General features: G+C 41.0%; 2 long non-coding RNA genes across 2 annotated transcripts; both read left to right on the top strand.

The window, feature by feature from the left end:
- The first annotated feature begins 19206 nt into the window (after nucleotides 1-19206).
- Nucleotides 19207-37207, top strand: LOC139827369 (uncharacterized). Its single transcript, XR_011737898.1, has 4 exons — nucleotides 19207-19363; nucleotides 33423-33522; nucleotides 36036-36184; nucleotides 37042-37207. It is a non-coding gene; the product is annotated as an uncharacterized lncRNA (long non-coding RNA).
- Nucleotides 37208-38872: 1665 nt separating this feature from the next.
- On the top strand, nucleotides 38873-44053 carry LOC139827368 (uncharacterized). The gene is made up of 3 exons (XR_011737897.1): nucleotides 38873-39111; nucleotides 40354-41629; nucleotides 42209-44053. It is a non-coding gene; the product is annotated as an uncharacterized lncRNA (long non-coding RNA).
- The last annotated feature ends 28036 nt before the right edge of the window (nucleotides 44054-72089 follow it).

The raw sequence follows: 72089 nt of genomic DNA, 5'->3' as shown, positions 1-72089 counted from the left end.
TGGGTTGGGAGTACTTAGAAACTCAGAAATTATATTGTTGTGAGTGTACCAATAGGTAGAAGGAATGAAAGCAGCTACAATACTACAATAGAAAACATACAGGAAAAACAGAATAGCTTTGGTGGTGAAGAAGAAGCACAATACGTGAAAATTCAGGTTCAAACAAACTAAATAAAGTAACTGTATCACAGTAGGCCTGTGGATTCCAGCTAGAAGGAATATTATAATGTTGTGGTTACAATATTGATCACTTGGTTGGGCAGCTAACAGTGAATGTGATATACTAAGAAAGAGTAAAAAAAATCACAATAATTATGAAAAACTTTTTATAGACAGTGTAAACATCATATGGACATATAAGACAGAAGTGGGGTTTTTTTTGTTTGTTTGGTTTTGATGTTTGTTTGTTTGTTTTTGAAACCATGAATGACATTTTGGAGTAAACGGCCAAAGAACAAACAAGAGGAGAAACAGCTTGCGATTTAGTCCTGAGTAACTGTAACAAAAGATAACCAGGAAAGAGCCAGTGCAGCAGCAATCACCATGTACTGAAGCCCAGCCTTCTTGTGGGAGTGAAAGAGCTGCGTAAGTATTAGATAGAACTGAGGAACTTTCACAAGATGGATGTCAAACCATGGTAAGGTACACTTTTAAAGAAAATTATGAGAGACATAAAAGAAAATAAATTAACTCTTCTATTTCAAACACATTAGAAGTTGAAACTGTACTGATGAATCTGTAGAACCAGAAATATAATAGCATTGTGCTGATAATTCAGTATAGAGGAGCTTACAGCCGCTACAACCTTTTTTTTTTTTTTCTCCCAGGCAATGAAATATATTCTAATTGAGGTAAAATAGTTTTAGGCTGAGCATAACATAATTTGTACAAAATTCTAAGGACAGATGCTTCTTACTCAGGAGTTTTCATGACACAAATATGAGATTGCCAAATTGTGAACCAGAGTGTGTGTCCGAGCTGTTACTGGCAGAGGGAGGGAAAGTTTCTGTTTGTATTGCCAGTCTGGAGTGTCTGACTTTGTGACAGGCAGGCTGTTAGAAGCTAATTAATGAATGTTAGTGGAGGAGCCACAGGGATGTGGATGATGAAAGATTACCATTGCAGTTTTGAAACCCTGCTTCACCATTGTACTGATTTTTCTGAAGGAGTCAACATAAGGCAGTTGGATGCTGTGTGCTGCCTCTCCCAGATACATGATCCATCACCATCACCATTCCTCTTAGAAAATTACGGTGGTGTTCAGTAAGTGGGAAAGTTCCCGTCCGAGAAAGACATGCAAAGCAAAAATTTAAGTCTGCGGAGTAAAGTGATTTCTCCACTAGGGTCTACTACTACATTAGTCTGATACACAGGCCAATCAGTGTATTTATGATAAGACGAAGGACAAGGTTGGCTTATTCAAACAGGGAAGTCCTTTGCAGGGCAGTAGAAAAAGGTCATAAAGCTTAATGGGTGAAAGATAAGGTGGTAGATGAAATTCTGTGTTAATAAACAAAATAATCCAGTTAGGGAGGACAACCAGCTGTGACTGTATGTTATTCGATGCAAGACTCCACATTAGCTGTTGCTGTTCAGGGAAGAGACTTTGAAATAGTTGCACGCAGGTCTGTGCAAACTTTAGCTCACAGCTAGTCAACAAGAGAAGTTCTAGAAATGAATAGGAAGGGGACAGACAATTAAACAAAACCATCCCTGACTTTGCTTACATACAGGATAGATTTTTTATTTCTAACAGGCCAAGTAACTAGATGTTTGTTTACTTAAGTATTGACTGATTTCATAGGAAGCCAATCCAATTAAAAAAAAAGCAGGCTAGAAGGGTGATAAAAGCATCAAAATGTCTAAATGAAACTTTTCCCATCAAAAATCAAGATTTTAGAAGTTGCTTTCCAAATTGCTTCTCCAAACCCTTGCAGCTGTGGGATTCACAGATTCTGTGAGCTGGCTATACTTAAAAAGTGTTGTGATCGATGTGTCATACCATGACAACCAAAAAACATCAGGCTGTTAGGGAAACAATGTAGTGAGTGGCCCACAATACTCGTGGAGCCATTTCAGTATCTCTTAGCATGTAAAGTTGTCCGTGATCATTGAATGGGCAAACATCCTTAGGTTTTTTGACATGTAATGGTATGGGGTGATGTTTAATAATCTTCTATTTTAGAGGTTACAAGCGGACTTTAAAAATCATTTTGTAGCAAGTGACACTTCATGTGCAAATCGTTAGTATAAAAACAGAGTATTTCAATGTTAATTTTCATTAGGGATGCAAGGGAAAAAGGATGCAAGGTGAAAAGCAGAGGTAATGTTTTCTTGTCAGGGGAACAGAGGTATATAGTCACGTAAATGTCATGAATTTTATTAACAGTTACCTTAGTTTTCTCATTTCCATGCTTTCTGGGATTTGAAGAGAGAGGGTCATGTCTCCCCCTCCTTCCTGTGCAATAAATAGTTAACAACATGGGCATTTTCAATGTCCTGGGGCAGTCCTTTGAGTTAACAATTAACATAGGAGAGACAACCCATCAGTTATTGTTTCAGCCTCTCTTTCTGCAGACTCACAAAAGTATTCTGGGTCATGGTTGGCGATTTCACACTCAGAAGGATTTCTGTTAGCCAAAAGAACTAGATTATTATTATTATTTACTTAATGTCAGCGTAGATTCTGTAGGCTTTGGCAGAAATGATGAGGACAATTGGACTTCCATGTGTTTGAGATCTGACTGCTACACAAATTTAATCCTTAACAGTATCCATCAGTTAAACTACATAAATATGTGTGTCTATATATACATGTAGATATAATGAAATCTGTATTGCTTGTTTGTTACTGTTGGACTGCCAACATTTTTGGAAACACATAATGATGCCTGTTGCCTTAGCAGAAGCTGCAGTAACTCTATTTACTTAGCATTATTTTTTGGATAGGCTCATTGACTGCTGTAAGTGCCATCCAACTCAGGCTGAAAGTTTCCAAACTGAGACAAGGTCTGCCAAAACTGAAAGAATTCTATTGTTGTTGAACTCTAGATGCCTAACACGCAACTTTCAAACAGCAGTGCTGTGTTAGGGGAAATACTGATCAACTGGGACCCAGAAGCAGGCAACAAAAGGACATTGCTGGCTCCAAATGGCAAATTCCTGCTCTGAAGGGGCAAAATGAAAGGAGGTAAGGGATGTTTACAGAGAATGCTTGTTTTTCCTCCTTCCTTACACACTTCTAAATATGCAGTATCTTATTTGAAAGGATTTCTCAACTAGGTGAGACTTAGATTTCTTGCAACTGATCAAACTAAAGGAAAATAGAGAGAGGAGTAAGATCAGGCTGGCTAGTGTGAATGAGAGTTATTCTAGAGCATACCATCTGACTTTGATTATATTTTGAAATTTACTGTAAATACCCTTATGATAATTTCATATTTTGGGGGGAATTCTTCAAACTTCTACTCAACTAACTTCCATGGGAATTTATATGAATAATGACCTTGCAATTCTTGATGTGAAAGTAATTCTCCTCCTACTCGATGCTACCATGCCAGCTTGTCTAGTACAACCACAGATTTCTGTGTGTACTGAGCTAGGCCAAGCCTTGTGAAATGAAGCTGCATGAGGCTGCTTTCCTTTTCCTTCATCCTAAGAACTGTATACTTCTAGAAAGTGCAAACTTCATTCCTAAACCTGGGAACGACTGACTGAATCACTCACCTTTTTTTTTCTTCTTTTTTTTCTGATTAACATTTTTGATGTGTTGTTCATTTGGGGTTTTTTTTGATGTCTGTTGATGTCACTTGGAATAAAAATCTACAGAGAAAAATACCTCCCTACTTGCATCAAAATCATAGAATCATCAAATCATCGAATCATAGAATCATAGAATCATTTTGGTTGGAAAAGACCCTCAAGATCATTGAGTCCAACCTAACAATGTCACTAAACCATGTGCCTAAGAACCTCATCTATTTGTCTTTTAAATACTTCCAGGGATGGTGACTAAACCACTTTGCTGGGCAGCCTATTCCAGTGTTTCATAACCCTTTCTGTGAAAAAAATTTCTTAATATCCAATCTGAACCTTTCCTGATGCAACTTGAGGACATTTCCTCTCATTCAGTCACTTGCTACTTGGGAGAAGAGACCAACCCCCTCCATGCTACAACCTCCTTTCAGGTAGCTGTAGACAGCAATAAGGTCTCCCCTCAGCCTCCTTTTCTCCAGGCTGAACAGCACCAGTTCCCTCAGCTGCTCCTCATCAGACTTGTGCTCCAGACCCCTCACCAGCTTCATTGCTCTGAACTTGCTCCAGCACCTCAATAAATGCTGATTTGCTTCCTTTGCTCACTTCTTTTTGTTTAAGGAATCACCAAGGTGTTGGATAACTCCTAATGGGGAGCTGGGATCCCCCAGCACAGTATGACATGATGACATTGTCCACTCTGAGATATGAACAAGGCAGACTTTGCTGCTGGTGCTGTGCTAGTTGGTAGGGCCATGCTTCTGGCGGGAGCCTGAGCAAGGCTGGCAAATAGAAGAGGGCATGTGGTGAGCACTACAATTCTGGTGATGGCAATGATTGCAGGGTATTTGTACTCCCAGTCTTGCTTTAGGGGCATAAAAACTCATGCATAACTAGCCAAGAACCAGACATGTATCAATAAAATAAAGCCAGAGTGTAATTAAAGAACAAAACATGACAAACAGTGCATTTCTAGTAAATTGCAACATGCCTTGGGTGGAGTTCTAAGGCATGAGGCCAAAGGTTGGATGGCTTTAATCACCCAAGACACAGAGAAAACCCCTAATGCCGACAGTGCTAGAGAAAGGAAGAGTGGGATGGTGTGGGCAGTCTTCCTGCATGCGGTTTAGAAACCAAGTTTTTATTTTATCCTATTTGGGTACAGAACTGTCTGTATCTCCTACCTGTCTTCTGCTGTGTATGGCCCCAGCTGGTTAACCTGCTAAGAATGACAGTGGCAGGTCAACCTGTTAGTCACTTGTTCACCACCCAAGTAGATCTAACGTGCGGAGCAGAAGTTTTACCCCGGATTAAGGCGGGTTTTTTTCAGCCTCTGTGCCTGGGCTGGGATTTCCATGAGTAGAGCTCAAGAGCACTGAGAGCAGATTCTGACTGGTATGGCAGCAAGGAACCAGGAGAATGAGAAGATCCCTGGGATGCTGTAAGGTGGACTATCTAGGGGTCTGTGGTGAGTCAAAGGCTGGGGAGCCTTCAGGTGACATATGTGGGGTAACAGACATCCTGTGATCATGGACTTGGCCAGAGAGGTCCAGAGAATGTGCTGGAAATCAGAGTTCCATTGTCCAGTGAGGTGGGCACATGATGAATGAGACTATTTCAATACCTTTCAGTGTGAGTGATTAAAGTGTAATTGTGATACCACCAGCTGTCCTGATGGCTAAGATTGTACCTCTGTACAGGGGACTGTGAGATATCAAGGGGCTGTGGGTGGGATGACCAGCTTCTTCCTCTTCATGCTGACCTTCTCGAAGTGACCTTGCTAAGGATGTGAAGCTTTACCCAAGAGGTATGAGGTGATTCTTGCAGGTGCAGCATTTCTCTTACCCTGTGTTCTTCCTCTCTGTTATCTTCTGGCATTGGGCTGGAGAGATAGAAGACTTCTGCAGAGACAGAAGTCTTCTGCTGAGAACCACAGCTGGCAGCAGTATGTCACTTCTCAGTGAGGGGCAGAAGCTGAATCCATCGTGCTCGCTGCAGTGGCAGCTCCCAGGAGGGTGCAAGAGTAACAGGCTCTTCGAGAAGAGGTCTTGTGAGGTGGGAGCCTTTGTGTCATGCTGGTCATAAAGTGTTCAAAGATGGAACATGCTGATTCACAGAAATTGAGACTGTTTGTGGGAAAGGGTTGGCTTTCACAAATATGTTGACTTGAAAACTATTGTGGAAATAAAGTTTTGGAACTGTCAGAATGTTTTGGTAGTTTCTAACCAAATGGCTTTCTCCATCAAAATTACTTTTTGTTCTGAAAATTAAATTTAATAGCATATTTAAGAAGTGGTATTGAAAAGATATATTTTGAAATTGTCAAAGCAAAATGTTGGCCTTGAACTCCAGTTTTTTTTTTCTTTGCTCTAGATTTTTAGCTTTGAAAATTTTGATAATTTAAACCTTCCCTCTCAACTTTGAAGTGTGGAGAAAAAAATACTGATATCTAGAAAACTGTTTACAGGGAAACCATTTCTCTTTCAGCTTAACATAATGGACTGTGCCCTTTTAACATGGAGTAACCCCATTTAAAACCAACAAGTTTCTAATAAATTCACTTAAAAATAAAACAATTCTATTGCTACATAAGCCACCTTTTACTGCTGCAATTAGTCTCCCACAAATACAACCAGGCTTTCTGATTTTAGGCTTAAAATGATTATTGATGATTGTAATGCACTGAAAAGAAACCAAATACAGATGGTTAAGTTCGAACAATGTTTTTCTCACACAGTATTTAACCTTCAAGAAAGTCATAAAACAAAGAAGTCCCAATTCAGTAATGTGCAGCATGTCCTGCTGATGTGTTTATTTCTGTTGCCTGGATTTTAATCACTGGGATGTGCTCTCTTCAAATGTGATGCTAAACATTGCCTATTATTCTAATGCATTTTCCAGGAAAGTGCATTCTGACTAGCATGCAAAATGCAGGAGAAAAAACAAGGGGGATTATTATTATTTTTTTTTTTTTAAACATGGTCTTAAGAAAGACAATGGTTCATTCTTTCATTCTTTCATTCTTTCAATCCTATTTACACTGTTACCAGTTTGGCAAAGGGAAAGCGCCTTCCACGTGTGTGTGCATTCCAGTTGTACCTACAGCCCTCCAGTGCCAGTGGGACATCCTCTAAGTGTGAATTCAGCTCCTCACAGCTCCCTGTCACACTTTCTGCCCCCACCACACCAGGAAGCTTCACGGCGCAGCTCACAGCCTTACCAATGTGCTTAGTCAAGCTTGCAGGGCCGGACTCCCAGTCCCCATCTGCTCTGTGACGACATTAAAGATGCTGCTGTGCTTTTTCCTAAGAGTAGTGGTTTGTTGCAGAGTTCTTGGCTATAATTATGTCCCACAGAAACCATTGTGCAGCAAGACATGAGTCAGTTGACGACTTCCAGTCCAGCAGTGGTTGCGTTTTGGTGGTGATACAGATTTCTGGAGCAGTGAGCGAGTTACATGGTGAAACCTTGTTACTGACGTCATTAGGTTAGCTGGGCTTACTGGTTCAGCTTGTGTGATAGAAGTGCTTCTCATCAGGGTGATGTCAGTTTGCCACAGTGACATAAATTGCATAGGACAGATGTGATTGCTCCTTCCTTTATTTTTAACATTGTTGGCACCTTTATAGTACTAAGTATATGGTTCAGTCTATTGCATTAAAATGATGGTGGATGGTGAAGGTGGGTGGAAGGTAAAGCAGAATAACTGTCTGGGAAAGGTGGCAGCTTTCTGTTTTGCCCATATTATTGAAACTAAGACAAAATGTGGGTTTTTTTTTGCTAGGACTGGCTAGAATCTCAGCATCAGCATTGACTCAGTCAAGCATAAAAACTTCATTCTGTGATGCTCTCCACTTTTAGTGCCTTTCAAATATTTTTTACTCAGGAAACTTTATGACAGTAATATCTTGCAACGTAAAACATTATTGTCCTGCACTGTCTGCTCGGAACGTCATCAATATGGCAGAACGCCAAAAGCAGCAGGTTGGCAGATTTGCTGCTGAGCTGGTTGGGTGCCTCCATGTCATCAGTCCATGTTACGTGTGTTGCTGAAGCCCAGCACTCACTGCTTAGCATGGAGGTACAGAGAAAGAAAAGAAGCGCTGTTGGCAGACATCATCAGCTGGTTGTTCTTGTCTGTGATTTTGTGATGTTTAAGGCACAGCGGAGCTTTTTTCTCATTAGTAAAAGTCAGTATGCAGAAAACAGATCTCATGAAGTGCTGGTGTACTGTGTCACCCTGTTCCATCTTCATTTCAGCATCACTCACTCCCACCTTGCCTGAAAAGTTACACACTCTGCAGGATGCCTTGGGAAGACGTATCGTTTTCATTTGGAGAGAGGTTTGCAGCAGAGCACTTTTAAAATGACACTGTAAGAAATTGCTACAGTGCAAGACCTGCTCTGACTTTTATTTATATAAAAAGAGATCAGGGTTAGGATTTCTAGTTGGAAGAAACCCATGATTTTACTAGGACAGGGAGGCTCATTCTTCTCTCTTGGCATGCCATGCTCTCTGCAATCTATTTGAGAGGCAATAAAGGCGGTAATAAAGTGGCAATCAAAACCAGTGCTTCAGTAGTCCTGAGCCACAATTTGTGGGATTTCATTTGGAACTTATTTACCTAACCTTCTCCCACACAGCTATCTGTCTTGGGCACCTACATGAGCCTCCTGTTTGGAGAAGAGGCTGTCAGAATCTTGAATTTAGTTCTTTCTCATAGCAGCTCACAAGGCTTTATTGTTGAGAAGGCGAAGTGCAGAGAGGAAACAGTATATGGGCATTACAGGTATGGAGAACAGAGATGGTAGTAATGACTGTGAAGCCAGGAGCAATACATTTGCATCAGTGCCACATTATGCCAGGTTAACTGACCTTCCTAAGAAGAAACCCATGCTTCTCTGAGATGTGCTGGGACCAGAGGGCTGTCCTGCCACCAGATCTGAGTGACAACATCTCTGCACATCTCTCCACATCTCCGCACCACACTGTGCCACACTGCACCAAAACAGTGCTCAGGAGGTCAGAGCTGTCAGTGTTTTGGTGCTCTGAAGCACAAAGCGGATATACCCGAGTGACTTAGAATCACAGAATACCTCAGGTTGGAAGGTACCCACAAGGATCATCAAGTCCAACTCCCTGCTCCTTGCATGACTACCTAAAAAGAAACCATATGACTAAAAGCATCATCCAGACATCGTTTGAACTCTGACAGGCTTGGTGCCACAACCACTTCCCTGGGCAGTCTGTTACAGTGACTGACCACCCTCACAGTGAAGAACCTTTTCCTAATACCTAATCTGAACTTCCCCTGAACAGCTTCATCCCATTTTCTCGTGCCCAGTTGCTGGCCACCAGAGAGAGGAGATCAGCACCTCCCAATCTGCTGACCTTCTTGAGGAAGCTGTAGACCATGATGAGGTCACCCCTCAGCCTTCTCCAAGCTGAACAAGCCAAGTCACCTCACTTGTTCCTTATAAATCTTGCCTTGAGACCTTTTACGATCTTGGTCACTCTCCTCTGGACACACTCTAATAGTCTGATGTTCTTCTTATATTGAGGTGCCCAGAACTGCACCCAGTGCTCCAGGTGAGGCCGCACGAGTGCAGAGCAGAGTGGGACAATCACCTCCCTCGCCTGGCTGGCAATGCTGTGCTTGATGCACCCAGGGCACAGTTGGCCCTCTTGGCTGCCAGGGCACACTGTTGGCTCATGTTCAACTTGTCATTGACCAGAACCCCCAGATCTCTGTCCACAGGGCTGCTCTCCAGCCTCTCATTCCCTGGTCTGTATGCAAACCCAGGCATACCTCACAGCAGCTGAACATACCTCCTGAGGTCCCTTCCAACCTGAATTCCTGTGTGATTCCATGATCCTACATTTACAAGTCCAAAGCTGTTGCTGTAACAACTGGACAGTCCTTTCCTTTACCCTTCAGCTGTGGTTAGTTGGCTACACCAGTAGCTGATGGTGACAGCAGTGCTTCTCACCTGGTAGCACAGCTGAGGACATCCTTCAGAATGGAAGTTGATATATTATCTTCTATTGACAAGCATATAATAAAAGCAAAATATCTATGAGCTGGTCATAATTTTCTCAAAGTCATTTTTTTACATATATTAGAGAGCTGTCTTTCCCGTATCTTTTCTCTATATGTTAGTTATGAACCATTCTACGAGCATCACTGGACTTCTTCGTTGCTACTTTACAATAAAGCACCAGCACTTCCTGACCTAGCTGGGGCAAGTTCACAGCATTGCTGGCTTTCATAATCCAGAGTGGATAGGTTAGATGCTTTCTCTTATTCTTCAGGATGGCAAGATTGACATATACTTTGTCCAAGTTTTAATGCCAGTGGATATTAACATAGATGTGGTGAAGAAAAGCTGAAGAGAGGACTCAATGATCTTAACATTTAAAATTATATGCACAGAAGAGGCTCGTGTTTCAGTTTCTTCTGTTTTACATTACTGCTCTGGAAGTCCTTTTCCTTTCTGGTCTCTGTATTTTTGCATTACCTTGCGTTGAGCAGGAACATGTTTAAAAGGCAAAGCTGAACAGCTAGCGATGGAAATATTATATAGTTTTTATATGCATAGGTACTCTTCTGTCTCTGGAGACCAATAGATTTAAGGTCCTTGACTAATTGTTATATACACAACTGGGACACAGTTGATTGTGAATTTATGCAGAACATTTCCTTCAGTTTTCACTCTTCCAGAATAAGGGTGGATTCTGTCTTCCTTGCTCAAGCACAGTCCTGCTGTTCAGCTGAGTCAAGGTAATGGGTTGTTGCCCAAATGAAGACTACAGAATTTAGAAATATAGGTCCAAGCAGATTTTCTATTCTTTATTAGCTTTCTTCCTTGCTGTGGGATTTAAACATGTCCCAATCTTTAATATATTTCTGTTTGTAACATACTTTGGGATGGAGGAAAACGTTGTCACCCCAGATCTGCTGATAGGGAATTGACATGCTAAGAGGTGAAAAACTTTAAAACCTTCAGATTTCCAGAGGTACAAATGGAACTTTACTCAGGTGCCTCACTTTAATAGCTGTTTGCTGGGCATTTTTTAAACTGCCCCTAGAGGTGTCTCTCTGAAAATCAGCAATTTGGCAGAGCAGGGACTTGAACCCAGCCTGGTGTCCAGGGTGCTCAGTTAGTGCTGCAAATGCTGGTTTATCCTTCCTGTCCTAACACTGCACTTAGTCCTGTCACTGCTGCCTTTGATTTGGAAGGGCCAGTCTGAATAGGAGGACTGTACTCGGGGTGAGTAATGGTGGTGAAATTAGTCTGTCTTTTTAGTAGCTGATTTTTAAGCCTAAAAAATTTGGCATCTTCACAAATTGTGAATCAGTGTATCCAGCTACAGATGTTATCCTCTGCAAAGTGAGGAGCCTGTACTCAGCTGCACTGCTGTTGAACTACAGAAATGTTATCTGAACGTGATTCCTATTTCTGTAGCATCCAGAAGATATTTGCTTTTTCTTTGTAGAAGGAAAAGATCAGGGAAGGTAAAAAGTGAAGTAGAGTAACACAAAGGAATGGGAAAGAAATGTGTTCAAAAGATCTCTGTCTCTCCCTGACTTCCTGCTCCCTCCCTCTGCCCCCCGCCTCCTCTTCCTTCTGTCTCTAAGGGTTAAATATGCAGAGGGAAAAAATCGCTAGACTTTATGTCTGTGCTTGGTGGGAACTATTAAATTACGGCTGGATGTTTTTAATTATGCCACACATAAATGCCTGAACACAACAGCGTTTTAATCCAAATGTGAGCCTCATTTATGTGTGTTCTGTGTTTGCTCTGAAATGCACTGGCTGGCACTTGTTTGTCGTAGCCCCTTTGTGGCATTGTAACAGTGTGGGGTTTTCCCCCCCCCCTTTTTCTTTTTCCCCCAAGTGCGAGGATGGGAGCTAGTGCTGGTGAGGGGGAAAGGAAATGGGTAATAAAACAGAGAGCTAAGCGGCTCACTGGAGCCAGCGATGCTGGGATCTGGTTAATTGCTCCAAAATGAAAAAGATTCGGGGGTTTTCATGAAATCCCATAGGTGCATTTGCCAAGCCTCAAATATTAGATTGAATTACAGTTTCTAATTCCTCCCCCCCTTTACCCACAGCCATGTGTCTTATTTCTTCTTAAGGCTTGTCCGCTTTTCAGAGCCATGAATATAAGAGGGGAGCTAAGTAAGGACTGACTGCCTGCTTGTTTTACACCTTCCCCACCTACGTCTTTTCCTAATCCTAGCTTTTATTAAAAAAGAAGAAATCAGTCTCTCTCTCCTCTAGTGTATCCTGATCTGTTTGTGGACTTGAGGTTGAAATATTGCTTATATATTCTGTCTCGCAAGGGGCCGCGGGGAAGGCGTTCCGAGGAAGACTGTCTCTGTCCCTTGTTCTCTACACCCACGCACTAGCTAAGCATAACATAATCCTTTTTCTGCATAGCCACCAAGACTTGTTTTTTTAAAGGGGCTTTGACCTGTCCCTCTCATTTTCAGGAATAATTTCACATTGGCAGTTAGTTGTGCCAGCATTTTTACTATCCCACAAAGGGATTTCAGCACCTGATTTGTGGGTGTAAAGGGACTTCATGGGGAAATTACGTCAGTGGTGTGGCTCAGAGGAGTAGCTGTCTCCGAGATCAAATCCTTAAATGGTAGGATTGGCACCCACAAAACCGAAGCTGGAGCTGAGACTCTCCTGTGTGTAAATTATATCCGCAAATCAAGATGCAAACCCCTTGTCTGACAGCTATTGTGTTTTGTTACTCAGTGAACAGTGTATATTTTCTCAGTTTGGACATTTCAAGATTACAAAAAGTGCACCTTGGTTATTAGGCTGGTATCTGATCCAAGTGTTGTTTCTCTTCTTGTGAGGAACTGGAAGTCTTTTCTCTTTCTTCCAGCCCAGAGCTGGGAAGGCCCTCTGAGTCATTCAGGTCTGTCCCAGCCTTCCAACAGACCTTTCTGCTGGAAATTTCTCTGGCATGGCTTCCTGAGCTGATTGCGCTGGTGCTCTCAGAATCCCCTCCAAGGCAGACAGTTCTGATGCACTTCTTTTTTTTAGTCCCTTACTTTTGTTTCAGCCTTCTTTTTGTGTTTTGGGTAAAGATGTTCCTGGATGCCAGCCTCAATTGGCTGGCTCAGTCCCTCTGTCCTCCTGGAAGCTGTTGTTTCCTACATTCCTGTGTTATTTCTCACCTGCTTCATACCTTTTATTGGTGGAAGCTCCCCTTGAAATGAGTGTGTGAAATGTTCCTTCAAAATTTGCATGCACATTAGCAATTAAATGTAAGTTTCCCCTTTCGGTCTGCTGTGATTATTTTAAATAATTAAAAATTAAAAACTCCGTTTCCCACTCGAAGGCAAGAAGGGCTTGAGCCACTGTTGAGCTGGCAATGTCTCCCCAGGTCCTCACACAGCCTCTGCCATTAAGCGCTAGCCTGTGCTGCCTGGCTTAAGAGCAGAGCAGCTAAGGGCATGCTCTAGTAAAGCATGCTTTGATACTTCTGCTGTTTCCTTGTACGTGATCTCATGATGCATTGCTGTGGGGAGATCTAACTGTTCTGCCAACTTGTTTTCAAGAACTGTTTTCAAAGAGAATGGTTTTAAATTGCTCACTTGGGGGGTCATTTATTGTCTATTTTTTTTAGTACTGGGTCCTCTGGCATTTGAGGGTGAAATCTCTATTGTTCACCCCACCTCCAAAATGATCAGAAATCACGGATTTTTATTTAGCCACCCACTGTCTTTTGACCTGAATACTTCAATTTTTATTTCCCACCCAGTCCCTTCCTAATGTTAGCCACGGTCTTCCCATCTCGCTCTCACCCTGTAGGGTAAGGAAATGTGGTTTCATCCATGAATGACATTAATGCCATTGTGTGAATCATTAGTGGATCCAGCATCACAAGCCCTAGGGGATCAAATATTTGCAAACCACTAGAGAGAGATTCTAATATCAAATACGTGGCAAGAATCATCCTAGCTCGAAGAAAACAAAACAACCCTATTTAATACCCAGAGAAGGTCATGGTGCTTGGAGAGAGCAGGAGAGCTTGTGAAATGGCCTCGAGGGGCCCAGTGGCAACCACCCTGCTGCTCCCTTCTGTCTGCAGCCCCTCGCCCCTCCCCTCCTCCCTGAGCAGCTCCCCCTCCAACCCACTCACCAGTTCCTTCCCACTTGGGGCATAGAATGACAGTATTTGAAACCCTGACAAGGCTGTTGCCTTGTTCTTCCTCAAAACAAACAAACAAGAAGTCAAGATGAAGCATGAATAACTCTGAGAAAAAAAAAATAAAGACAGAAACTGAGCTTTTGTGGTGGGGTGGGAGAGGAAGAGCTGAACACTTGCTGCTCTGTTGCCATCCCTATTGCCCCAGAGGCTGCTGTGATTTCTGTCTTGGCTGGCTTGGGTGTGAGTGTTTCTGCTTTGCCTTAGCCCTGGGTAGAAGCGAGCACAGGGTTGTCTCGGAGCTGAAGGAACAGCATAAGATATAATCTTGTCATTGCTTGCTGGCACCTCCAATGATCTGAGCACTTAAGTAGATGCTTTTTGTTTGTTTGCTTGTTTGTTTGCTTTTTTTTTTTTTCCTTGGTTTTATGGCAGGTGCTCACATTTGAAAATTTTGGCCAAACATCTTCTGAGATGTAAACACACCGGGCAGGCTGTTGGCTCCCGCGGTATGCATTACCTGTGTAGAGAACAGGAATATGGTGCAAAAACAGAAAGCAGATGGGAGTGCTCTGTTGTGCCTAAAAGGACACAGATTTCCTGTAATGACCTCATCCTGCTAACCTTGAAAAGAAAATTCAAAGGCATTGCAAACCCTTTTTCTGTGGAAAGAAATATTCACAAATATCAGGCATCAATACTTGACATTCACTGCAAAAATTAGGTGGTTAATAAATATGGACAGTCTATCCAAGCAAATAACTGTCATAGGTAGATCCTGCTTGGGTGCAAGTGGCAAACCTAGAGATGTGTAAAACATCTTAAAATACTTGTTGAAATATTTCTGGAAAATTAGATATCTTTTTCAAGAAACTGTATTTCACTTCTCTTGTGCATTATGAATTAAAGTATTGGAATACGGGAATCTTCAGTCCAAGAGTGTGGTGGTGGAGCAGAACTGAAGGGTATGTTAATTTTATCAAGTATACAGAGCAAGCTTGGTTGGTTTTAATTGTATTCGGGTCTGAAACTCTTTACAAAGTAAAGCTGGTTGTTTGTATTGGAGTTCTCACACTCTGTCTCCAGAGCTTACAGAGGTGACGAAGCAGTAGGGATTGGAAAGTTGAAGTCAGTATTCTGAGAAATATCAGGTAACACTCTGAATTTTCAAACTCTTCGATGCTGACATCTGTAAACAGAGATTCTGCAAGTTTACTTTTTGAAACTCATTGCTGTAGTGAACTTGTTGGTTCTCTCTTAACTATGAAGGTTTTGCCAGCAATGATGTCAGACTCAGAATTAAAAGTATGTGTGCAACAGATAAGATAAAAGGTGCCTTTTTTCTTCTTTGAACATTGAGAGCTTTCTGGTTGTAGTTTCTTGAACTCGTTGAAGTTAATACATGATAACACAAACTATTTTGGGACAGGAAAAATAATCCTTCAGGCACAACAAGAAAAAACCAACAAAATAAAGCACCTCCTACCCAGACCCTAGGTATATGAAAGATTGATTTTCTGTGTGCATGATAAAATGTCTTAAGTTATTATAATAAGCAAAAACTTACTGAAAAAATAAATTGTTGAAAATAATATTTAATCCTTGCACATGGCTACTACAAAGTATTTTTGAATAATGGATCTTTTTCTGCACGTCAGTGTTATTACAAAACTGGAAAAACATCAAAGGAATCTTTTGCTTGCTGTATGAACCTTGGGAAGTTAAGTACTGAGATGAGGCCAGGTTACATTTTCCCAAACTGTGAAACTTAGATAAAAATGGGGCTGAATATGGATGTATAAGGTAATAGATAGGTACAAGCCCTCACTGGTGAAATTTCTGATCAGGATCAGCAGTGTTCCATTATTTATCAAGAATTTGGAAGCTCTATGATGTTTTAAAAATTTAACTAGATACTGCCCCTACCTGGGTACCTCTTCTAAACAATGCATCTTTTGCTATTTCTACAGTAAATTATACGAACTATAGTATAAGTAGTGAAAATATAAACTGTAGCCAAGATATTTTAAAGTGATAATTTCTGTTAACTAGGTTGGACATAAACAGACCTCAAAGTCTATGAGCATTCCTTATCAAGCAGAAGCTTATATGATAACTGAATGTTTTCATGGTTTCTAAAAAGTTGTTTAAATCAGTGGACTTAAAACAATTCCTGCCAAAGTCAGAGGGAATTTTACCAGTGGAAACAGAATTAAGCCCCAAAGAGATAATTTTTTCAGCACCTTTGCAACTTTTCATCTGACACCACTGGAGCCAATGGAAAGGTTTTCATTGACTTTGGTGCATAAAGGGATGTTAGCTGTGTAACCCAAGATATCTCATGTGTGCCAAAGAATAAACAAAATTTAGAATGAGACCAGCTTTGCTGTAATGGTGATGATATAATACTCAAGAGCAAACAACTAATAACCTCTTCTTAAAACAAGAATCCATCATGTATGCTCTAAGACTAAAGGGAAAATTTACCTCTGGCCTCTGGGATTCCCTGCTGGGCAATGAAAAGAAAAGCTATATCATGCAGAAAACTTTGAGGAAAGAGGAAAATTCCTCAGGAGTAAAGAGCCTCTTTCCTCCCTCCCCTCCTCCTCTTCTGGTGTAGCTATCTTTACTGCTTGTGCACAATTCCATTGAGAAAAAAACAGTTAATGATAGAACAAACTGAGAAAGTGCTAGTTCAGGCAGCATGTTCTTTCCTTTCATGGATTAATGGCAACTGAAAATGAAAGGATTATTTAGGGCCACTTGGGCAATATTAAGTACTGCCTATTGTGTGAGTCCAGGATCACATGTAGCCTGGAAACCAAAGGCAGCAAACCACATGAGGTTAGTGTAGGTGGACACCTAGGTTGTGAAATAAGGAGTTCTTGGGTTTGCTTGTCAGTAGTTTGAGAATTGCCTGTTTTGAAGATGGAAATAAAATAAATGGTGGTTTTTAGTCAGCCTTTCTGAAACCCCACAGGAATAGCCATGTTACCCAATTCTCCAGAAAACAACATCTTAGTGACCATTCTCAGGGACCATTTCTTTCTTGGGCTTCTGCTGAAGATACAAGAAGTCAAAGTTAAATCAAGTTCACTTTTCATCCTGTGTACTGATATGGGGCCAAACTGTGAACTGTAAGTTCTTTGAAAGTTGTAGCCTGTGTTTGTTAACCCATTTCAGAACAACGGGAAAACTTTCTTCACCAAATCCATTCTGCTATGCTTTCCTGCATGTTCATTGAAGACTGTGGATCAAATACAAACAGTTTTCAAGCTTTTTGCAGGAAATACATTTCACAATCTGACAGAACCTGAGGGAAATAAAAACTTAACTGAGCGTACCCTGGGCTGTATCCCTGTCTATGGGACAGGAGCTACCTTGTGATTATCTCATTTTGGCTCTTGCCTCTCTCTGTATCAGCTAAAGGTTCTAACTGCTCTGTATCTCCAGTACTGGACTGGTATAGGTGTGCCAATGTCACTTCATCTTTGCTGTGAGAAAATGAAATTGGAGAAATAAGCTTTACATTAACTTGCTGAAATAAGATACATGCTTATACTGTTACCACATGGATGTGAGTTGCATAGATGGAGGTTTGTTGTCAGACCTCTCAATGTTCTTAGATTTATTATCTGACAATTTGATTGTGCCCATGGAGCTCTGCTTTTATGGGCAATCGTGGCTGTAAGAAGGGGCAGGGGTATGAAAATGCATATCTCTAATGTAAAACCGTGTAGAGATCCCTGAACCACCATCGGATGAGCTAGCTCAGGATCTGAAAGCTTTAGTATAGCTCTACAGCTGAGATAATTAGACCTTCTGGGGGGGTGGGCAAAGAACTCAGGACTAGTTTGCTTTGCTACCACACAGTACTAATGTGACTACTGCTTGTAGGGTCTGAACTAGTGATGGTGCATGATGCTGTGTCAGAATGAAGCTATCAAATATTCACTTGGAACTAGGTCTGGAAATCTCTTTGCATTAAATGATGTGTTATATGAATTGACTTTCCAATTTTAACCCACATGGGTTTGAGGAGGCCACTGGTCTTGTAGTACCCTGTGGAGGAAGAAGCTTCGCTGATACTGCCTGGAAAATGACTGAAGGACATTAAACACAGAACTAAGCAGCAGAAAACCACTGCATTTTGTTTGTACATGAGAGAATGCATTGGTAGATGCCTTGCATCCCAAATTGTGATAACCAGTTCTGCTGTCCGTGCACTCCTGTACTTCAGGAACTTGTTTTCCAGTGATTATATGTAAGAGCTTTCATTAGGGGTGGATGTTACACAACGCTGGTGTCGTATGGGACTTGTAACTCTCTTGTTGCACAGACTAGATGTTCTTCACTTGTGCAGAAGATAAGGACCAAATCACAGTTCATTCCCAAATGTACTCATTACATTATACTGCACATTCTCCAGTTACAACTCAGGGTTCTTCAGAGTTTAGAACTGAGCTTGCAAAAGGTACACATAAATGATTTAAACATACGAGGAGCAGGAAGAATGTACCTCTGCACAAAATACTTTGTCTGTGTCTTCCCACCCACTTCTTTGTCTCTGGTAAACTCTTACTGCTACTGCTTCTTTCTTCCTTTTTTTTTTTTTTTGTTACAGTTTTGGATGTCTCACTGCATTGATATTTCCTATTCTGGATATTTCGAGTTCTCATAAGAGCAGAAGAAATGGATGCAATGAGAATTTCTGTGATTTTCACATACAGATGTTGATGGAGGGTTCCCGATATTTAGATGTTAGTTAATAAAACAGCCTCTGAACCCCAGGGTAAGGCTTTTCAGATGGGCCCAGGCTCACTTTTCTCTTTCATCTGACCTCGATTCTTTCAGGCTCCAAGACATACTTTCCTATGTGTTAAGGAGTGATTGGTTTCCTTTCCGGTCTACACCAGTCTCCTGAATTATTTTGTCTAAGGTCCTTCTAAAGAAAAGTGGGAATTTTTGTTTCCCCTCTCTCATTCAAAATGTTGTTCTTGTTGTCTTTGCTTTGAATAGTAGGGAAGAGAAAACCCTTCCCAACAGTTAGAAGACAGACAATTTGGGAATATAAATATGTAAATGCAGTGAGGCACAGGGGGGGTCATTTTTCTATCACATGGGCTTAAATCAGCAGTGGGATCCTCAGTTACCATAGTAGTGTGTGAGGCATTACTTAGCAGGAAATCTACTTGCCTCCATGCCCATCCTTTCTCATAGGGGTTTGGCTCAGTTATGTCCCAAATTCATGTTGGACTGCTCCTCTCATTCCAGAGTATTCATTGGACGGAAACCCAGATGAAGCAGTGGCATGCTTCAGCAGGTCCCACCAGCAGCAGGAGCCACAGAATGGAGACAAGTGCCATGGAGAGCTTTACCCTAAGGTTTGGACACAGGGAATCCCAGACCCAAGGCCTGTGGCATCTTTACCAACCGGTATGTTAGAGAAGGGGTAGCCATTCAACTGACTGTGCTAAACATTACACGGCTAGCGCTGACTATAATATACTCTGCAAACTCTAATAACAAATTTTGGCTGGATTTATGAGCTGTAGGACAGGAGCCAAGTTAGCTCTTACTCAATGTTGATGTGTTTGGAGCGATCTCATCTTTATGTCTGGAACTTTGTTTTTTATGACTTGGTTTCTTAGTATCTTCAATAGTTTTTATCAAACTGTAACAATGAAATTCTTTCTTTAACTTGGCTTAGGGTCAGAAAAGGGACTTTTGATCATACACATTTTGTTTAAGGGACTTTTCTTCTAACTTTCTTATGCAATTAACAAAGATTTTCTAGTCTCTAAAATTTGCAATTACCCTTTTCCTGCCTACTCAGGAAGTGCTTGGCTTCCATTTTTTAGAGTAAATATAACTTTTCCATTAATTTGGTAGCTGTGATAGCACTTGCTGTCACTGACACATGTGTGCACCCACCCACCCACCCACCCACCTGCCCAAAGACAATGGAGTCTTTAAGGGGGGCCATGTGTCCATGGAGGTAAACCTGATAGCCACATGTACAACAGGGGCCACCTAACCTCTGGTTTAAGTCACAACTCTCATTTTTTGTTACTTTGCCCATCCCCCTTGTAGAAAATTCCTGTCTGTGTCAAGTTGACTTTTACACATGGAAGGTTTCAGTGAAGTTGGTTTAACCCTTATCAAGAAGGGGGCAAAGGGTAATAATAAGTAATTTTGGCCTGTGACAGTATTGTTTTCTCTTTCTCTGTTTCTTTCTCTGTCTCTGTTTTTCTGTCTCTCTCCCTATTTATTTTCCTGAGAGATCTCACATTTTTCTGTCCTGTAAAAGTCTACACAAATCTAACTGACTTATGAGCAAATTATCTTTATACCTGATCCTTGGATTGCGTCTGATGTCTGCTGCTAAATATCCTGAATGTACAGATCACACAGCTGGTTATGGTTCAGCTAAAGTTTACAAAGTTAGCTAGGGATGATCTCCTATATTAAAGACACTCATCGACAGTTCTGTTAGAACTGTGATACGTCTTCGAATCTACCACAGACTTTGTATCTGATAAATGTCAAAGTGACCCTATGGAATACAGGGAAGATTACATATACTTTCTACAAATTTAAACCTCACTAAAGTATTGTTTCTAGGATATGTGTGAATATTACTCCCGCACTTAATGATGGTGGATATTTTTGTAATTTTAGTTATTAGTAACTTTTTCACTGAAAACAATGACTATGCCCTGTGATAAGATTATACATCCTCCCCCTCTCACCCATATTTTTATCGGGCATTTTGCTGTATCTTTCTTGGCTGTGATAAATTTAATGAGAATAGTTTCAGGATACATGAGATTTTTTTACTTTCAATTATGAGTCAAAGTTGTAATTAAGGTTGTTTAGATGCTCTGGAGATGTGTATCCTCACCAAAATGATACTTTTTTGTGTCATATTATTCATTATATATTATAGGTAATGACAATCATAAGTAATTTGATTCAGGGTGAATGCTCATTTCTGGGTTTTGTTTACTGGAGCATATTTTATGCTAGTCTATGATACATGCTTTCTATTGTAACATCTTGTAACTGCAAGTGCTGTTTTTTTTTTTTTTTAATTTTTGTGAATATGTGTGTCTACAGCTGCCTCTGTAGAGAATACATGTATATCCAACAAAAAACAAATGAAACCAAAGCATGTGATGTAAATATGTATGTACATATTGCATGTATATGATACCTCTGTGATTTATTATAGTCTCTAGCTGTATGTATTGCACCTGAGCAAGGAAGTGAAAGATCCCTGTAACACCAGGGCCTGATTCACCATTGCTCTGTGATTGCTTTGCAGTGCTTTAGTCATGCAAAATGATTGTAAACCTGGCTTTACTGGGCAGTTAAAGTGGGTTTACAGCTGTCTTGTGTCAGGAAGCTGAGTGAAGCAGGTGATGAATCCAGCACAGGACTCCTACTATTAATATTTTGGTGTAGTGGAAGCCGCTCACTGGGCAGCCTTTCCACCCAGCTGTCCCACCAAGAGCAGAGTGGGGTGGATGGAGAAATTTGTGTTTCCACAGCACAATGAGATCATTTGAGACTTTCAGTGAACCTCAGAATGTCAAAATCTGATTGCAGGAGCAGTCATGCTTGCTTACAAGTCTAATCCTACTGCTGGGGCGGCTGCTTTGCCATGATACCTGCCAAGTATCTGCATTGTATCTGCAGTAAAGAATGGGGTTGTGGACTCCTCAAAAGGGAAAGAGAACAAAGCAAGTAGAAATACCCCTGCCTACATATTGCTTTTCAGCATCTATTTCTGAAGAGCAGTGTTTTTTCTTCTGAAGGGTAGCGCTGGAGGGCAATTGGTGCTTTTGTGCCTGATAACTCTTCCTTTGTCCTGCTCAGCTGTTCCTCCACCTCTGCTGCCAAATAAAGGCTGAGCTGTACTATAACCCCCCCTGGGGTGTCTAACCTCTCAACTGCAGTGCTGTGCTGAAAAAAAAGTAATTAAAAAAAAAAGAAATAAAATGAAATAATAGAAAAAAATTACATTAAATACAATAAATAAATGCAAAATAAAAATACACACAGAAGACGCTCTGCACACAATAGCTGGAAAGCAGGAGTGCAGCGGTGTTTTCCTCTGTCAGTGTGTTCTGTAAGCACTTCCATCCTGTCGAGTCCCTGGTTGGTCTCCACCTGCTCGTCACCCCATTCGAGAGGCAGCGCTGACCTGGCCGCTCCCGCATTTTGCTGGCGCCAGCGGCTTGATGGGCCTTGCACTTTGATTATTTGTGTTAACAGTTAATTTAGCACCATGGACACGTGTGCCAAAGCTGCCTCCACTTCCTGCAGCCTTCCAACAAATGGGACTTTTATGAGATGCCTTTCACAGCTCCCCTGCCTCCTCCAGCTCAACTCCTTTGCCTCTCTTCCCCCCCACCCCTCCCCTGCCTTCCCTCCCCACCCCGCTGTCTCAATCTCAGCTGTAATCTTTTCTACATCTTGCAGGAAAAGAGCTATTTCTGGCAGCTCTGTCTCTAACACTCGCCCCACTCAAACTGATTTAATGGAGATTTATAGGCGCAAGGCTATGCAGCTCTGAGGCGCTTTCCTGAAAAGTTTTTCTGTGCCTGTGTTACGTATGGAATTTATTTATTTAATGTTTGGTGTTGCAGCTACATTGTCAACTGCACTAGCGTGACATATTCCACCTTTTTTTTTTTTTTTTTCACAAGGATTCCAGTGAAATCCTGTTACACAGCACATTTCTGGTCCAATTCATCCCAGCTGCTAACTTTACCAAGCTAAAATCTGACACCTAGGTCCAATTTCATTAAACCCCAGTCAGCATGGCTCTTTGTGATAATACTGACTCTCGTCTAAGGCAATATGTATTTTGGCTCCCAGCTACAAATAAATCCTATCGTAAGTACCTTCTTCCTAGTCTGCAGCACACTGCAGCAGTCCAAAAAAGAGCAGCTTCTGTAAGAAGTTACAGAGAAGAGAGACTATTATAATTTATCATGATTTTCCAAGTAAGCTCTCTGCTATCTTAAGAAATTATGTTCTCTAAAAATAAATGAGAACTGTGGTTGTATATAACACCAAAACTGCTGTTTCTGCTGTTATTCCAGCCTTGACTGATGTGGAGAAACCCAAACTGGTATGTAGGGGGCTATATATTTACAGCGCAATACACACAATGTGATTATTGTTTTATCCCTTCCCAACTGCCCAAGTACTAAAATTAGCATTAAATATTCAGAACAGAGCCAGGTAAACAAAAGGAAATGTATTGTTAAAACTGCTATTTCATCTCCATTATTGGAGGATGCTTAGTGTAAGTGCTGAAGAGCGTACATGCCAGTGGTGGGACTCCTCTGGCAGGCCAATGTCCCCACCAGTCCCAATTAACCTCCACATGAGACCTGGCTTTTTTTGGACTTATCCTGAGGGCTCATTTTACTCCATCTGTCTCCCCATCTTCGAGTAGTGACACACATGGATGGCCTTCTGTCTGCTCATAGGGGCAGGGATCCAGGCGCCCCGTCCTGCCAAGTGCTCCAGGTGGCTGCATCTCTGCTGGCTTCAGGTGTAGGAGTCTTCTGGTCTGAGCTGCTTACAGGAGCCGGGGCATAAAGCTGTTTCTCAGCAGCTCCCCTGAGTAAAAACTCTTCTCTTCTGTAAATGAAATCGAATGAGCTAAGTGTAACCCGTGAAGAGGTCGAGCACAAGTCCTGTACTCTCCCTGTCTTCAAAACAAACACCGTGTGAGCCGTGATCCTGCCTGCTCCGCTGCTGCCTGCTTGTGTAACAAATGGTATTTTGAAATAATTCCATGGTGTATTTTTAAATATCAAATTTTGCTGTGTTTTTAAATTGCAGCTTCTTTTTGGTCAAGAAGGTTTTATCCCTGTGTTTAACGTTTTGTTATTATGGTCTCTGCTAAGCTCCAGGACAGCACATTTTGGAGGCTGCTGATGAATATGCTTTGCTTAGGCTGAGGCAGGTACTTTCCCATTGGATTTTTTTGTGACACCAAGGAAAAAGTTAACAAGTTGGAATAATACCAGTATTACCATACCAGATCAGACCAGTCGTGCCTTGAGACTGGTATCTTGCTGGGAGGGCAGCTAATCCTGGATGACAGTTTTTGTACAAATTAAACATACTTTGAGAATGATTATCCTGTGCAAGAGTAGCAGCTCTGGAAATTAAATGGGTTTTCCGTTCTGTGCTATTGTACGGCACATTGCTTTAGACTTTTTGGGAATTTACATTTGTTCTGGTCAGTTACGAGGTTTTACAAAAGACCTAGGAAGTGTTGAAATTGTAAGTTCGTGTTGGACCAAGTGTTGCAGTAACACGGTGTTTCAACACTGTGTACGTCATGAACCTGTAATTTCAACACGTTCTAAGAGTCACCAGAGTGTCTCAGGCTGAACTATAACATAACTAAGTGTTCCCCTCTGAACACTCAACTGTCTTCTTTTTTTTTTTTTTCCTGGAAAATATAATTTGAAACACTATTTGGCTGACATTAAAGAGTTTTAAATTTTTTAATAATAATGAAAGAAAGACAAAGTAAAGAATTACTGTAAATAGAGAAACTTGCTGACTCAAGTGGTAGCAGGAGTGAGTCCTCCTGCTGGATGAATACAATGGACTATAGTTGCAGTTTTAATTATGGATTCGCTTGCGAGGGACAAAGCTGAATTTTTACAAGCCGGCTGTGGTTATACTTCTGCCTTATGTCATTACACACTGGTTCTGATATCAAGTGTTAAACTCCCGCAAATGATTCTGCTATTACTTCTGCTGCTGGGCTGGATCTCCCGCAGGCTCAGCCAGAGTGGGGAAGAGAGATGCTCTGAACAGGGTTTCAGGCAACCTGGCTGCCCTGTAAAGGCCACAGCAACAGCCCTGAGACTAAAGTATTGTGGTGTGTGCTCTCTTTCACTAGCCTCTCCCCTCAAATCCTCCACAACCAACACCCAGGATGCAACCTCCCTTTTCAAGATATCTACTAGTGCTGAAGAAGCCAAGGCTGCCACAAGTGCCAAATGGTCGCAGCTGCAATTGGGAGGATGGGCAAGACCATGTTGCCTTGTAGACATTGTGGCTTTGTTTCCCCAACTGGCAGCCTGTGTTGAGTGACTTGGTATTCCTATTTAGTGAGAAAAATGCCTTGGTCCTAACACAGTACTTTTTGTGCACTGAGTCAAAGGATTGCAAAGGTTGAGCAACATCCCTTTATTAGATTGAGAAAATTAGATACAGACAGACCAAAGGGATTGCTGGAAGTCTCTGGTTAGGGCAGCAGAGGACTGACCCCAGTAGCCAAGTTCTTATTCAGTAGCCTACTCACTTGGAGATGCTGTCTCCATGGCATTCAGTTTCTCACCATCCTGTGATGCAGGGCAGGAAGGAGTAAGGTGAGTTGTTGATGCAAAAGATGGGCTATGTTGTGTGTTTTTCATTACACATTTGACCAACTTGCTTCTACCTCACTTCAGTAACCTTTCAGAAGCATCTTCCTCCCTCTCACATTGCTTGAAATTTCCCTCATCTAAATGACTGACAATTTCTCTGACTATTACATTTTTCTCTTTTTGTATTTATGAGATGAACTGGGAAACTTCCTGTACCATCCATGGGAAACTGGACAACAAGCAGGACAGGAACTCCTGCATTAACATAGCTTGTGTTAAACATGCACTGGTGTGATCATATCTGAGGGTGGGAGAGGGAGAACTACTGGGAATGGCCAGGATTGCTCCCTGTTGCAGGCACTGCTGCTGAGAAAGCACAAACCAGCCACAGCGGTGAAGTCATGCAAATGCAATGCTCCCAAAGGCCACAGGAATTGTGGAAAGATTTGTGTAAATATCTCATGCATTCTTGTGCTCTAAGGTTTATGGAAACAAAAACCACAGTCACAGAGCCAATGCCACATTTGCTTGTCCCTTCCTCCTTCTGTTTCTTCTCTACAGAAAGGTTGTAGAAGAGTTTATGAGCAGCTGAGAAACTGATTTTTTTCTCTTTTTTGTACTAGTAATGTGAAAAAAAAAAGAGGAAAAGATGCTAGGCATAAATAAGTTTAAGCAGGGTACAAGGGAAAGAATGGCTGATTTGTGAGTGCCGTATGAACCCCTTTGCTGTAGGTATGCCTGGACATAAACACATGATCCTCAAGTGATTTCAGACTGGGTAAAGTCTCTGTTGCCCACCAACTGGACTCGCTGCCTTTCCCTGCATCAATTTATTCTGTAGATCATGCATGAGATTTGCTTACCCTCACAGGGAAGATACTGTACACTTACTCTCCTGCTTCATTTTTGAGGTTTTATCATGCCCTCTCGAAAGGCTTACAATACCTGAGCCTAGACAAAACCAGCCCTGTTTATTCACATCCTGGCGTCATTCCTCTCTGTTATGGAATGCATCAGGGACACTCTCCCCTTCTTTGGATGCTTTGTATCCTTTCAGATAGTGGGATCGTGCTAGAGAGGGACGGTCTACATGGGAGCTGCTATGACGGAAATAGCTCAGGAGAATAATGCACCTGCTGTCGGGGAACATGTGGGTCTGTCCTACTTCTATTACTGGATATGAGCTCCTAGGAGCTGGTGACTGATTACACAACACTAAAGGGAGGGGGGGAACTCTATCAGATACTCTTTTTTTTTCCAAGTCTTAGCTACTTGCAGTCTCATGCTGACAAGGGAGAGGATGAGAAACAGGCAAAAGGAGCTGGTTAAAAGATGTGTCCTTAGACTGTTGCAATTAACCGCCTCCTTTTAAGTATGAGGGAGCTTTACCAGCATCTTTTTTCAATGGATCCACAAACTGGAGTGTGGAGAGGAGGGAAGGGAAAGACTCCAGCAGGGGCTGGAAGCTGTGAAATTACTGAGAAAGAAAAAGAACAAGTTGTATTGTCTCAGGGTATTAACCAGCCCGGCTGCTGGTACAGACACTGCTGTGACCCAAAGCTTTGCTGGAAGGCGAACATCTTTCTCACATCACAAAACACAATCCCTTTGCCACCTTCCCAGAGCACGCTGTGCCTCCCCCCCTGCCAATCTGTCGAGGTGCACTTTTTTTTCTGAGGGGAGTTTTTTACATGTAGCAAATTGGACAGGACAAGCCGGCGCTAATATCAGGCTGGTTGCAATGGCCGTGGAGCCAGGACTTCCTCGGCCTCTTGGAGGGATGCTGGCTGCTGCCCTGAGCAGCCCTGGTGCTTCAGCAGGTGGCACTGTGAGCCCTGCTCACCCGCTGCGGGGCTTTTCTGCTCCAAAAGGTATTTTTTTGTGGATGAGGAATAAAGCTGAGGTTCTGGCCACTTGCGGTTATTCAAAATGCCACAGTATTTTTTCAAAATACAGGGATACTGGCCCAGGCATCCCAGCCAAATTGCAGCCTGGGTAGCATCCCACCAGCCCTGAGCTCCACCGGCGACTTCACTAGGATATGATTTATTTCTTTACTCCCTGTCCTGAAGGAACACCCACACAGTTGTGAAAGTCATGCATGTAGAGTTTGCTGGGGACTCTGATGCAAAGGAGACTGCACTGATTACTAGGTTCGGATTAGCAGTTGCTGGTATTTCTGGAGTGAATCTTCGGATCAGAAGTGAGCAGGAAAGAAATAGCTAAGCAGCTCCTAGTCAAGGCTACTTTTCTGGGTGTTGTTGATATAAGCAAAAATAAAAAGAGGATAAAATGCTCAAACATGTGAACCATGAAACATTTATTAAGGTAACCAGACTACACTGATCAATGACATCATCCTCAGTGTCTGTTCCTGCAGCCACTTAGGGGTGCAGACTTTACTCTTACTCTAACTGAAGTGTAAGGACATTGGTGCAAGTTATCTCACGCTGGGCTTTTCTGATCGCCCAACTGGCAAAGCTCAGCAGCCATGATTCACTTGCTTCTCTCAGCTGCCTCAGCTATGGTCTCAAAAGACAATTATTTTATTGTATTACATCATCGGGGTTTTGTTTGGATAGCTGATTTTATGTTTTAGATTCTAGTAGAGAGCGTCATCATCTTTTTTTTTTTTTTGAGGGAGTCCCTTGCCCACAGTACAAGATTTGGAAAGCCACGGAGCACCTTCATACCTGCTTCCAGATTCACTCCAGCTTTTCTGCTGTGAGTGCCGCACGCAGGGCGCAGCGCTCCTGACCCTCACGGAGTGCTATTTGCTTATTTTATCTCTGAAAACAAAACAAATTTCTCTGCGTTTTGTTCTATTTCCTACACGATAGAATCTTTTGTTTTCACTTGCAACCTTTGCAGCTTCCAAGAATTTTTACTCCTTGTGGTTTGCCGAGACACGCAGGGTTCAATAGTCTGCCACCAGGCCCTGGCCCAAGGTCGAGGATTCCCTCCTTTTCCTTCCCAGTATTGTCCTGCATCCTGCGAGGCCCTTCTCCTTACATTGCTGCGGCTGCCGTGACAAAGGGGACTGGCACCAGGCACACTCCTGCTGCCACGGTGACAGCTGCTGAGCACTCGCCAAGCTCTAATGACAATAGCATGACCTCAGATACTTTATTAAGAAAGGAAAACTTGAAAGGGAGGGTACACTTAAAAGCAGACAATAACACCTCGTCTCAGCGCGACGCATTGTTTTTGCGAGGCCGGGATGGAAATGGTTTAGTACAATCTTGGCCTATTCTCTCCCAGCCACCCTCCCTGTTTTACGCACAGGCTCACCCACTGGACTCAAGTTCACAACAGTAGCTGTGAATCTAAGTGTGTGAAAAGATGTTACTCACTGTTGGTGCCAGGCATCAGGAGTGGGAGTCTACTTTTAATGCTGCTGTGAGACTCCATAACTGGTTATTTCTCTATGCTGCAGTTTCTCTCGCTGTAAAATGGGGGTAATGCTGCTTTAATCACCATGACAGAGCCTCCTGAGGTACGTGGGTCTGGATGGAGCTGTGCTATGGATGGAGAGGGAGGCTGGGAGCTGTTCTGCTGCATGATGCTGCTCTCCCATGGGGACACGGGGAGGGAGGACCCCAGTGGGTGAGTGCTCGTGTTCAGCTGTGCCTGCAGATCCCTGAGCACAGGGACCTGCAGGCATGATGGTCCCAGCAGAAAACCTTTGACTGGAACCACACAGAAAGCCTGAGAATTAGTAAATAGATTTGGCAGAAGGAGGAAGTAGAGCTGGTCAGAAAAATTCTGACTAAACAAGTTTTCGGTGGAATTTACCGATTCATCAACATCAAAGCACTTTGTGGAGAGGGTCCAATTTTGTCAAAGTTCCTTCCAAACCCAGGCAGGGCTTGAAAAGTGCCTTCCAGGCACATTTTAGAAAGCTGTCTAGTTTTCTGCTGATTTACACCGTTGGTTCTGTAGCGGTTCACCAACTGGCCATTAAGAAGTGTGTTTCCAGGTGTAATGGCTCTGAAGCACCCCGTCAAGTGGCTGTCTCCACGTGAGGAACCTTGTGGTGGTCAGTGTCTGTAACCCTGGCTCCAGGTCCACCAGGCAAAGAACTGCAGGACTTCATGAAGCTCGTAAAACCTGGGGCTCGGGGACACTGGCTCTGCATAGTGCTATCAATTTTTATCAGAGGCTCCTTCTTGAAAAACAGAGAAACTGGCTGACCTGGGAGTTGCTGCTTTTAATTCTGGGACCTTTAACTTTGAATCTGGATGTGAAATGTCTGAATTTTCTCTCTTTTATACACATGCTCAAATAACTCCATTGATTTAAATGCAATTACTACTCAGCTGAATTTGTGTAAATGGGAGAAATTCAATGAATTGCTACATAACCTTTGAAACATAATGAAACCCACAAAAATACCTAGTTATTTGTCCTCTCCAGTTGAAGTGAACGATTTTCTTTCATTTCTTATGGATGATACTGGTGGCAAACCTTCAAAATAAAAGAGAACAAGAAGAGGAAGAAAATACATGCTGGACCTGGTTCTTCTCAATGTGCAATTCCTCCTTTTTTATCCTTTGCAGCTGGGTTTGTGTGTGTGTGAGCATGTGTGTCTGAGAGAGGGAGAGAGAGAGGAAGGGCTATTTCACATTTCCCATGATAAGTTTTGTTTACAGTTGTGATAGCTTCATTCATTATGCATAATCTGCAGGCCTTTACAGGGCTTTTCTTAAGCTTCTCTTTATGGGAGGAAAAATAGCTGTTTTTTTTCTTTTTTTTTCATAGAGGCCATTCCCTCTGTCTAATGTGAACATACGGTACTGGAGAAGCACAGAAGTATGCTGTTGCTTTCAGGCTTGCCCATGTCCAGATGTGCATCCCAAGATCTCCTAGCTTTGGGGAACATAAAGCAAACTGAAAGGAACAGGATTTTACTGAAACAAACAGGATTCCACAAAAGGAACCAGACCAATAAAACTGTACAAAGAACATTTTCTTTCTTAGTACCTACTATTATGCAATTGTGCTAATGTACTGTACCTCACAGTATGCCTGTCTTCTACAGCAGAATCTTTTCCTTTTAAATGTATTCTAGTATTTTTTTTTTCAATTAGACACAGGATAATCTTTTAAGTAATATGTTTATTTTAGCTTTGTTTTTCCCACTCCCCTAGGTCTGCTAGGATTTCTCTCCTATCTTTTTTATGTGCCACTGGTTGTTATAAGGTCAGGATCAGAATTCATTGTGGGGGGCAACAGTGCTGTAAGGGCTTGTCATGAGATCAGAAGTAATGCTGCAGTGAATTTACACAAAAAAAAGAGAAGGAAAAATGTAACAAGTCTTATGGTGCCGAAAGCTCTGGGTTTCCCATCCAGACACCATCTGTGAAGCACTTGGGGACAGTGCCTAATGTCTGAGTCATCATGTTTGGCAGCCACTTACCCAGTGGTCTGTTTCCCTGGGGGGAGCATTCATTGGGGGAGAAGAGGAATGGTAGAAAGAAGGAAGATAAACTGCCCTTTAGCCCCATGATTTATATTTGGTCAGAGTACCCCTGTTCTATTTTCTTTTACTTGGAATGTGTCTTGGACATGTTGTTTCAATATGAGACAATCAGCTGGGCTCTCAAAGGAATGTCCCCGGAGACTCAAAACAGCCTCCCAGTAGGGTAATATGTTCAGTAGAATTCTAAGATGTATTCTCCAACATCTGCAGTCTATTTGTGCCTCCAGAATATTTCCCATCAGCATTTGGGGAATCAAAAGGCGCTTTGAGAGATGGTCACCAATTCTCCACACTGCATGATAACTTGTAAAATGTTTACTTCTAAAATTCTACTGAGCTGTTTTCTTTTCTTTTTCTTTCTTTCTTTCTTTCTTTCTTTCTTTCTTTCTTTCTTTCTTTCTTTCTTTCTTTCTTTCTTTCTTTCTTTCTTTCTTTCTTTCTTTCTTTCTTTCTTTCTTTCTTTCTTTCTTTCTCTCTTTCTCTCTTTCTCTCTTTCTCTCTTTCTCTCTTTCTCTCTTTCTCTCTTTCTCTCTTTCTCTCTCTCTTTCTCTCTTTCTCTCTTTCTCTCTTTCTCTCTTTCTCTCTTTCTCTCTTTCTCTCTCTCTTTCTCTCTCTCTTTCTCTCTCTCTTTCTCTCTCTTTCTCTCTCTCTTTCTCTCTTTCTTTCCTCTCTTTCTCTCTCTCTTTCTCTCTCTCTTTCTCTCTCTCTTTCTCTCTTTCTTTCTCTCTTTCTTTCTCTCTTTCTCTCTTTCTCTCTTTCTTTCTCTCTTTCTCTCTTTCTTTCTCTTTCTTTCTCTCTCTCTTTCTCTCTTTCTCTCTCTCTTTCTTTCTCTCTCTCTTTCTCTCTTTCTCTCTTTCTTTCTCTCTTTCTCTCTTTCTCTCTTTCTCTCTTTCTCTCTTTCTCTCTTTCTCTCTTTCTCTCTTTCTCTCTTTCCCTCTTTCCCTCTTTCTTTCTCTTTCCTTCTTTCCTTCTTTCCTTCCTTCCTTCCTTCTGTCCCTCCTTCCATCCCTCCTTCCCTCCTTCCCTCCCTCCTTCCCGACATGGAAACTCACTTTAAATTATGCTTTCATATGAATGAGTTCTGATTGTAGTAGTAACCCCCTGGGAAACAAGAAGATCTAGGAGTTTTCATGGACAACACAGTGAATGCCTGTTCTGAGTGTGTGACCGAAAAAATTGCTTATTAGACTGCATGTTAGAAGCGGGTAGACAATCACATGGAGGGCACTAAATGTCCTCATTTTGATTATTTAGTAAACCCATCTAAAAAAAGACAGGCACAGAACTAAAAAAAAACTGCAGGCAGGTCGTGGAAATATCAGAGAACTACAGAGAACCTATTTTTTGTAGGAAGAAATTGAAAAGATCAGAGTTATTTGCTCATGAAAGTAAAAAGAACAAGAGAACATATAGCGTGTGTCACACATGAAAAAATAAATAGTAGGCAGAAAGCAAAATTAAAACTTCTGTCCGGCCTTCTCAGTGATACAAAAACTAGGAGTGTTCAGACACAAAGGGAAATAATAATTGAGATAATGTGTAATTGATCTGTGGGGATTGATTTTGCAGGATATTGTCTATAAAAATATTAGAAAGCTGGCTGAAAGACTGAGAAAAATATTAGGCACAAATATTAAATGAAAATGTCATCCAGATAAAATAAAAATAAATTAATCTGACTTTATTGAGCAAGGCTTACAAAGTTAAGAAGAAAGATCAGCACATTACTGTGATGATGGGAGTACAAGGTATTGTGTATTCTGATGACAGAGGGTCTTTTGGCTACTTGTTGGTATTCATGGGAAGCCACCTGTTTGCATGACAACAATTTCTACTTGATTTCAGTGACTGGGAGCACTTAAAAACTAGTAAATGGATGAAATTGTTTCCCATTATTACTCTTCCTCACCAACATTTTTATAGCAGGTAATTTTAAGTTTTCATATGAATGAGAAGAGGCATTTTTCTGTGAAATGGTGACAGGGAAGAAATTATTGATAGCTCTGCTCTACCACTACTCTTATCAACTGTGGGTGGAGACAGACTATCAAACTTGGTGGACAAGAAATAGGTATATTATAGCATTATTCTATTGCAACGCAAAAGAAGCAAGCTGTGATGCTGCATACAAAGCACTTGAACTCTCACCAAAAAATAAAGAAAACTTCCGAGGTTTCATTCATTTTTTTTTTCCTGAGATCCTTTTTCTTCTTCTGTTCTGTGGAATCCAAATAAAAGCAACAAATAGCAAAAAAAACCCTAAACAAACAGTTGGGACTTTGACTTGCGAAACTGTATTTGCCTGTTTGTTCTGAAGAGGTTCCCATAGCCCAGCTCTGACTTTTATCTATCCCCACAGGATGTACTCCTACACTTTTTCTTCCAGGGTCCCATGCTTCCTGTGGGTGTTCCCACAGCTGCCAATTCAGACAGCTTGAGTCTGGAATAACCTTTGCACAATCCTGAAGATGCTATTCTCTTGCTAAGTCAAGTGATTCCCCACAAAAATATGGCAGATGTTTAGCATCAGGAATCAAAACAGCATTTTCGCACCACACAGCACATTCTTCTCTTCCTGATACCTTTCATTTCCTCTCTACAGGATATGGAGCAATTTTCCTCTTTTGCTGCTGTTCATGTGAACTCAGGAATCTGTGAATTATACCAGGACATTTGAATTCCCATGCAATCTTCTCTGAGAGGTAAAGGGGCTTTGTTCATTCGTGTCTCATGCTTCATTTTTTCCTGCCTAAAAGATAAATATGGTGTTTGAAGAGATGTAATAACACCAGATATTACTTCTCATCCTTGATTTTCAGCTGCTTCTGTGATTTTCAACACCTGAAAAACAAGAGCTTCTGAATGCAATCTGTGCTGCAGAGTAAGAATAAGCATGGGCCAGAAATGTCTAAATGGTTATTAAATATTTCTGCAGAGGGGTCTGCAGGTCTTGGAACTAACGAAAACCAGATTCACCAATGCTGGAGATGAATATTCCTAATGACTTCAATGGGTAGATTCAAACTGAGATTCCAGCCACCTGTGGTCCTGGATTATCCTGTGGCATTTTCATAGGGTGATCTAGCATCCTTTTAGGTGATCTGACTGATTGAGCTCTGCGTGTGGCCCTCATCACCAGGTTTTTTGACTGCTTAGGGAAAAGCAGGTTGGTGTTGTGCTGAGCCCAGCTCAAACCATTCCCCACCTTGTCTCTGGAGCCCTTCAGTCCCGCCCAGTGCAAGTGTTGCTGCGATACTGTATTGGCTGCTGGAAAATGCCTAAGTACTCTCACGCAGGTCAGGGTGAAAAATACTTGGGAAAAGCTACGCCTACCAGTTCTGATTCCAAACAGCAAAGAAGGAATTCCTTAATTTGAAGTCTGATTCTCTGTCACAGAGACCCTGCATCTTCTGCACAACTTGGGTTTAGCAACGTGACATGTTGTGTTAAAGCATTAGACGTAAAAAACCAAACACATTGTGTAACAGAGTATGAAAGAACTCCATGGCTGTCACATAAATTCTTTAAACCAGTCATTAAATTACTTTTTTTGCCCCCCATTCACTAAATTACTTCATCAAGAAATTACGAGCTCTTTCATTTCTCACACTGGATCTGAGACCAAAATAAATTTGAGCTATATTACAAAGTCATCAGTGTATGCAATGCTGTTGCTAGTCCTCATTTCTACTAAGAATCTACACTATACTGGCTGTACCAGGCCTGTCATTGAAGGAACCTATAACCACTTGGAAGCTGCATAATTAATGCAGAATTGCCTTCTTCTGGTTTCAGTTGAGTTTAGTGATAAGAATTATCTGAATGCTTTTAAACTCAGAATTTTTTACAATTTAACATCTTCCCAGAAAAGAATATGCCTTTCTCCAAAAATGTTCTATTTTGTTTTAGAAGATTTAAGGTCTTTTGTAGACTATAGTTTAAATACAAGCTTTATGGAAATATTTGGTCCTTTGCCCATTTTTGAAAAGGGGATGGGGGGAGACATTTTCAGACAGCTATGCAAAATAAGCCCCATTTACACCAAACCCTTAACATAAACGTATCAAACATGAGCTTAGCAGCTGCATACTAGTCAGCAGAGAGAGTGGTAAGTCTTTTGAACTCGTATTTCCAAACTGGGCAGATCTGCAGTGTTAGTAGTGGTGGTGGATGAAGGATATACAAGAACAAGCATCCTAAAGAGGTTTGTAACACTGTCTTGTATGGTTTCCTGTCCGACTGCTGGAGCTAAGGGAGAAATGCTACACAAACCTGTATGGCAGCTCTTCATATATGATGGACAGCCTAAACAGCTTATATGTTGCTGTAACCCATCAGAGAAGAATGACTATGGTTTTTATCAGGCAAATTAACAAAAGGGCAGCAATGTTGCGGGAAGAAAAAATTCAATGCTTGGCCTGAATCTTGCAGAGATCCCAGCATATTTTACCAGACACTTGTTGCATTCCTTCGGGCTCCTCAGGAATGTCTCCAGCAGCAATGCTGCGGTCAGTGTGCCACATAGTGTGAGCATCCTGGAGGAGAACAGAGATCCTGTTCTGTACAGCTTCCACCACACAGCTTTTTTTTCTTTCTTGCTTCCCAGGAGAGAAGTCTGGGAAAGCTGGGCTGAGTTTTAAAAGCTGACCTGGCAATGTCAAATCCCAACAGCAGCACCAGCACCCTGACTGAAAGTTACATTTTTAACACCTGAGATCCATACAGGCAGGGAATTATGTGTGTTAAATTCTGTATAATTAGCCTGTGCTCCTTCTGGTGTCTGACTACTGCTGATATCCTCTGTAGTGTCTCCACATTACACATGACTTCCAGATGTAGCATGTTTTCATTTATTATAATTCTTTCAGTCACCTGAAAATTACTGCATTTGCATTGATTTCACTACAAAATCAGTGACTATCCAATGGTTGCTTTGCCGTGGTAAAGGTTACCAGGGAGTGCAGAAATTCTGTAAAGTCTAAACTGTTTAGAAACATTTTAGAAATGTATTTCTCTCTGTAAGCTTTCCCAAGCTGACTGTTTCTTTACTTTTTCTGTTCAAGGTTAAAAGAAGGACTAAGGGTCACTATTACACTTCATTCTATACATTTTTTTAGTCTGTGAAATTTCTAGGAAAGTTTTCACACTTTTGAAAATGCAGTGCACTAGAGACATAATAGGAGTTTTATTCACACACTATGCTCCTGTATTTCAGATCCCTTATGCAAGTCTGCTAGAGGCAGTAGGAGCCACAAAGGACCTTCCTCAGAGGTGGAGATTGCACATAACCTCACACAGAAGAGAAAGGTCGCAAAGCACAGAGCTTCTGAGGTACCCACACAGCACCACGTGGAGCTTTGGCAGGTTTGTGACACTTCTGATTTGAAATATAGAAGCTGTATACTCCTAGAGTTTCCTGGCAAAATAAATATTATGTAGCACATATGATTACAGACACAGTTCTGGACTGAGTAAGAATTAGGTGTGCACATTTCAAATCAGTTTTTCTTTCAGTATGGACTTTCCAGGATGCAAAGAAATTCAAACTATATTCTTAAATTGTCATTATTCTCTAGAAGATGATTTCTCAACAGTCAGTAGGCAACACAGTTTTCTCTCACTGGAAGTGTAGTCACTTGAGTTGATGAATTGATTCAGCTCTTCTGGACAGTCATCCATTTTAATATATATGGTGAAAAAAATAATTCTCATACTATTCTACATTTGGTATTAGGATAAAAGTACCTCCAGCCTTCTTTCTGATGTAAATACTGCAGATGAATCTTTTCTGCTCTTCTCTAAAGAAAGTCTTTAATTTGTTGATGAATGTTGGCACTTTAGCCAATGGTTCACGGTTCTTGTGAGCAGGCATGAGAAAGAGAATAGAACTTTAGCAGGCCTAGACCATATAGCACTTAAAATAATGTCTAGTTTTACTAGACACTAATATTGTGAATAGGTCCTCGGCAATAAACCCAGCTGGTTGTTTGGTCAACAGAAGTGCTATATACTGGCTGCTAATTAGAACCCTATGTTGGATGTGGTGCCAAGTACATGTTCCCAGTATTAGCCCAGAAGGCACTGATTTTCAAAAGAGAAAAGCTCTTCCAGAAAATTCAGTTGTGAGACTGGTGCCTGAGACTAAAGGCACCAGACAACAGCTTTAAAAAGCTGTGGTACCTCCTCTTCCTTCCTAATCATTTGGATGTCTTTTTCCTTAGGGAGCAAGAGCCGGGTATTGACTAACATACTTGGAAGAAAGTAGCCAGAGAACACAAACCCTGTGAACTACTCTTTGAGTTTGAGTTGGAGTTGATCTACGTGGGGATCAGCCACAAACCAGCAAGGCAACGGGGTCACACATTTTACAAGACGGGAAAAAAAAAGTAAATATTACTAAATAGCTATGATGCCATGGAAAGGGCAAAAGGTTATGAACATCATTAGCTTGAGGGAAGAGTCACGTATGCAGAGGGATGGAAACACTTGGCTAATAAGTGTGTGGGATTCCATGCCTGTGATATCAAAATTCCCAATACCAGCCAGCTTCCCTTTTCTGAACTCTTCAGAAAATGCCTAAATTTCCCATAAATAAAAAAGGAAATAAAAAGGAAAAGATGGGAAGTAGGAAAAGTTTTCGTTCTGGAGAACGGGGCTGCTATTCAGTTGCACAGACACAGCCTAGTCAGTGTGGGTTAATATTTAAAGGCCCCAAAGAAGACCCCTGTTTTTCCTCCGAGTGTTTGAATAAATTTTTCTCTGGTATTTTGGTTGGACCAAATAAGAAGGCCTATGCTGCTTTAAGATGAAGGAATGCAATCTCCACGACTTCATTTCTGTCCTGTTTACTGCCAGCTATGAGTTTTATTGTGTCTTTTTAATCACCAAATTCCTTAATACTCTCTATTTTAAGGAAAAGATCTTGTGGCTTTATTTGGTAGATCTGCTCTGCCTGGGTATGTGTCTGCTTGAATTAGTAGTGAGGCCTATTTCATACAGTGTATACTGTAAAATATGCTGCTGTCTCTATTTGCCTGCTCCCAATCTGTGCAACCCTAGGAGGAGACCTTGGACATTGCAGTTCCCTTTGTGTCCCTTGTATCTTCTGAATTTCATTTCTCTTGTAGGAGCCTTGTGGAGAACTGCCCTACTTACTAAACAGAAACAAGGGATTTTGCAGATTGCCTTTTTTTGTTTGTTTGTTTGTTTTTTGGTTATAGTGTGCTTGTTTGAATTAATTTGTCTTGGATAGCCTTGTAAGCTAGTGAAGAGTCTGTAGAAAGTGCTCTACCTACTGTAAGCTTTCCATATAATATGAAAAGGTTGTAGGTAGAATGGCTTCAAAGAGGTAGCCTTTGATGTCCGAAATGTCACGTAAATTTGTGCTTGTTCCCATTTGAGCTTGTACAGGGAGAAGCATCTGAAAATGTTTAAAAAGTTTCTGAATTTATTGCATTTAAGTGGATGGGAGGTGCTGCTCTCTTAGCATGGATGAGCATGCCTTGCCTCTCTTTACTGTCTAAGAAGAAGATGCTTCACTTTATGGTGATTTATCCTGTTTAATTAATGCCACTTATCAATATCGCACTCACTTGTTCTGGAATTTCTCTGGCACAGACCATTGCACTACAATGCCAGTGAGCTTTGGCAAAAGAACAACAACAACAACAACCATAAAGTAGCACCAGTTTTACAAAGCTTTATATCTGAAAGTCATCCATACTGCCACGGCAGACACCTGCTGCCTGTGGTGGCACTGAGAACAGTTATTTAACCCCCTGGCCCCTGGGGGCTGTTGGCTGGGACAGCTGCAGCGAGAATTCCTCTTCAGGCAGCCCAGCGGTGAAGACTGCCAAGGTTAATCTCCTGTGAGCTAACCTACAGGGCCTCTGTGTGTGAGAAACATGAAAGTGTGATCACTTTCCAATGAATGATCTAAGGAAAATTACATAAATGAAAAGACAACAGAGTCCGGTCATCTGTAGTTATAAATAACTTCTGTTGTTTGGTCAGCTGGAATCACACAAACATGCTATTGTTAGGACTCACAAATGTATACATACATATTTTGAAATAGGAATAATGTAGAAAATGAAAGGAGTAATTAACCAGATAAATGCTTGACTACTTTCTTATTCTGTCAGTCTAATAGATAGGCATATAAAGAGCTACCCTGCTATCAATGTCTTGACCCTAGAGCTTTGCAAGATTCCCAGCTTTGCCAGTGGGAAGTGTGGCTTTGGCTGACTGACTTCCTAGAGAAGAGCATCAAACCAGGACTTCTGCAGAAGGTAGGCACAGTTCTTTTCCTTTCCTTAGGGGCAGGAATTGAATTACAGTAGGGGTGTGGGTGGGGAGGAGTGGTACCAACAGGAATCATCCTTAGAGGAGAAAGAGGAAACTAAAAGAGCTTTGCAGCTCAGGTCAGCTTTTCTCTATGCTTCCCCCACCCTTCTTGCAAACAATAAGTCAGTTTGCTATCTCCTTTTCCTTCCTTCCTTCCTTCCTTCCTTCCTTCCTTCCTTCCTTCCTTCCTTCCTTCCTTCCTTCCTTCCTTCCTTCCTTCCTTCCTTCCTTCCTTCCTTCCTTCCTTCCTTCCTTCCTTCCTTCCTTCCTTCCTTCCTTCCTTCCTTCCTTCCTTCCTTCCTTCCTTCCTTCCTTCCTTCCTTCCTTCCTTCCTTCCTTCCTTCCTTCCTTCCTTCCTTCCTTCCTTCCTTCCTTCCTTCCTTCCTTCCTTCCTTCCTTCCTTCCTTCCTTCCTTCCTTCCTTCCTTCCTTCCTTCCTTCCTTCCCTGCAATACTTGGCCTGGGAAAAGGGTGAAGGGGGTTGTTTGGAGTAGTACCCACAGCATGCAAGAAAGTGGAGGTCCTTTGTAGCCTTGGCCAGGGAATGTCTTGGTGGAGACTGACTGCAGGCACCAGTTTTCTAATCTGGAAGGTATGGAGTGAGGAATATCTGTGAGATACTGCAAGACAGAAGAGTAGTTAAGCAAGTACTGGAAAGCCAAGGGAGTGAATTAGGGCTATGTAGTTGAGCCAGGCTGGTCACTGGGTGAGGGAGTTGCTAGACTAAGTGATGGACAGGTCGGAGGTGCAGGCTCTACAGTAATCACTTATCGAGATTGGGACCAACTTTTGATCTTGGGGGATGTCACCTAACGCAATAATTTCAAACACTGCAATAGTATGTTCAGGACTTCTCAGATGTGTTGCACTGGGTTATGCCACATGCTTTAATAAAACATGTTGCCTGTACCTCACCTTGATGGAGCCTTTTGTGCCTAAAGGCAAAGAAGACACTCCTCCTCTCTTCCTAAGAACTGAGAGACAGCTGGATGCTGAATAAAAGATAGCTAAGGAAACTTAACGAGAACCTGAGTAGACATGAAGGCTGCCTTTTTGGAGAAAAGGGCAAGATAGAGAGAATAAGCAGATCTGGCCCCAGGCAATTTCTATTTGATCCTCTTCCCTTCTGCCTTGTGCAAATACCACTCCGCACTCTTAATTTTTGGCCTTTCTGCCCTTGCTTTGCAGACCCGTGGAGTGGGAAGTCGAGCAGGCAGCCCAAAGGCACCACAGCCAGAAGAGAAACAGGAGGAGGATGTGGAAATAATTGGAAATCCCTGGGTTCCAGAAAGTCAGCAGAGAACATGCCAGCACCCTTAAGCTAAGGAGGGACCTGGGAGAGGGTGCAGTTTGCATATTTGGAAGGAGAGAGGGAAGCGTGTGTTAATAAGACAGTGTGAAGGTCTGTGAACTGCCGGAGAGGCATTCTAGGTGGGAACCGCACCCTGTCTCTAATTCCCTCTTCTAATCTGGCTGCAGCAGAAGCCCACACAGAAACTCTTTTCCAATCCCCCTGTCAGCTGGCTCCATGCTGCTTTTGGGCTCTGCAAATGGCCAAATGCAAAGCATGGGTGGTTTGTGTGCACTGTGATTTGTGTCAGGTTATAAAGCTCTGAAACTGAAAACCTGTTTTTAAAATGAAATTTCCTCATGTTGTGAAGAACAAAGCAACAATTTTCGTACCTGAAACAGCCCCTGTATCACTTCAATTATCAAATGCAAATGGCTTATTGGAGTAATTCAGGGAAAAATACCAAACAACTTCTTAAGAAACAGTCTATACATTTAAATGATTTATATTCTGCTCTCTCGAGAACAGTGCACAAGAAATGCAGATGCTCTCAGCTCTGCTGGCTGCCACGCAGCCTGATGGCTTTTGTCACACTCTGGCAGTTGTGCAGAGATACGCTCTAGGCCAAGCAGAAGAGTTTCAAACTTGCTCTGCAGGGCATTTGGAGCAGAGAAGCTCCTTCTTAGCCCAAGACTTCAACAGGTTATTTCATATGTCATTTCAGGCAGTGCAGAGAGAGTGGAAACCACCTCTAAATGCCCCTTCCTGGAAAGTCCTCTGAAAGGGGGGACTTCCTAACTTTCGGGTATGGCAAAACATCCTGCTTCTGCAAACACTTCCAGAAGAAATACATTGCAGTACAGTGCACAGTTCCTTGGGATACTCATCTGGGAAAAATTAGCATAATTCCTTTAACCAGGCATTGCGGCTGAGGCAGGGAGAATAGGGGAGCCACATGAACCCTTTTTCACATATTGGTCTGCCTCTGCATGGTGGTTGTGTAGGATGGGGGAATCCATCCTCTACTAATATGCCACTGTATGCTTAGACAGAGTCCAATGAACCATTCTGTTTGCCCTCAGGGTCCTTCAACTCACTTGAAGGCAAGCAACAGAGCCACTCTTCTCTTCGTGCCCTGCAGAGAAACTGCTCAGCAGGAGAAACAGAGAAAAGGTAGCAGCTGCTTAGAGCTCTCCCTGTTTGCATCTGAGCTGCTCACTGGCTCCATGGTGCAGGGAGGGGGAAAGGGTGATGGGAGGCAGCTGGGGAATGTGATGCCCTCTACGTCCTTCCTGTAGTGACAAGCCTTATTCAAACACTTCAGTTTAAAAAGCTCAGAGTGCAGATCCAGGAGAATGCTTTCAGTTCATAATCAAATATGGGGCAATAGCAGATGGATAAAACAAACAAATGTGGGGGAGGATGAGGTACATATTTAAACACTCTGGAGTGTGTTCTGGGAAGGAGACACCCACTTTCTATGCGTTATTTCTCATTCAAGAAAATGTATGGGCAGGTGAACTTGGAACCTTTTTCACTGTACTCAGAAAAGGCATTGCAAGAAGGAGCACCTTTTTCTTAATTATTCTTTTTTTTTTTTTTTTTTTTTTTTTAATATGGAAGAAGTTCTCATGTCCTTGCATGCTTTGAAGCTCTTTCTATCCCTGCTGTGTTACTCCTCCTTACATGAGGAAAATGAGCCAGTAGCTTGGCTTTCTGACCAGCACTAATACAACCCTGTCACTTTGCCAGGAGATGCAGCCTGTTGAGTGGAGCACTGGCACAGCAATCCCAGCGTTCATTAGCGCTCTGCAGACCTGGTTGAATTACACTCCTCACGATCGCTGCTCTGCAAGCTCTGCATGGGACTCTTCTCTCTGCTTGTGTACTCTGCTACCACCCTGCCTGCAGCCAACTCCATTGTTTTGCTGGTGATGATAATACATAAGTTTTTTCCAGCAAGGAAAGCCTCCAGGCAAGCTGGGAGGCTTCTCAAGGCACATCGGATTGCCAGACAAAGAGCAGAATGCTAGAGGAGTCTGTAACAATTTATTGTTTTAATGCGCCTGGGTTTCTATTGCTCAGGACTGCATGTGAGATTTAAAATCTGCGGCAGACACTGGGACGTTGATAATACAATAGCACTCAATGGAGGACGTGAGGAAAATTTTTAAGGTGAACTTTCTCAGTTCAATCATGTTAATCAGCACAGGGTCACAGAACAGGAAAGAAGGTTTTCAGCTGTCAGTTGGCCTGTGCAATAATAGCGATCAGTGAAGCGCAGCATGATCTTGAAAATAATGTTTTAACTGCAAAGGGAAATGGCAAATTTATTATAATAGAAGAATTTCCCTTCAACTCTCTGTGCAATCAGAGAACTCTGACCTTTAATTTGTTTCCAAATGCGATCAATTTCTGCCACCTGACAGCCAGTTACAGATGTGATATCATACCAGCAGTGAGGCAAAGGAGAGTAAAAAGTGTAGCAAATCAACAATCAAATCAACAGCAATAGTTTAATTCTAGAAACCACGACAACATGCTTTTTATTTTTTCCCCTGAGTTCAGTCTTTGAGCCTTGCTTTGAAAGCAGAACATTTTCTTGGCATGCCTTTACTGATTTCTTAAATGTGCCAGTGGAGGAAACATCATGCTTCTGTGTCTTCAGCTTCTTTGTAATAAGATCCAGTTAAACAACTAAAGACATTAAAAATTCATTAGAGCATTTCAGTGTTGCAGTCAATGAGATCTGTTGTTTATCAAAGCATTTCCAGCCAAATAAAATGTGGTCTTTTAGAGCATATAGTAGAAGACATTTGTTCGGAGTGCTTTGTATAAAATTGATTTTATATTTACATGTAAATCATTTACACGTAAATCATTTACACACTCTCTGATGCAGCAATAGGCAATGTGAGGTAACAGGGCAGATCTGTGAGAACACATCTCGGCTTTAACTACAAAAGTTACCTTTAGGTCAAATGGCACAGGTGAATTACATCACAGTACTGGGATGGTACTCAGCAATAAAATAAGTTAATTGCAAGCGCTTCATTATCACCTTCATTGTGAAACACTTTTAGGGTATCTAGCCGTCTACAAGTGAAAATATGGTGAGCCAAATTCTGCACTGATTTTCTGCTGATGTCTCAGAAGAAAGAACTTGGGTGATCCGTATAAACTATTATAGCAAAAATTATTAAATACAGTGGGGTCTGATATTCTTGTTTGAAGGATTATGTTATTTTTCTAAACATATTCAAAAGGGAAATGGGCATTTATACTTGGAAGACCAGGAATCCATTTGAATTTATGAGGTTTCAGTATTTTAAGATTCAAATGAGGATTTAAAGTGTATGCTTATCTTATGATATGAAATCTGTGGATAAACTTAGAACATAATGTTTCTCCAGATGTTTACATACATGAGCCAAATTGAGAAGACTGTCAAATAATTTGATACCCAGCTTGTGAGAAAACCTTGATTGAAATCTTTCCTGACCTGTGAATCTTTAAAGAGAGTGATCTTAAGTGTACATTACTTTTCAAGAGAAGTCTGAAAAGACCTTGTAGTCTTAGTCTTACATGCACATATTTTATATACACATATTAAATATGTCCTATTAAACTTTTTAAGAAAGATACGTAATGGCAGACTGAGCACTACTTATCCCCAGCAGAACATACTCAGTTCTCTACATTTTTTCTTGCATTCAGAAAGTTATTCTTGTCAAAAGTACAGTAGATTCCAAAGCTTCCTTTTCTTGTAAAGATGTGCGTGACCTTATCTTCTATAACAGGCTCTATTTTGGCTAACCGTCTGTTTACAGAGGAATGCAAGCATAATTAAATGCTGACAGAAAGAGGTCTATTTGGGTGGAATTTGAATGAATATCTTATAGCAAAAAGTTATAAAAATAAAAAAAAAGAGACGCTGCACCCTCACACACTGGGCAGTGTTAGTAGAGGAGAGTTATAATGTCCTGGAGTGGAGGTATGTAAACAAAGAGGTGGCAGTGTTAGGTCTGTGGTGAGCTAGACTTGACAGCAACATAAACAGCATAAAGAAACCTTCTAAACAAGATCTCCAGCTGATCAGTGGAGCCGACCCACCACAGGCCTTCTGAGCTGCTGAGAAGGCGAGATGCATTTGGAGAGGAAGCCTGTGTGCTCCCAGCGGTGGGGAAGGCTGGGAAGGCATGTGGAGAGGTGATGTTCAGTCGTGGGGCTGCACATAGGTGTCACCCCCAAGGGCAGGATGGGCCTGGAAGCTGTGGAGGGCTGGGACATCAAAGGGCTGTTCGCAGCACTAGGTCTTTCACTGCCCTAAATGTCCACAAAGGGAGAAGTGGCCCCATTAAGAAGTTCGTTTAATAAAAGGTTAGGCTTCCTCTGTCAGGCAAAAACAAAGCAAGCGAAATCCTGATCCCACTAAAATCTGCAAGGATGTTACCACTGATTTCAGAGAATGGTAAAATACTAGGTTGTTGACTGCAAACTCCATCCTTTTTGCTAAGTGTCTCTAGCCCAAGCGGTTTGTGTGGTTTGTGAGGGCAGAGAGGGATGGATACAAATCCGTCTGGCTTTCTCCTTTTCTGATTTCTCCCCTTCCCTGTTCTGTTGGTGTAAAAAACCTATTTCTGTTCTTGAGATCACACACGGATGCTTAAGAGCAGTACTGTGTGAAGGAAGTACTGATCTGTGCAGTGTTGTGTCTCTTCCTAAGGAAGGAGACTGGGCTCAGTTACTTTCTTTTTTATGTCGCAGGCCTTGAAAAGTAGCACTAAGAGCTAAGTGTGATATGAACTGTCCTGAACACATGCAGCTGTTGGGTTTGTGATGAGTGGTAGAAAAGCATGTCATATCTTCCCTTAAGAATGTGTTTATTTGTTGAAATAATACATCCAAACCTAACATTTTACACTGGTAAGCTTAAATAGGGAACATATATATTTTTATAGCAAATACTTAAATATATTATTATATAATAAAATTATAATAAAATATTATATCATTTTTTATTTTCCTTGTATTACTATACTTAGTCACTACCGCCAATGTTTAAAAATCTATGTCTATAAAGCTGGGCGTTTACATCCATATTTCAACTTCCAAAGAAGTCTCAGTTTCCAAAGTACTGAGAGACTGACAGACTTCTTGAAAACAAATTGTATGAGCATCAAGTGAGGTGTTGACATGATTCCATGCAGATAAATGTGATCTCCTCTGCTGGAAAAGGAGTTGTCCATGTAGAAGCCAGCTCCATTCCAGAAACTGTATAGGTGCACTGATGTAGTGCTGAGTCAAAGCCATTACGACATGATTTTTGCCTACACAGATATGTCTTTATAGAAATGCCTTCCTATAACTTCAACGCCTACCTACATTGAGATCTCTGCACCAAGAATCTAGCTTTGTTTCACATATTTAAAATTATGAATTTCAGTCCTGAATTGAGCATGGTGCCCAGAGAAGATGCAGTCATGTCTCCCAAGCACAGCTTCAACCTAATGTGCTGTGACTCAGCAGCAATAGCTTGTTATGGAGTGACACTTGGGTCAAGAGCAGATGTAAAAACTGTTTTCAGAAAATTCTTAGCTTATGGTATTTAATATTTCTTTCTAGCTGTAATTACACCTACTAAATATTTAGCGAAGTATTTAATAGCTTATTTCTGTCACTGCCTTTATTTGGATTATAGTGCCATGGATGAAATTAGGAGACTATGCAAGCTTGTTCTTTCTTTGTAGTTGACTGATAGCAATAATTTGTCACAGTTTCCATCACAGGCCACAGGATTAAGATCAGACTAAAGAACTTGACCGTGCAGATCTGAACCACTGGGACCATTGCTGTGCATTGAGATAACCAAAAAAGGTAGAGACTGAAAGAAGGCAGTGTAATTTGAAATTAATCAAGATGTAACAACTCCCTTTTGTAGGCTGTGGTTGGGAATTCTCATCTGAGTTGAGTGTGCCAATGGCTGAATCACAGTTGCTGGCCTCCTCACCCTCTGACCTAACGCTGTGCTTGTCTCACAGCTGCCGAGCTGCTGATAAATCCTCTGCAGCCTAAAACCTTGGGTTGTCTGAGGTTAACAGAGCACTGATGTTTCACACCAGTTGAAGATCTGTCCCTGGGTGTCTGAACTCTACAGGGAGCATTCTTTTCTAATGAGCAAGATGTTCGGGGGAACTGCAGTGACTGTAGTCTGAGGATACTGGGGTGAAATGACAGCCAAGACCCAAAAGCTAGTTACTTTGGTAGCATTGGACACATTTCCTGACTGCCGTGTTGTCCATGTAACTTGAAAAGAATTTTGAATGAGTCTGTGGCAGAATGAACTAGTTAATGAGATCATGGGAGAGAGCTTTTTTTGCTTGATGATCAGCCGTTGTCTTGTCTGGTGGTAACAAATATATGACAGCCACAAGTAGCGAAATAGCTTATCATCACCAGCATTTACTGAGTCCCAGGCTCATGTTTCCGTGGGCCAGTGAAGTGCAAAGGCCATGCTGTAGTTCAGAAAACCAATAGACAGGCTGAAAAGCAACTGTTGTTTCTCCCTTCCCACTTGAGCTTTTGCAGTGTTTCTGAAAACATTTGAAGCTCTCCATACAGTATTTCAGTTAATCCTCAGAGAGCAACAATAAAGCTCCAGGCAAAGTATGCAAAGGAAAAGATAGGATGTTTTCAGTCAGGATGGCTGCACTTGGTAGGAAGATCTGCTTCTGATTAACATGCCAAGAAAGTACTTAGGTTGAAAGAGAATTTTACTAGACACTTTTAAAGGAAACTGTTTAGAAAAATGTCATGTACTGACCTCTGAGAAAGATCTGCAGAATCAGTATTTCCTTCCAGTTCACTCTGAGGTTTCTACTTTTCTTCTCTGTCATGTGCTCAACTAGCAATAATAATAATAGCAATACTCTCAGTGCTGCAACACTCTCTACTTCAAAGCACTCACAAACACTGGACTAGATTCAGTCGGGTCTCCTACAGATATAAACTTTTGAGTGAAATCCTGGCTCTGTTACGGTGAATGGCAAATTTCCCACTTACTTCAGTGGGGTTGCGATTTCACTCACTCCTTGTCAAAGAATTTGGGCAAAGCAAACCTTCTGAAAGAGGTGAATGTAATAGCTGGAGGGAGACGAAACCTCTCTTTCTTTCAGGGGAACACATAAATTCTCAAAACGCAGTCCAGGCACATCCCGACTGTAGGGGAAAGACAGAGGGAAGAAAGCCGAACCTATTCATCTCCCAGTGTGCTTCTCTTTTCTCTTTCTTTTCTCTTAAGTTAAGCATCAGGTTGACTCTCTGCTTTTATTGTGTTCTCTGTTTTTATTGTGTTTTTTTCACATTTATATAAATAACACTGCAGAGAAATAGCTGCTTGATTCACTAACTTGGTTCATTTGTTGATAACTTTAGATTTCCAGTACTTTTGCTTCACGTTGTCATTTGCAATTGTTCACATCAGAATGGTAGGCGTTTATGCCCCTTTACACAGGGGCAAACCAGTCAGGAGTCAGACCTTTGCTCATTTGCACAATCAAATGTGTGTTACTTTTTAACACTTAAAACACTGCAATTATCTTGAACATTTGTACTCCTTTTGTAACATCGTAGAATGAAGACAGCCTTTAAAGTCTTTTTGGGCCAAAAAAAGATGTTGTGTATGTTTCACTGAAGTATATTTAGAGATTGCAAAATGTTAAGTGCTTATTTTGTATGAAAAAGCACTGGTTTTAATGACTCATGAGCCCAAAGAAATTACTAACCATATACAATGTTGAAGAGAAGGCATAGTGCTGAATATCAAAAATGGACAATGAGGAAGATATTTAGAGAAACAAATTGCTCTAAAAATTAGTTGAAATACTTAGTGATGTCAGCCAAGCTATATCCATTTCTTCTCATCAGAGCTCTGTACCTGAAATCCTTATTCAAGGTAGAACTTGTATCATGTTGCCATCTGCCTTTGCTTTTGACTGATCCAGCTGAGCCTTTTGACCCTCCTGGGTATACAAACCCCATCTGTCCAACAGTGTAGGTTACCTGAGCTGCTCTCTTTTTCAGCTTCCAGTTGGTACCTCCTGAACATGCCAAAGAGCAGTCCTGACATCTTGGGCTTGTTTTTCTTCTGCTCTTCCGTGTGTGTATCTTATTACATGGAATTATACCGAGAGGTAGTTTGCCATGTAAAAATGTGATGAAAACTGAAGGACGACTTCAGGTTTTGGCCTCAGTTCTCCTACCTTTTTGCTACATATAAGGCTTTAAGGCAGAGCCAGAAAGGAATGTGGAAACAGCTGAAAAGTAAGATGCTCTTCTTAGGTCTAAATTAATCATTTTCTGCGTATTTTGGAAAAGCTGCTTTCCAAATTTGAGCTTCACAGACGTTACTGTGGCCTTGTGTTTGCCTTCTGTGCCTCATCACTAGGAGCAGCTGAACTAGTTTAAATTCTCAACAGCAATGAGAAATTCACCAGAGACAATAAATCATAGGCATCATGAACTTCTGACTAGTGTGAAGTCATTCAGAAATATACTTCCCAGCAGATCTCTGCAGTCTGTGGTATTCCCATCAGGTGATTAATCCTCTGTCAGGGTGCAAAATGTATTGTAATACAGAAAGAGAAGGAAATACAGCAGATAAGGATACAACACTGCTTATGTTTTCAAAGTCTTTGAGTGATAGAAATAGACTGCAATCAGGTGCAATATCTTGCATTACATGCCTTTTAAAAATTCTGAATTATGACTGAGGTGATAAAATACTCTGAAATACAGATGTGTAAACACATGTAGGTGTCTGTAGGCATGAAGAATAAAAATTAAATCACTGTATACATTTCCTGACTGGCTTAAAATACATATTTTTAGATAGTTCTAAGCTTTTTCAGTTTATTTTCATTTTTTCATTAGGCTGGGAAAAGTGTCCCTGTTGTGTAAGAGAGAGGTATAATATTTGAAACTGTCTGTTGCAAAGATTACTGTCACTGTTGCACGCTGAGCTTGCTTGCTCTTATGGGAAAACTTGGCAGCATTGGACATTGCCAGATACCCAAAGGTTATGAGTTAGTGGGTAAAAGTGAACAGGAGCACAGGTGTATAAACCCAAGAGAAGAAAACAACTCAATGAACAGGAATTATGAATACATACAAGAAAAAAAGAGCGGTTTGGTTGCATTTGGGTTAAAGCTGCAACTTTTCTATTGTGGAACTTGAATGCACTTTGACTGAAATCAGGAATCTAAAAGAAATAGATCCCCTTCAGCGTCTTTCCCCTGAACAACTCTAAATATTGCAGTGACTTCCATTTGATCCAACTGGGATTGCCTGAATGGGCAGGGACGTGGGGGGAATGAAGTTCAGAGCTGCTGATACATTAGGGAAGGATGCTGATCAAAACATGGTTTGTCTCAAAGAAGCAAGGAATGGAACGTAACAAGCTTTTGGTTTCAGCTCTTATCACTCTTGAATGGTTAAAAGGAAGAGAGTACCACACAATCAGAGCTAAAATTTCATTAAAGGCATTGAAGAGATTGAGTGGCTCTCATTTACACCTGTGCAAATGTAGATTTGGTCCATGAAGTCTCACTGCCCACTGGTGGATCCGAGCTTGGTGTCTCATGCGTGGTCGCTGAATCTGGCAGCAGCGGCAGGTGAGCTGCTATCAGGAAATGGGGCATGTGTTCCCCTCCTCAGATCTGTGTGCTAAATGCTAGGCCTGGCCTGACAGATGTTACAGTGCCTCTGAGTAAGCAGGGAAATTATATACAAAAGTTTCCTATTACGGCTGGAATAAACAATTTCTTAACTTTTGTGTATGCTTGTCTTTCAGGGAGGCACAGAGCAGTACTGTCTGCAGTACTGCTGATTGATTGCCACAGTGTCATGGATCCCAGTTCCTCTGGAACCCAAGAGAAACTCCTTTTTGTACTACTACACTGACTTCTCAAAAGAAGTTTGAGAAGTGCTTCATAAGCCTAAATTAATTCAGCTAAACAGCCTTTCTGTGATGTGGGAAACTGTGATGCTTAGCTGACACCGCTTACTTGACTTGCTTAATATTACAAACTGCATCAGTGATGCAGATAAGAACCAAACTCAGGATCCCTATTCCTGTCCCCCTTGCCTTGTACAGTAAATGCAGACAAGGCAAACTCCCAATACTCAATGAGAACAAGTGGCCGGATTGCAGGTAGTGCACCTTTGCATAATAGTGCAAAAGCAGTTCCTTGTATAAATTCCTCTTACCCCTTCAAAAACTAGCTTTAATGAGGGGAAAACGCTCTAAAAGCTATCATAAACATAGTGCAGATACTTTCCTGCCTGCTTTTATTTATTTATTTATTTTTCCCCAAAAAGAGTGAGTGGCTTTATTTAACATTCAGAATCTGAATTCTGACTTAGGTGGCTAGGTTAGCTGACTAGTCTTTAGGTTTGATTCCCTCTGGAGTACCAACAGACAGGTGTGTATCTAGGAGATTATTCCAGAGAATGATTCAGAGCAGAAGTCAGGTGCTCAGATTTGAGGTGAGTGAGTGCCTGAAGCCTTGACAAACTCTTGTTCTCTGATTGCAATAGGTGGAGCTGGGATTCATCTGACAATACAGTATAAAAGAAGTGAAATACGTATGACAAAGACCGACAGGTGATTATGCCTGTGACATACTAGTACAACTATGAGGGGTCTAAGCAGTAGGAATAAATGTAGAAATATCTATGTTACAGGCAACTGTCTGGTTCAATACCCTGCACTGAACACAAACCAGAAAGTATACATTAGTTTTTGAGGGCTGATTAAAATAGTCAGTTTTGCATTAGTAATGTGGCAACCTGTTGTCGTTTGCCCCGCCCCTCCCCCCCTATCCACCTGACATAAAAACTGCTGCCAGACAGTAAATTTGCCAGTCAGGGAGGCTGAATACGTGTGAACATTGTCTGAGGTATCTTGGATATCTTTTCTAAAGACAAGACAATGACATTTCTCTGCACAAGTTCAAACATGACTCTTTCCCGTGTTGCAAAGAACTGTCAAATTGAAGAACAGGTACAGTGAAAGCACTTCTTTCCCAAACTATTCAAATGAGCATCACCTTACATAAACAGAACCTGGCTAAGGGTTGCATGAAAGATTTGTCATAGCAAGAAGCAATATTTGAATGATAATATCTCTAAATTTATTCATTATTTAAAGTTACTCTTTTACATAGACCTAGAGGAGTCTTTCCCAGGTAATCCCTGAGATAAAGTTATCAGAATCTGGCTCTCATCTTCACAGCATCCTGCTGTAAATAATGCCTTTGCACATGGTATCTCCTACCAGTGGTGATTGCAGTAACTCTTTGGCTCCCAGCAGAAGTAGTTGGGGGTGTGGTAAAGCCAGGATGCAGCGAACATGATTCATACAAAAAACCTCAGACCTTGGACTGGTTGTAAGGGATTCCCACGTTTATTATGTGGGAAAGTGTTGAACATATTGTATAAATTATACAATGGAGCTGAAAGATTGGGATTTCCCTGTGTTAGTCAGTTGATTACTACATAGGATTTAGGCCATCATTAGAAGAAAATAAAAATCTGTCTTGTTATAGACAAGAAGTCATCATTCAGAACACTTTTTAATTAAAAGAATCCTGGAGAAATTAGACGGTGATGCAGAAATTGGTGCAACAATTTATTTGCTTTTGCAAACAACCACAACTTCTACAATGAAATGGCTTGATACTTTCTTTTTTGCTTGAAAGCAGCATCTCTCTAGCAATTCAGTTATATTACAAAAGACATGACTTTTTTTTGTGGTATTAAGGGCATTTATGTTGTCTGGCTGGGGCTACTTCAGTGATTTGCTAAGGTACAGTTTGGAGGAACTCAGATTCCTCATATGGCCAGTGTACAGAAAGCAGGCATGATTCAGAGAAGCCAAGCTACATGCCTAAAGTTTGAAGGAGATGGTGTGAATACCACCTGGGCTTGTACTCTGAACCTCATTTTTCAGTAATTTGTAGTTTTACTGTAAAATTTCTCTTGGAGCTCAAACTTCGCACACATGAAGTCAAAGAGCCACCAATTTGTAACAGCTGAGGATCTGGCCCAGGATCTGTAATTTTATTTTTAATAGCTATTTGGAAGAGATTATTTTACAACTTGCTCTAGTATGTACATTCCCAGTAGACTGCTCAGGTAATTACTTGGGCTGCAGTTCAAATATTCCACAGTTTTAAATATACTAGCAGAAAATCTATTTTTCTGTGTATGGAGGGTATAGAATAGTCACTTCTTTGGCATATGTAGCTATTCCTTTGCAAGCAAACCCAAGGTTTTAGGGGTACAAATGAGTGAACATGCAAAAATTTTCAGTGTGTGCTTAGGGATATATTTGGAAATTTGTACCTTTGCACAGCAAAAGTTTGGTACCTGGCAACACATTAGTTTATACAGAATAAAAAATGAGGAACTGATCATGAAAAAGAAGTATAACATTGGAGAGAGGTCTTATATGCCATGTTGAGTGCTGCTGATTTTCTCACTGGCATATTTAAAAGATACTGCTTTTATACCTGTGACTTTCTCTTATGTTCACAGGTCAGTAGGGGTTAGTTTAAATTCCTGTGCTATATTTATCTAGATATTTATATTATGCATCTCCATGATGAATAAAAAATTAAAGTTCTCTGAGCCACAGTGAATTGAAGGGATATTTTAAAGAAGGTGTTCAAGGCTGATAATTTGGTGCTTTAAAGCTCCTCCCTGCATAAATGTGAAATTATTCTGAACTGGGCACAGTGGATGCATAGGACAGCTTCATAAGTTAAGTTTCCCAGGTTAGAATCCTGACAAACTGCCTCCGTTTGGATTGTGAAATGTATTTGCTGGGTGTATTTCTCAGCCCTGCTCCTGATTTCCCATGGAACCCTGCCCTTTATATTAGAGGTGAATAATTAGATCGCTGGCTTTAATGTTATTATGCAGCTTGCCAAGGTTTGGTATGCTATCACTTGCTAGAAGGTGTTCTCGGTCACCCCAACCATTCTAAGGCAGGATCAAGTCTTTATTTTCCCTTGGGAATCAACCTCAGGGTGGCGTCACTCAGTCAATGCATGACTTTTCTTTCAGGGCTTAACAAGCCTCACCAAAGACTAAATGGTGTATTGTAAAACCAGACCTGCAAAGTCTCACACACCTAACAAATGAGTCCCACTCCTTTTTGCTTAAGGAAAAATTAAAACAAAACAAAAAATAATAATAAAAAAAAGTTCTTGCCTAAAGGGATTTCTCAGTGCTATGAGAAAAAGAATCAAGTCAAACAAATATCTTTCTCATACCTAGAGACTCAGTGACATTATCTTTTGCATGACACCATAACTGTGCTTTGTTGGTAGTGTTTAAATGGGGTTCAGCAGAAGTCTGTCTGAGAAGTTCTGTGTTTAAGAGAAAGGACCTTTTGAAGGATGGGTTATTTGGCTTGCTAGCAGTTTCCAAAAACTGAATAAAAAGGGTTTGGATTAGATTTGGAGGATTTTTTTTTTTTACTATTTGAGAAAGAACTTCAAGAGAATTTCAAAATAAACTTTATTTAACCTGGCGATTAAAATGCATCACATTGAAATATTAAGATGCTTAAATAGGTGAATAGTAATGATACTTAAAATGCTTTAAAATATACTTATTTTCCCTTTACACAAAATAATTGTGCAAAATGGCTGCACACAACATGGCATATTTCAGCAACTCTATTCTGAAAAGGGACTGTGGCTGCAAATTTTTTCTAGCTCCAGTTAGAATGACCTGAATTTAAGACTGTCTCAGAGGGCAAGTTAGGCATAGATTTTTTGTACATGTCATGATTTTACATGCTATAGGGCACATATGAGTGCTCTAGAGAGAAGATTAAATGGGCACCAAAGAAATTCACTGTGATATTGGGAGCATCTTTCAAGTGAACAGCTGCTGCAAGTTACAATATCAGTGCTTTGTCTTTATTCCACCTGCACATTCATTTAATCTAAATATACCATAATGAATATCCTCCTAACCTGAAATATTTAACCTCTAAGAACCCTTTGTAGGTACAGCATTACCTTTTCATTTCACACACATAAACCTCTTTTCTCTCTAATTGGGTCATCCCCTCTCCTCTCATAACCTACACAATCTGCATGGGGGCATCCATTTTTAAATAATAAGACACATAATTAGCCAGTAATATGCTGAGGGTTAATGAGTAGGTATAATCTTATTAACCTAATGGAAGCTACAGGTGTAACTAGTAAGCAGCCCTAGGCTTCCAAAGAGTGCAAAGAAGTTATTGCTATCTTTAAATAAAAGTTAAATAAACATGATTCATATCTCATTTCTCTTCATGTAACTTGGCATTCCAGAAAGTTTTATGATTTTGGCCTAGGATAATTAGTTACTGCAAGCAAAAGGCTAACAAGCTTGCCCTGTCTGAAATTTTTAGCAAACCTGATGCTGTTGATAGACATTTCCTATAAGACCCTTAGACAGTATATTTGCCTTCAGATATTGTAACATTTTATTGCTGTTTTCTAAAAATTTGAATGGAAAATTAAATTTGGAAAAATATTTATACATTTCTACTTCAAGATCATGGGGAATATTCTTGCTGTGTTTTAGTGCACTAGTAAATTAGAGTGAATGTGATTTTCTGTGAAATACTGTGTATGGTTGCTGTTATCATCATGTATATTGTGTATAGTATTGTACTTAGTTGCTATGATCTTAGGGACCACTAGTCTGTATACCATTTTGGTTTGGAGCCAGCACTTTCTCTGGCGTTTCAATGCAATTATTTACATCCACAAATATAGTGTCAATGAAAAGCTGTTCTTTGTAAGTGCAATTAACTCTTGAGCTTCTAAATGAGAGTGACCTCAGACACAAACAGTACACATACAAGGTACTTACTATTCATATTTGAGGCATATTTTTTATAGATAGGTTTTCATGCTTGCTTTAAGAAAAAAAATGAAATTCTTTGCAGTTTCTTAAGTAATTTGATTGCAGTCATTGACCAGAATATTTCCCTGTGATAGCCAAAGGCACAGTATGTTTAAATGTTCATTAACTTTCATTAATCAATTAAATAAATTTCATTAAGATATTATTGAGTGAGGAGTTTGCATTATATTACAAAAGGATTCTTAGTCCTATATTTCTTTTCTTGGAATGCCTCAGAGTTTTTTTTTCTGTTTTATTATTGTTAAATGCTACTTCATTGGCAATTATAATTTTTATCATGAAAATACTGTGCATTTAGCAGATTTTTCAATAGCATCTCACCTTTTTTTTTTTTTAAGAAGCAGTGCATAATGTAGCATGCTAGACCTTTGATGTTCTCTGGAAAATGAATAGTTACTGGAGGGCAACTCCATTTAGCCATGGGTTACTCAGGTCTCGTGGGAGAAAAGTTAAGTTCCATTCTGTCTGCTACCAGCTGGGAACCGGCGGCTTCCCTCCGTCTGCCTTCTCAACCTGTTTCACCTGCTCCCGTGCCAATCCCCGTCCCTCCGAGAGGCCATGGAGCAGGAGATAGGAGGTGGAGCAGGGCATAAGTCAGTGGAGCCCGAGGTCTGCTGGCAGGGCTCCCCAAATTGCTCTAAGCACTGAAGCTGGCAAGGGATGAGGGTGAAGCAGGTGAAAGGGTATAGTCATTAAAAAAAAAAAAAAAGAAAAAGAAAAAAAAAAAGGGACAGGTGGGAAAAGGGGTCAAGACAGTTAATTTATCAGGGATGGTTAGAGAGATGGTATTCACAAGTATATTCTTCTGCCTTGAAGCTTAATTGCTCAATGATGAAGATACCCATCCTTGATTTCCGTGGAGCTGTCTGACAATCCCAGCTAAAGTTTGCCAGAGATCTCTGCTCAGTCAATGACTGCCAGGACTTGTTCCTCTTTCTCAAACCTCCTTTGCTCTGTATTTTGTTTTGTGTTCAAATGTTGCTGTGTCTAGGCACAACAAAGTGACATGGCATTTTTCTGTTCCTATCCCTGATTTTTTTTTGCAGCTGTACATATAGGACACAATTGGTATGCCTATTTCACGACTGAAGAAGCAGAAGAGTTAGAAGCTGTATTTTCAAATGTGACCTCAGTATCTGGAGAGCTAGATTTCAAAAAAAAATCAGGACAGGTGGAGAGCTCTCAGGTACAATGATGTCAATGGATGTTTTCCAATGAAGACAGGAATATAAGGCAGGAGGAGACCTCTAGGGCAACAGTTCTCTTCTGTCACAGGTGACCACACCACAGAGCATTTTCGTGGACAAATCCAACTCTGTCTAAAAGTTATGACTAAAGCTTTGCTTTTCCTGTTGAAAATTGTACCTGAACTTTCCTCCTTTCATCTCTGAACATATTGACTTCAGAAGAGTCGCAGCTTTTCTTCTACATTATCATCTTCAGAGGGGATGTGCACCCACAGCTTTAATTGATGATATTTCCAATGAGCTTCTTCCCAAAGGTGACAAGATCAAAAACAAATGCCCTATTGATCAGTATCGATAGTTTAAACTAAAAACTGTTCCGATCAAGAATCAGCCCATGTTAGAAAATGTATTGCATTACTGATGTCTCCTATGTCTTGATACAAATTCAAAACCCTTAAGATTAAAGTCTTAAAATTGAGAGGCATCATGCATATATGATTTTGACCAATAAGAACCTATGCCGTTGACATTGTAATTCAATAAAATGTGCTGAGTTGAGGGAGATGAATGCATTGTGCAATGCCTGACAATTATCTCTTACTAATTAATCCTTCTTTGTTTGTAATCTCGTGAGAAATATTTTTTTCAAGTGTGGCTGGAAGGAGCATTTGGGTGAATCCTTATGGTCCTTAAGCCATCATAGTATTTTATTTTTTTTTAGTTTAACGCCTTAAACCAAATTTTCCAGGTAATTTTTTTTTCTGTCTGTAATCTTAAATCATTGTAACGTAAAAGCTGGGTGAACATTAAACAGAAATCCCCTTCTAGCTAAAAAATAGGGCTAATTAACTTCCATAGTTAGAAGCCTCGTTTGCCTCCCTTGCCTTTTTTTCTCCATGACTTCTGGTTTTGCAGTCTCAGCAGATTTAAGTACTGCCTCAGGTTCAGCTTAGACTTTTTCTAACTTCACTTTTTATTGGGCTTGTTGTTTAATATTAACAGATGTACAAATGAGCCATTATTGGGTTCTGATCATGAAAATATGCTGATGCAGGTAAGTAATTTCTATGTATTAGTGTTTGCAGAGTCAGATCTCTGCAACCATTAAACTCAGTGAGAACCATCAGGACGGAGAATACCCATTAATTTATTTCAATTAAAAGGCTTGATTTTCATTTTCCTTGAGAGTCATTTGCATATTCCTAGACAAGGTATAAAGGACAAGAAAATCTTTAGTGCATCATACTACTGCTTTATTACTCCTACAATAATAAAGATTTAAAATTTATCCTGCAAAATTGTCTGCAAGCTTCAGTTTAAAGCAAAAGCAACTTGACTGACACTCCCTTTCTACAACAGCTTTTCTTAACAGTCAGCTTATTATTATTTTTTTTAAACCTAGCTAGGTTTTTGATAAATGTTATGGTACAAAAGATAGGCAATACTGTCACTAAAAGCCATCTAACTGTATTTTCTGCTCAGAGGTTTTTCCCTGGGAAGTTTCCTCAAACTTAGGATTTGGTGTGGCAAGTTCCTTCCCATCTGACGGGAGCTAAGCATTCTCAGTCCTTTCCTGGAGACAGCTGGCTCTTCAAGGAACAGGTACACAAGCAGAATAGTTGTCTCAGGTCCTGGTATGTGATCACCAAAATGAGCATCACTTGGTTTTATTTTCTTGTCAAATGACCCAGTGAAAGTTAGCCATAGTTTTCCCGCAAGAAAATGACTACTTTTCTCCTCAGTCTTTATTAGATTTCATTATAGATTCAAAAGAGAGTAGTGTCAAACAGCTGCCAATTTTTTACTCAGCAAAACTGACAGGAGTTAGGTGGCATGGAACTGATTAATAAAAAGAACTCTGGAAGAGATAATTTAAGAACAGTATGAAAAACAATTTAAAAAGCATTAAGACATGTTTTCAGTGGTTATAGATCTGCTTTTCTCTGAGACCATCAAAGCTGTTAATCTGAGTGTCTTCCAACATCTCTATGAGACACAAATTTGTGTTTACTGTTGTGATTAGTGTACAGGGAAGCCAAGCCTCCTACTTTCAAAGTGGCCTCTAATTTTGGTTCACACCATTACAATTCACTAGCTTCAGACATATAAGGCTTGATTATCAGTACTACTGAATAAGGCCTACCTAAAATATTGGAAAGAGGAGAAATTACAGAACTTTGCAACAATTTTTTTCTCTCGCTTGCTCCAAAAAATGGGTCATTAAAATTGGTATATGAAGTCCCATTTCTACTTTTTCTCTGTCTCCAACAATATAAAATCAGATTTTTAATGTATTAAGATTAGTATAGTATGTTCAGTCTCCATAATTTTTAATATTTTCTGGTGGATATTTCTTACACTGATTTTGGAAAACTTGGACTCTTTTTCTGCCCAAAATAATCATTTGCAACAAACCTTTCTTCTAGTGTAATATGTATAGTATTTTTGGGAATGTTAGCAGTTTCTCTCTGAACAATAGGAAGACTGTGTCTTAGCTCTGGAAAGGATTTAGAGGTCAAAGAAGACAAGTCACTCAACATGAGTTCCCAGTGAGATGTTCTGGGAAAAGACTGATGCGGTCCTTTGATATATAAGAAGGGGAGTTGTGAGTAGCACAAGGAGGTGTTTTTACCTCTATCTGACACTGGGGACATTAACACTGAAAATACTGCATACTGTTCCTGTCTCTTTAGCAGTGTTGTTGTAACTATGGTGGTCCAAGGATACAAGGAAGATTTGTAGGAAAGGATACTTTTTCTAAAATTATTGATTTTTAAATTTTTTAAATTTTTTTTTATATATATAGATTTTTTTTTTTTTTTTAGTGGACCAGCTAACATACTTGGAAAAATGTGGGAACACTGTTGGACCTATGGGCCCTTCATCACATCATGATATCTGCATTAGGAAAAATTGGCAGTAGTACAGAAAAGAGAAATAAAAATGAGAACAACCTGGGGAAAAGATACAACAGGGAGAGAAAGAGAAATAACTTAATATGTTCATCACATTAAAAAGGATACCAAGTGCATTAATGTCTTCAGCGCAAATTCTGGGTGCTAGTGGGTACTCTGATTCGGAGACAAAAGTCACACTGAGGAGGAAAAGAAAGACATAGTGAAGAAGAGAGCAACAAGTGCAAATAAATAAGAAATAAGGCAAAATTTTTTAGAAAATAAAGATGGAAGTAACCACGCCATGTGTACGTGTGTGTGCGCGTACATGTACAGGTGCCTCCAATAACTTTTGAACTTGTTTCTCTGCAGCCACTCTTGGCAGGGGGGAGGTCTGAAAAGCAATTATGTTTCTACAGGTTTCACAAAAGTATGTGGTCAAGAATAGGTGAAAACTCTCTTAGAAGAATCCTGACAGAGACCTGTAATGATCTGAGGTACTGTCAGAGCTACAATGTGAGTTGTCACATTAGCAAGACACAGAGGATCCACAAGGAGCTGGGGAAAAGACCTTGAAAATGTTTCATATATGGGAAGAAACTTTAATCAGAGCTCACAGCTTGTTAGGCGTCGAAGTCAATCAACCATGAAACAGGAATCCATAGGGGACTAAGCTTTATTAGTCCCAAGCCTACATTAGTTGTGTAATACTTAAGGTGATTAGCTGTTGGGATAAACTTCCAAGGGAGAAGGGGGTTTGCCATCTTTTGAAGTCTTTGGATGTCTTTTTTGGAAGACAACGAAACACAAGTAATTGGGTTAACAACAGGAATAAGTGAATGCAATTGTATGGCCTTTATAATAGAGGAGGGGAGGCTGGATGATCTAATGATTTCTCCTGGCCATAAAAATCTATGAATCCACGAATTATAAATGCAAAGTATCTCAGACAAGCCTTGTGAGGAATTGGCATGATGTGATTCAGCTAATTAACTATATAGCTACTGCCAAACATTTGTGTACGTCCAGGTGAAAGCAGCTCGGCCTGGCTACTGCTTTAACGTGCTCCGCTCTAACATCTTTCATTGTTGTCACTGGAATGTTAATAGATGGCGGCAGCACAACAGGGGTGAGGACGGACAACTGGGAAAAGTTTGAGATAATGTCATCAGAACTGAGTGGTGTCACAGTATAATTGCCTCCTGCTGGTACCTAAATGCAGAGGAACTCACGGAAAATTAAACATCAAGGCATGTTCATTTGCAAAGCTGGAGATACAGGTCCTGTGGCAAACTCCTGTTACAACGGGCTTATTTTTGCTTTACTAAATGGATATGGAAGCAGTGGACCAATATTTGCAATTTCTTTTTCCTGCGTGGTTGGAAGCCAGGTGTACTTTCTTGTGTACTTCATTTAGACCGAGGAACATTGTCTACTAAATTATAGATTTAAAAATGTAGATTCAGAATGGATTCTGATTCTGCTGTTAATTATTCTCCTGCTTATGATCTCCTTTAGCTTCTGGGTCAGGGGCATTTTCAATGTCAGCTGCAGAATAGGCTTTTTAATTCAAAAGTACCTCTCAGTTTGGACATGGCAGAAGCACTCCCCCAGCCAGCTACTGCCACTTACTCAATGGATAATAGGTTAAGATGTCAGTCAGTTTGGGTTGTGTGTCCTTACATGAGACATACAGCACTGCAGATCCAGGTATTGTGCCAAATGTTTAACAAAAATAAACCTGGAGTTTCTCTGTAGACTTTAAAGGAAGTGAGACAAGGCTGTGAATTTCCCCTTTTGTAGAAAAAATGCAGTACTTTATTGTGAGAATTCGTTAGGACATGCTAAAAGAATATAGAGAAAAAGGTGAGATTTGCATATATTCATATGACTTTAGCAACTAGTACCTCAAGAAAAATACTGGTTATTGTAAGAGCTGAACACAGGACGACCATGAGAGCTAGCAAGGCTGCTTCACAATTAAAAATCCATGACTGGTCCAGTAACTAGCAACAGCTACTTGTTATTCTTTTGTTAGCTATAAAACCATGTTACATTTGGATTTGGTTTTCATAAATATCTAAGCTTGTGGGGATCTGGATTTGGATTTTGGCTTGGATTAAATTATAATTTGGATGTTATTTACCTGACTAGCTGAAGCCTCTTTAATCCGTATCATTCAATACAGGGCAGCCACCTAACATAAATACTTCTGTGTGACTGATGGCATTTTGGTAAAGTGTTTTTAATCCCTAAATATTTTTCAACACTTGCCTATACTCATCCTTGAGTAAGTTCACTTTAAGCCAGCAATTTCACCAAACTTCTGGAAAAGGTTTCCTGAGGAAAACATGGTTCTCTTTTAATAGGTATTTGACTTTCTTTTAATTGACAATGAATGATTTATCAAAGTTGTCACATGTATGGTCACTTCTGAGAGATAATGCGGGATTGATTTCTCTGATGCGTATTTCTTCATTCTTTCCATAAATTTTAGCTTATTTGCTGCATTGGTGAGAATGCTGCATGGGTGAGCGCATAGCTTCTCCACTTGTATGAATGCTGAGAATAGAAAATGCAGTCCTCAGGATGCAGAGGGATCATTTAGGAAAATGCAGGGCTGATAGTGCTAATTACATGTGCAGAAAGATCAGAGTGCTGGAGGTGAGCCTGACTCTGCAGAGGTGTGCTCATTCATAAACATGAGAGGCAGCTTTCACATCGTGCTTAATAGCATTTTGTGTCAGAGGCAATGGGGATTATTCTGCTATGTTATCCTGTCAGATCTATCACACCGAACAGGGCAGAACTGGCTTGATATCAGAGGCTGAGAGTTCTTGGAAAACACTTAAAATATTGCAAGAAGTATTTTCAGTACAAATCTCTCAGGTCTGAGAGATTATTTTATCAGATTTCCTGTACTTCCTCCTTTTCTCCTGTCCTGGTAATATATATTGCTGTCATGCTATATCAAGATATAGATATCATCATGAAATCATCATTACATCTGTACCAGCCCTCCCAAGCTGGTAATGCATGGATGTCAGAGCTTAAAATGGTACTATTAGAGCTCCTGGATTCTGGATGAATATTGTATTGAGCTCTTGACCGTGTATTTCTTTAAGTATAGGGATACTAATCCTTTTTTCTTGGCAGAACTGCTCTTTGGATAGTTTTATTTACCCATTTAAAATCCCCCATAATTTCATTTAAAAACAGAATCATATTTAACTTTCTCTCCTGTTACAATACATACTCCCTTGTTCCAATCCAGAAACAAACCCTACATTTTGGTGATGGTGGAATCATTCTAAGACAGAAATACTCTTTAAGTGGCAGTTTCAGGAAAGTGCTTTGAATATTTTGAGGTTTATCTGTATAAAAGCTCCCCTTCCCCTATTTTGATTGTGTGCTTAAGTACATTTAAGAGTGTGGGCACAGATCTAAAGCCAAAACATGTGCACTGCTCTCCAGAATACTGATATGTTCCTAGTGCTGGACCTAAGCTTATAAACTGCATTGGGATTCTTACAGATGAAAGAACTGTTGTTCATGTTTCATTGTGTCCTCTCCTTTATGATAGAAACCACACTACCGAATAATAATATAGACATCTGTTAATTTATGTGGGCGTGTTAAGACATATGAGCTCCAACAAAACAAAAAGATCAATAAAAATTTGGAAATTATGTGGAAAACATATCAGAGGAGTTTGTATCATATACAGCTGGCCTGCCATGTTCAGAAAATTGCGTACATTTAGGAAGTGCTATTACATGTATTTTCAAGAATGCTTATTTAAATCTACCTCTACCCTCCTCCCCCCAAGATATCCTTCAAGCAAAAGCTTTGAAATTGGACAAATCGTTCTCACGGCCCCCATCAATAAAGCAGTGTTCTGGCTCTGCTTTAAGCAAAGTGCAGGAAGTTTAGAGCCCGAGCTGTGAGCGGAGGCCCTGTGACATGGTGAGGTGTTGCAGCTGATCCGCATCAGACACCGCAGCAAAGCCAGCGCCTGTGCCTCCCCTGCCAGCGGCTCATTGGCAGGGGGTGGGAGGACAAGTTACAAACAGAGATTTGCCTTCGCACCTTGGCATTTTGACTTTCTGTGGGACTCAACAGTGTGCCAGGGGAGGTTTAGATTCGATATTAGGAAAAAATTCTTCATGGTAGGGGTTGTCAGGCATTGGAACAGGCTGCCCAGGGAAGTGGTGGAGTCACCATCCCTGAAGGTGTTTAAAAGGCATTTAGATGAGGTTTTCAGGGACATGGCTTAGGGCTAGAGTTAGGTTGGTTATGGTTGGACTTGATGATCCTGAGGGTCTCTTCCAGCCTAAATGATTCTATGAAGGACAGGGCAGTGCCCCTGAGCTGCCTCACAAGCTCAGCTGCACCGCGCCATGGCGGCGGCTGATGGGGCCGGCTGCGGCACTTCAGCCAAGCAAGTCATTGATAGAGAGTTGAAAGCATTTAATAGCCCTGTGCTAGAGAACAAGATCATTATTACAGCAGAGCTGCAAAAATAAATATGGGAATGTAACCCAAATTACCTCATAAAATGGAAGAAAATAGAGTGCTTGGTTTGCCCTGTTTGAAGTACTGGAGGAAGCCCCAGGGCCTGGCTCTTCCCTCACATGCATGGGGGCTGCTGGAGCCAGTGGTGTTTGGCTGATTTAAAGGTGACTTGAGACCAAACAGGGCTTTTAATGTGAGTGGACACGACTGGGTTAAATTAATCTCGGGTGCAACTGTAGGGACTGGAAGTGGATTAGGCTCCAGATCACTTAGGCGCTGTGAGAGCTGGGGCGCTGGGGGACTGAGCCCCACAGGCAGCCCAGGGTGCACAGCTGGCCGCGGGCTGCCATGGCTTCGGCTGAGTGGAGCTGGGCTGGCCGGGCTGCGCCGCCTCGGTGCAGTTGGACTGGATCATGCCTGACACCGGCAGAGAGAGAGCAGCCGCGGCTCCAGCCTGTCGGGCCGCTCGGCAGGTTGATGGATGTGCTGGGCTGCGAGCGATCGCCACCCCGGCCAGTCCAGCCCATCCACAATGAGTTACAGTTTCCCGGTCTCCCTCCCGCCACCTCCTCCTCCACCCCTGCTTCCGCCTCACTGCTGCTTGGCCCGCAAAGCCCTGTCCTCGCACAGCAGTGCCTGCCGGGGTGGGCTGACATCACCCCGCTGCACGGCCCTGGGCGAGGGAGCAGCGCTAGCCTGACCTCTCTAACCAGGAGACATTTTCCTCCGTGGTCAGACTGAGGTTTAACTAGAGCGGGGACGGGGGCCTGGCTGGAGAGCAGGACCCGTTGCCATCCCGCCTCTTCCCTCACCAGCCTGAGGGAGCTCGCAGCGCGTCCGTTCTCCCAGGGAAAATGTGCTCCAGCCCCACCGTGTTCCCACCAGCTTCTCTTTTCCTCTCCACGCATCTGTTTTCATTTTCTTCACGTTTATACTTTAAAGATGATGTTCGCCCCTCCACATCCCTTCCCTCTCCCCTTCTCCCACCCCCCCACCCTTCCGAGGAAGATGAATTTCATCTGCACCTTGAAACAAGGCAAGAAACAAAAAATATTTATGGGTACCAGGGGAAGGTTGAACTGTAAACCACCACTTATCCCTACATCTCTTATGAAAGGAATTAGCGTTGCAAAATTTACATTAGGAAAGAGAAAAAAAAAGCAGACGTGAAAGAAGCATTTCTATGATGTGAAAATGCTATGCCTCATACCCATTGAAACTGGAGTGAACTTCTTCTTCACAGGGCCAAATCTGGGGCGCAGCCTTTTTACTGTAATGGCCAAATTAAAACAAATGGCCAAAATTAAACACTCCAACCCTTGCTGAATGTCAGAGTTCAAGTGATGAGGAAATATGCTTGTAGCAGATTGCTTTTCCTACAGTTTTATTTGAATGAAGTCTTGGGGTGTTTTTTTGAAACAGTTTTAAGTGTATTCAGAGATATTGTACAGATAAAGATACGTAAGAACATAAAAATACCAATGTATGCAGCCAAGCACAAACAACTTATATGCCTCTAAATCCAGAAGGGGCCATAACAACAGAGTGTTCGGTACGGGTTGTTAGAAGCCCAGGCAAAGATAAAACTCCAATAAAAAGTACATTCTTTTATGTTCAACGTTAAACGAAAGGCAATGTAAAATGAGGATTTATGTTTGTGGGGGCAGGCAGAGGAATACAGGCCCTTTAATAAGCTGGTGCTACAGGAGCGGGAGCAAGCCCCAGCGAGGTTTCAAGAGCTTTTACTGGCACCGGAGAGGGCCTGAGGGAACCCAGCTCTTTTGGAATGAGGCTGAAGTGTTGGGGCTGGGCAAGGAGTACAGGGATGCTCAGCATATTGGCTGTTTCCTCGTAGAACACCTGGGTGTAAAGACCCAATTTCTTCATTTTTTCCTTTTTTCATTTTCCCTGTTGAAGTCAGTTTTGGAGTTTGCTTCTAGTGACCTTTACTCTCTGGTTTTTCTTTGAGCAAGGGTGATCCCCAGAGAGCCTTCACACCAAAATCATGTTACTATTGCCTTCAGTACAAGCAAGATCATGTTTTAGAATTGCCCATTCTGGTATTACTGTAGACTCGCAATAGCTGATCCAAGTGGCAGGAGTGCTTCACTGTTATAAGGAGAGTAAAAAAGGCTTTTTCTTTCCTGTGTTGGTATCCCCAATGGAATAGTACATAACTGCTGGGGACGGAGCATTTGGTATTCTAGTGAACTTGGGCTAGTAGATCCTAACAGATAACAGACTGAAACTTGAATTTTCTCTGACTGAGACTGTAAAGTCTCTATCTCTGCTGCTTTCTCAGAACAGGTAGTATTGAAAGAAACCTCAGTTACTCGGTAGCTTTTCACCTTTGTTTATTCATCATACTTATAAGTTCTCCCAAAACCTTACTACATTCTTGGTTTTTATATGCATCTAGATACCTCCTTCACTTCTCTCCCAGAGACAGTCAGACTTGTCATTTGTTCAGTGGGCTTACTAAATTAATTTTCCTCTTGAGTATGAAAACAACTGGTAAAATACAATCTTACACTGAGTCTCTGTAAATCTTTTGGAGGATGAAAGAGAGGAGGTTTTTTGTCTTCTGTTTGACACCAACATTTTTATCCAGGCCACTTCTTCAGTACGATAGGATTCAACAAGCCTGATGAAGTGGAACTTCTGGAAATGCAGTCCATGACAGAGAGCTGAAGCTGATATGGATATCAGCAAAAATCATAAATGACAAGAAAATGTCAGAATAGCTGCAGTACAAAATTTTATACAGAAATGTTTGTTCTCAGAGCTCTTAAAAAGTTCCTGATTGTCTACTGGTACATTTAAAAGCAGTTTTCCTAAATTCAGGGCCAATAGATGTCGGACAACCCACTTACACATTGTGTTTATTTTGTTTCCCTCAGTAATGTTCATATGAATTTTCAAGGGCTTTAAGGTAGCTTAGGAGACAATGTATGAGACTATTGTATGAGGACACCAGTTTTAGAGGTGACGTTTTTAAATTCAGCAGCAGAGGGAGAAGAGGGTCTGACTGAAGATGCATGGTCTACCAACGTCCATCTGCCTAGTGATTTTATTTAAGAGCACTAGTATCACAGGAGAGGTTTTCAGTGATTTCTGTGAGTGATGATAATCCATTAAGTGGTGTATCTTGAAGCTCAACTGACTGCACTGAGCTCGGTCTACCACTAGAATCAGCTGGTAGCCTGCAAATGAAATGGGGTGGATGCTTTGATGTTATACCAGGATTGTTGCACTGTGCCTGGTACCCACTTGAAACTTAGTGCTCTGATTCTGTCCTGCATTTCTATATAGGAGGTGCTGGTAAGATGTCCACAAAATGAAACAGATTTTATATGGCACATGGGAACTCTGCCCAGTAGTCTTTTCTTTGGGGTAAGATGATCTGGAGAAAGATAGTATAAAGAATTGCCATAAAAAATCAATGAAATCTCTCTAGATTTAAAGAACTTTGAATCAAGACAGATTTAGTTTGAAGTATCTGAGTAGTCTTGAGCTTAAGGGCGGTTGAAATTTTAGTGCCAAGGCACATTTGCATAGATATATTTATATAATGTGTTATATGCCTAGTAAAAATAATGAAATAGCAATTTTTCATTTATTTCTGATAAATAATATATAGGAGTTTTAACTGGTGTGTTTAGTATAAAAACGAACTAATTTCTGGTGCACAACTGTATTTTAGAAAATTGAAAAGAATAAGCATAAAGGAAAATGAGTCTAAGATATAATTTACAATTTCAGGAAAAACAGTAATCTCATGGCACTAGTGAAAAATGCTGGAAAATGAAATGGATTTAAAGTTTCAAATGTTTTTATCAAGATCAGGGAAGGGCATGGAGATTAAGGGAAAATAATTGCTGAAAATGAATGTAGCTTACTTATGCAAGTTCTAAAATATAATAGCAGCTTTTAGTTACGGATATAAGAGGAATGGAGTCTGTTTGCAATGAAATGCCTCTGCTCATGCTTTGAGATATGTAGAACTACAGGAGAAAAAAGTCCTGGGCAGCTTGATATTGCAAAGAGAGAGGATCCTTGTGCAAGTGTAGTTCTTCTACATCCTCACCTGTGTCACCACTTGTGTCTCAATAAGACATAGGGAACACTCCTGATACGAATAGTGCTTTTTGGAAAATATATTAAAAAGCTTCTTTGCAATTACTAGTCTTAAGTGTTCTATAATCGTTTCTCTGTTACTAGAGTTAATTTACTTTGAGTTGCCCTAATACCAGTTCCACCTGGGATCCTTCTGTTTACCTAATACTCTCTGAATTTGCAGGTTGGATGTGGTATTTTCCTCACTTTCCTGTTCTAATCTGTTGGGTCATGTTGCTGCACATTATTACGCATCTACTGCTGTCCACTGCAAAGAGGTTGTGTTTCATGAGTTGAGTCTTAATTAGGGTTTACCAAAATGTTTTTTCAGTCTTGGAAAGCAAAGTGCTAAGTTATTACTATAATAATATCTACTATTTAATTACATTTCAGCAACATCTGTAATGTTTTGGGTATGTTTTAGAAGCTCACCTTCTTAGGACTGAAATCCCTGAAACTTTTAATGTGATTTAGATCTTTGGTAGGTTAACAGTTCTAGATACAAGCTGCAGTCCTTTCCACGTTGTTGCACATTGATCTAGCCCACCCTTCAAGTGTTTGTTAAGCCACAGAATACCCTAGAGAAGCAGAGAACTCCCCTGTATACATTAGATGAAGGGCTGAAATGTGGGCACAAGTTATGTGATTTGTTCAAAGTTGTCCAGCAATTCACTGGCAGAGGTGGAAGCAGAACCCAGGTGCTCCAGCCTGGCTCTTCTGGCTGGTCTGCACAGTGGGGGCTGGAGCATCCTGGAGCATTGCAGGTGTTTTCAACCTGGCATCCATGGGTGAATTTTAAGAGATTCACCACAGATAACTAAAAAAAGCCAGTACGGGCACACAAATGCAATAGGCAATGCGTGCCTGCTGTGACAGTGATTAATGCTCACAGGGTTGGAAACTATTGGGAATAAATGAGTTTTTAAAATAGCTACCTTGGATACTGGTAGCACTGTATTCATAATGGCATGGAGCTTAATATAAATACTGACTGTGGCATCCCTATGCTAGCCTGCTTCGCTCCTGTGCCACCGCCACCACTCAGGTATTGCTACCAACCCTAGAACATGAAGTGCTGGCAAATACTAGGCAAAATTGTCGCCGTGCCACGCTGTGGCTTGCAATGAAGCAAGATTTGAAAGCTGATTCCATGGATAAAGGAAAAATATTTTCAAGTGTTTTGGATAAGAACCACAGCATGAAATCTGTGTGGAAGTTAGTCACATCCTCACCTGATAAGGAAGTTTTCTTCAGTAAATGAGTTGTGAAAGCCTGCTTGCAATTAGATGGAGCAGCTCCAGGTTCTACAAGTACATTTTCTGGGCCCTGATTTGTTGTTACCAGATTTGATCAACGCCCCTCCGAGCACAGCAGCCAGGTATGGATCAGATCCAAAGCACATGCTGAGGGCTTTTAGTTCTGGATAACATCAAGTGGATTGGACTTAGGTACTTCTGTGAAAGGGCTTGATATCCAGATAGGAGAGGTCATAAAAGCTATATGAAGGGAAAAAAGCCAGAGGACTGAGTTGGCTTGTAAGTGAGTTTCCAAGGTTAGGGCATTTTATTTAAAAAGCAATTACAAAATTTGTTACAAATGCTGAGTGACCTATGAAGGGATTAAGCAATCTTGTTAGTGGTACAAACCCTCTTATGAGAGCAAATCCACACATAGGCTAATGAGGCTTGTGTGACTGTAATATCTGAGCAGAGTGCAGAGTGACTCTTCCCCTGCAAACAATGATAGGAAAAATGTTGCTTGGCTTTGAAGAGAGGCCTATTGTGTTCAGTCAGATGCAAAGGCATCTTGTTTAGATTCTTGAAGGAAGAGTGTCAGGCTGGGAGGCTGGCCGGGAGTCTGGGCAAAAAACAGTGGGGGAGGAGGCTGAGGATGCAGACCGGAGCAAAACGTCATTAATGGTGAAAGCAGTAAAAGGAAGCCAGAAAGGGAGGAAAGGGATCTAAAGATAGGTATATCTTCAGGAATATGTTAATGGATGCATGTGTATGCCATGCGCATGCATATGCTGTATTGAGCCCAAAAGCAGTGTATTGCTGTTGAATTACTCAAAGTATGTATCTAAATCTTAGTTTCAAAAATCACAGCTACACATATTTATCTTGTGGTCTTGTATGCATGATTAAATTTGCCTTTCCTCCCCTGTGTGCATGGTTTTCCTTGGTTTATAGGCCATGACATTGCCATAATTTTTACTAAATCTCCCTTTTGCTGTTGCTCATCATTTTCCAAAATGCTATGTTAGTTTTTACTTTTTCCACCATTGATCTTGGCTAAAAGGAGAGTATTTAAAAAACTTGCAAAGTATACCACAGGACAGTATGTGTATTTTGGCGTCTATTTTGATCTCTATGTACATCTTTTCATCGATCTACACATTTATATTGCTTTCTTTATGGGGATGGAGAGCAGAATTGAGACAAATAAATGAAAAGAAACATGACATTGCTAATAAAAATGACCAGGCCGTTGCTTCAGTGTCAGAATGCAATTAGATCTGACCTGGGACTGGAATTCACTTCTCAGCAGGCCTGCTTAATGATTAGTTTTATTGTTTCTTCATCACCCCTACTGGGGGGTTCATTTTTACTGGTAATGGAAAAAGACTGTTGCCCCTGGAAAAAAAGCTGGTCATGAAAGACAAAGGGCTGATTGAGGACTGCAAGGCTTTTAAGCCCACATACCACCTCTTCTTTTGCTGTCCTGGCTGACAGCAGGAAAAACAGGGAAAGGGGTCAAATTTTAAAGGGTCTTCAGAGTAAGGAGCATCATGCTGCACAGGGAGATTAGCTGGAGAGACTTTTATAGCTTAGAGCTGTTCTGATCAGTGTTGTAGAACAAATGGAATGAGAATCTTTGCAGCAAGATATTTCAGGTACCAGACATTGCTAGTATGATGAGTATTGCGTCTGAGACAGTAAGCAGGGTTAGCAATATAACTGTGGTTTGCAAACACCTGCTCACACTCCCCATCCCAGCATGCAGGTACAAGTACACTTCTAGCAACAGCACGAAATTTCCCAACGGCCACAGCAGGTAAAGACTAGTTTAAATCTTTGGCAAAACTTGTGTGCCGGCTGCTACCTGTTCGGAAGTGTTTCCAAAGGGGTTTATTATAAGCCCTGGCATAAATAAGAATACAAATAGTTCCTGTTTGTTTGCTTTAGTTAACTGGGTACATGAAACATATAGTGTGTGACTCACAAAGTTGTAGGATCAGTCTGAGGCAGAATTACAGACGTTGTGCTATCTGATTTTATGAGATGTAACAGGTGTCTGTGAAGGCAGCTTCCCCATCTGGAAACACTGCTTCAGGGAATTTAGGCTGCTGGTGGAGGAAAGGCTGGTTGGTTTGTACTAGTGATGGTAGGTGAGCTACCAGGGGAGTGGAACTGGTGGTTTCTTCAGCTGAGCACCTATAGGCTGAGGTGCGTGTTGAAACCACAGTGACTAAATGTCCGAGTTTGCAAAAGCTTCATGACAAAAGATACAAAGCTGAGAGACTCTTGCCAAAGAGCAATAATACTGCTCCCTCCCAACACCAGTTTAGACAGACAGATAAAAAATAAAATAAAGCTTTTAGAAAATCTTGATACTATAAGTACAAGACTATCCACTGGTGTCAATGGAACGAGCCTTTAATGTTTAATAGTGTAATAAATCACTTAATAATGAACATTCACTTTTTATAATAGAATCTAGAACACAGCAAGTGAAGAGGGAGTTAAAATTACACAGTATGCGTGTAAAAACAATATGGCCAGTTGTGAGCCTCAGGTTTGCTCTCAAATGAACTGGAAATAACAGTGGCCTTTAAATTTGACTAAATTCTGAAATTAATCAGAAGCATAGGACCTGAAATTGGAACAAACCAGGGACATACTGGTGTCTGCAGTGTGTGTATTCATC

Source organism: Patagioenas fasciata, chromosome 2 (genome assembly GCF_037038585.1).
Source record: "Patagioenas fasciata isolate bPatFas1 chromosome 2, bPatFas1.hap1, whole genome shotgun sequence".
NCBI lineage: Eukaryota > Metazoa > Chordata > Aves > Columbiformes > Columbidae > Patagioenas > Patagioenas fasciata.
This window is presented reverse-complemented; position numbering and strand designations above follow the sequence as displayed.